Genomic DNA, 72,089 nt, shown 5'->3' with positions numbered 1-72,089 from the left:
CTGAAGAGTGGTCAGAAGGTACCTGGTTAGGTTAAATATTTACCCTATGAGCTAGCAAGTCTGTTTTGGGGTATATATACTTAAAAAAACTTCAAGTCCATAAGGGGACATGGATAAGGGTATTTTTTGCACTATTACATTCATAGTATCAGAATTATAAACCAGCAATCCTTGGCACTATTAAAACAAATCAATATTACAGGCAAGCTCTTTGCCATTCTTGATAAACATCCTTAGACAGAAACAACTTTATGCTGACAAGATATAGAATAAGTCTCCATGTAATGCACATTTTATGGTAGGTAAGTTGCAGGTAAATGTTCACTAAGCTTTTTCTCATCTCTAACAAGATGATCGTCTAGTTGAATACTTTGTCTTCTCAAAGCTCCTATTCGACAGTCTTCCCAGTCTTCCAATTCTTTTCTAGGGCTCCTCATTCAGCTGCTAATTAGGTTTCATAGCTTTTGGCTTCAGTTATATTTTATTTCTTTTTATTTTTTTGAGACACAGTTTCACTCTGTCATCCAGGCTGGAGTGCAGCAGCACAATCTTGGTTCACTGCAACCTCTGCCTCTTGGGTTCAAGCAATTCTCATGCCTCAGCCTCCTGAGTAGCTGAGATTACAGGTGTGCACCACTATGCCAGGCTATATATATATATATTATTATTAGTAGAGACGGGTTTCACCACGTCAGCCAGGCTGGTCTCAAACTTTCTGACCTCAAGTGATCCACGCTTTGGCCTCTGAAAGTACTGGGATTACAGGCATAAGCCACTTTCACTGCACCCAGCCAAGTTATATTTTCTAGTCAAGGATGAATTGTAAAAGATGAGGCACTCCTGAAGGGGAAATGTTATTAGTAGACTGTGTTTTCTCTGGTGGGCCCACGATTCAGCCATTCACCACCACTGTGACCTGTGATCCTGGAATTTTACATCTCAGCCTGATGGGGACTGGGGAAATAGCTTACCACACTTAGTTTAAATGCTTTAAGATCAAGGATTCTCATCCTTTTCGGGGGCCTCCCCATGTGAAATGCAGATGTATAATAAATGCATACGTGTTGAAATGGATTCTCCTGCTCTCATCAAATCCAGAAGCAAAACCAAAGAGAATGTAATAGCAAGTAAATAACGTTACAGATTACGACCCAGGTTTACACCTTGGGCTTTACATTTTTCTTGTTAATACTGTTGTTGCCTGAAGTGTTTCTGCCACAGAGTGAGGCTTCGTTTTGGGCATCATGGTCGAAGCTCAGAACCCATGATTTTATTTTTAACCCTGTAACCAACCTTACATGAATCCTATCTTTATCTATTCCAAGTTGGTGTGCAAAAGGTTACTCACCAGAAGAAAATATTAAGTGCTAATATGCTAGTAACATCAACCTAAGGTTAGGGAGCAAATTCTGTTTTTAAAATTTATTATTATTATTATTATTATTATTATTTTTGAGACAGAGTCTCTTTCTCTTGGCTCACTGCAACCTCTGCCTCCTGGGTTCAAACAATTGTCGTGGCTCACCTCCCAGGTAGCTGGCACTGGAAGTGTGTACCACCACGCCCGGCTAATTTTTGTATTTTTAGTAGAGATGGATTTTCATCATGTTGACCTGGTCTTGAACTCCTGGCCTTAACTGATCCACCCACCTTGGCCTCTTGAGATGGATCATATTCTCTTTACTCCTCAACACTGAAGTGTTGGGTCTACAGGCATATGAGCCGTTGTGCCCAGCAACATTTTATTATTATTATTTTTACAGAGATGGGGTCTTCCTATGTTGCCCAGGCTGGCCTCAAACTCCTGCACTTAAGTGATCCTCCTATCTTGGCCTCCCAAAGTGCTAGGATTATAGGTGTGAGCCGCCACACTCTGCCCAACTTCTAAAATACCCACCACAGTTTGATTTTAATAAGAGATATCATTTTATGAAGTTTTACCAGAGCTGCAAGAAAAAATCCTTCGGCAAAGGGTCCTTCTACGTAGTTATCCTATTAAAGTTTGGATTTCTTTTCTTGTGGGGGTTGCTACAATGGGGTGGGATAAGTCTTTTAATGGAGCCGTGTTGATATCTAGGCACAACCTCCTGCTTTCAGCATGGAACCTCAGAGAAAAGGTTACGGAACATTAACCCGCGATGACGAAAGCACTCACTCACCTGATGTTTTATACCAAGAATGATTTATGTTTCCCTTGAACCCTGCCCACTTTGCTACCTGAGCCTCTTGTGAGTGTAAGACGGTGAAGAAGTTGTGGAAAGAACATGTGAACTCAGTGTGACACTGCTTCCCATCTTCAGGTGTGCGAATGATGTCTACAGACACTTAGAATGTGTGTTTGCAGGAGGGTGACGTTTTCTCTCCTTGGGGGAGGCTTTGTATGTGCAAAGGTGTGTGTGTGTGTGTGTGTGTGTGTGTTTGGGAAGCCCTAGACATGGGTAAAACAGCTGGCTGCTAATTATATCATATTATTTAAAGATTGTCACTAAACATTTTCCCTCATCTGAACCATCTAAATATTCCCCCTGCTGGCTCTGTCAGTATTCATGGCGTCTACCATTCTGCCAGTTATTCATGTTTTCAATTATGTTATGGGCTGACAGACACCTTGGTCAGCATGCAAACATTTGAAGGCAGTTAATATATTAAATAATTAGCTGTAGCAACATGACTTTCTCAGCTTATGTGACTTGCCAGAAACAATTAATCAGATCAGCCAAGAGTGGAAAACTGTAGCGGTAAGTTTTGCTGAGGTGGTGGTGGGCGGTGGTTGAGGAGGAATCGGGAAAGTTGAGCCTGGGAGGCTCCAGGTGTGGCAGTATGCTTCTCTGGGTATTTCAAAGGCTAACCCGGACAGCTAAGCCTCCTCAAAAGGTTTTGGTCATGCCATAGTCACCAAAACAGCATGGTACTGGTATAAAAATAGGCACATAGCGATGAAACAGAACAGAGAACTCAGATATAAACCAAAATACTTACAGGCAACTGATCTTTCACAAAGTAAACAAAAACATAAAATGGGGAAAGGACACCCTTTTCAAGAAATGGTGCTGGGATAATTGACTAGCCACATGTAGGAGAATAAAACAATCCTCATCTCTCACCTTATAGAAAAATCAACTCAAGATGGATTGAGGACTTAAACCTAACACCTGAAACTATAAAAATTCTAGACAATAACATTGGAAAAACCCTTCTAGACATTGGCTTAGGCAAGGATTTCATGACCAAAAACCCAAAAGCAATTGTAATAAAAACAAAGATAAATAGCTGGGACCTAATTAAACTAAGGAGTTTTGCACAGCAAAAGGAACAGTCAGCAGAGTAAACAGACAACACACAGAGTGGGAGAAAATCTTCACAACCTATACATTTGACAAAGAACTAATATCCAGAATCTACAACGAACTCAAACAAATCAGCAAGGAAAGAACAAACAATCCCATCAAAAAGTGGTCTAAGGACGTGAACAGAAATTCTCAAGAGAAGATATACAAATGGACAACAAACATATGAAAAATGCTCAATATCAGTAGTGATCAGGGAAATGCAAATCAAAATCACAACGTGATACCACCTTACTCCTGCAAGAATGGCCACAATCAAAGAAAAAACAGCAGATGCCGGCTTGGACGCGGTGATCAGGGAACACTTCTACACTGCTGGTTGGTGGGAATGGAAACTAGCAGAGCCGCTATAGAAAACAGTGTGGAGATTCCTTGAAGAACTAAAAGTAGAACTACCATTTGATCCAGCAATCCCACTACTCGTTGTCTGCCCAGAGGAAAATAAGTCATTATTTGAAAAAGACACTTGCATATGCATGTTTATAGCAGCACAATTCGTAATGGCAAAATTGTGGAACCAACCCAAATGCTCATCAATCAACAAGTGGATAAAGAAATTGTGGTATATAAACACGATGGAATACCAGTCAGCCATAGAAAGGAATGAATTAACAGCATTTGTAAAGACCTGGATGAGATTGGAGACTATTATTCTAAGTGAAGTAACTCAGGAATGGAAAACCAAACATTGTATGTTCTCACTGATACATGGGAGCTAAACTATGAGGATGAAAAGGCGTAAGAATGACATAGTGGCCTATGGGGACTTGGAGGGAAGAGTGGGAGAGGGCGAGGGATAAAAGACAACAAATGAGGTGCAGTGTATACTGCTTAGGTGATGGGTGTACCAGGATCTCACACATCATCACTAAAGAATTGTAACCAAATACCACCTGTACCCCGATAACTTACGGAAAAATAAAATAATAAATAAAATGAATGAATGCATGAATGAATGAATGAATGAATAAATAAATAAATAAAGGTTTTGGCCATGGAAAGTAGGAGAAAAAGGAAAGTGCACCTCCAAAAGGTGAATAGAATGCTGAAAATCAACTTTGTTTATGTTATGAATTTTCCAAACTCTGGCTCCATCTCTTTTTTATTTAATTGCATTTAGGGGTATGCATGTATATTTTGGGTGCAAAAGAGTCTGGACATGTCTGTATTTAACCAAATTTTTTTATGTCTACATCCCCCCCACCGCCCCGGGCTAAGGTAGGTGGCTCTTGCCTGTGATCCCAGCACTTTGGACTGAGGTGGGTGGATCACTTGAGGTCAGGAGTTCGAGACCAGCCTGGCCAACATGGCAAAACCCTGTCTCTCCTAAAAATACAGAAATTAGCCAGGCTAATTGCTGTATGATAGGGCAAGAAAAGGGAATTTGCTAAGCATCTATTATATCGTGCCTTTGTATACAGGCTGTCCTGAAAAACGAGACCTTGGGTTCACCATTAAAAAAATGTGATGCCGAAAACAATGTTTCAACATTAATTAATCTTGAGTACTAATAGGTACTTAGGGCAAGACAGTGAAACTGTAAATAAAGGATTAAGTTAGCCAGAAAACCAGGTGAGTTAGCTAAGTAGAGGGGTAACTACTTTCATAATATACTGAGCTACTAGGATAATAGAGCAATTTACCTAAACAGAGCAGCACCAATTTGTCAAGGCATCGATTTTTTTTTAATTTCCTCCCTCTAAGGACAGCAACTCCACTTCCATACGACAGGTGGCAGCATTGCCAGCCGCAATCCCTGCTCCGCCATGGCCGGCTGCGTTTTGTGATGAATCCGCCAGGGCAGAAATGCTTGTTTGCATTACAGGAGACTGCAACCTTTTAGAATTTCATTAAGAGGAGAAAGGCCACTCTTATTACTATTAGAATCATTTTACACTTCTGATATGTCTCTAGAGCAGGCAAATACAGTAGCAGTGTTAAGGTGCCTGAGTAGGTATTTCAAAAACAGGTGTAAGAATTTGTTCAATTCTTGCCAGCAGTGAAAATAAATCTACGGCTTTTAATTATATTTGCAAAAGGAGATTGGGGCAAATCTTGCCGAGATTACAGTCTGGAAATATGCATTGTGTTGGCTATAACCACACTCTCAGTTTTCAGCTAGATTTTATTTATTTATTTATCTATTTATTTCTTTTTGAGATGGAGTCTCACTCTGTCACCCAGGTTGTGCAGTGGAGCGACCTTGGCTCACTGCAACCTCTGCCTCCCAGGTTCAAGCGATTCTCCTGCCTCAGCCTCCCGAGTAGCTGGGATTAAGGCATGCACAACCACACCCAGCTAATTATTGTATTTTTAGTAGAGATGGGGTTTCACCATATTTGGCCAGACTGGTCTCGAACCCCTGACCTCAGGTGATCGCCCACCTTGGCTTCCCAAAGTGCTGGGATTACAGGCGTAAGCCACCGCCCCCATCCTGGATATTATTTTATATATTTTATTTTCTTGATCCTATCTGTTGAATAATGCCTTGTTAAACAATAATAATTGACAAGGTTCTACTATGAGTTTTGTGCAGAACATATAAATTCCTAGACTATGGGTTCCTTGAGAGTAGCCATTGTGTTTTCATTATAGCGTGGTCCATTTACTGGTAGAATACATGTAAGAACAATAATATTGAATATTCATTCAGCGCTTACTTTATGCCTGCCACTGTTCCAAATTCGCGACGTGTACTAATGTATTTAATATTCCTCACAGGCTGGGGGCTGTGGCCCACGTCTATAATCCTAGCACTTGAGGTCAGGAGTTCGAGACCAGCCTGGCTGACATGGTGAAATCCTGTCTCTACTAAAAATACAAAAATAATTAGCTGGTTGTGGTGGCAGGCACCTGTAATCTCAGCTATGCGGGAGGATGAGGCAGGAGAATCGCTTGAACCAGGGAGGGGAGGTTGCAGTGAACCAAGATCGCGCCATTGCACTCCAGCCTGGGTAACAAGAGCGAAACTCCATCTCAAAAAAAAAAAAAAAGATCTAATCACAATGCTTTGAGGAATGTACTATTGCTATCCCTATTTCATAGATAAAGAAATTGAGGCATAGAGAGATTAAGCAACCCCTAGAAAAATGTCAGGATATGATAATCCTTGCTTTTATATAATTTACTTTTTGGTTCCTGATTTTTTTTTTTGGGAGGGGTTGTAGCCCAGAATGCCAAATGTGTGAGTTTCTGAAAAGTTGATTCAAAGTAACATTTCACATATTTTTAAAACTCATATTTTATCATTGTGCAAATAGTGCATAATCCCTTTTATGTGAGGTATCTAGAATAGTCACATTCATAGAAACAGGAAGTGGATTGGTGGTTGCTAGGCAATACAGATAGGGGGAAATGGAGAGTGGTTTAATGGCTAAAGCATTTCAGTTTTGCTGGTTCTGGAGATCTGTTGCACATCAATGTACATATACTTAACACTACTGAACTGTACACGTCAAAAATGGTTGGTTGGGCGAGGTGGCTCATGCTTGTAATCCCAGCACTTTGGGAGGCCAAGGCAGGTGGATTACCTGAAGCCAGGAGTTCAAGACCAGCCTGATGAACATGGTGAAACTTGGTCTCTGCTAAAACTATAAAACTTAGCTGGGCATGGAGGTGGGCACCTATAATCCCAGCTACTCGGGAGGCTGAGGCAGGAGAATTGCTTGAACCTGGGAGGTGGAGGTTACAGTGAGCCGATATTGTGCCATTGCACTCCAGCCTGGGCAACAAGAGTGAAACTCTGTCTCAAAAACCAACCAACAAACAAACAAACAAACACAAACTGGTTACAATGGTAAATTTTATGTTACGGATTTTAAAATCACTATTAAAAATTGAAAAAGGAACTTTGTCAAAGATAAACAAACCAGGAAATCCTATTCTGTCATTAAGGAATGAATTCAGTTTGTAGTTAATTAAAATTGTATTTGAGCCTCTTAGCACATTACATTAATATCTGTTGAAACAAGAAGCAAAGTTCCATGTTTGCTTGCTTTTTCATGGTTCCTAAGAATGAACTCTGCAAAAAATAGATGTCCATTTGAAATTCCAAAAGCTTCTGATAAGGAGAGTTACTGATAAGCAAGCAGTTTTTAAATGGAGGAGAAAAATATCAATATGGGCAAAATATGCTAAATTGTTAAAAATTTGTAAAATTTTATTATAACAGCAGGAAGAGTCCTAGACTCTGAAATATAAGACTTAGGTTTAAATAATTACCTTGCTGTGTGACCTCATGCAAGTCACTTCATATGTCTGAGTCATAGTTTCCTAGTTTTAAATGAAGATAATTTTTGTGTGTCTTTTAGAATTAAATGAATTGAATGAGTTAATGGCAAGAGAACATTTGGGAATGTTAACAACTACAATTATAAATGTGGTCAGTATTATTCATGCTTTATATTTGTATGGCAAATTTTATAGAAAGTCTATGCTTTATGTCAGAGTTAGACTATCTGAGCTTGAGAAATCCTAGACGACAAGTAGCAGCTCTGGTTAGCTTTTGTATGTGTCATGTAGAGTCACAAACAAGAAATTAATGGGCAGACTTTTTGGTGGTGCTGACAGTGATGGCTGAGATATCATTCCTGAACAGCAAAGGGTAGTTTTTACTTAGGAAATAGGGATATTCTGTTGTTTGATTCTCTCAAATAAGTTGATCCAAACTGATTTCAGGAGTAACCTCTTATCATAGGCCTGAACTTTTGGAAAAGTGGAGTTTCTTTCTTTGTTCTTTTCTTACTGTTTTCTTATCTCACCATTCAGAGATCTAAGATCTAGAGCTACTGCTGTTAGCAATATGAGATGCCCTTCCTGTTCTTTTTATACGTTTCATAGCGGAGCTCATATTGTACATGTTATCAATATTTATATATACTTATATGCATATTTAGAGATGGGATCTTGCTGTGTCATCCAGGCTGAAGTGCGGTGGCTACTCACAGGTATTATCACTGCAGCCTTGAGCTCCTGGCCTCAAGCAATCCTCCTGCTCCAGCCTCAAAAGTATCTGGGACTACATGCATGCATCTATCTTGCCTGGCTTGTACATGTAATTTAGCATCCTACTTTTTGTTTTTTTGTTTTGTTTTGTTTTTGAGATGGAGTCTCACTCTGTCACCCAGGCTGGAGTGCAGTGGACCCATCTTGGCCCTCTGTCTCCCAGGCTCAAGCGATCATCTCACCTCAGCCTCCTGAGTAGCTGGGATTACAGGCACACGCCACCATGCCCAGGTAATTTTTTGTATTTTTGGTAGAGATGGGGTTTTGTTATGTTGGCCAGGCTCATCTTGAACTCCTGACCTCAGGTGATCCACCCGCCTTGGCCTCCCAAAGTGCTGGGATTATAGACGTGAGCCACCACACCCAGCCAACATCGTACTTTCTACACTAAAAACATATCATAGGTATTGCCTATGTCTTGAACTGTCTATAAAATCATATTGATGGCTACAGAATGTCATATTATTTTTATTTATAAAAATTGATTTCACTGATGACCTATTGTTGAACTTTTAATATTATTCATTTTATTTGTATATATGTTTTCTGAGGCAGATTCTAGCTCTTTTGCCCGAGCTGGAGTGCAGTGGTGTGATCTTGGCTCACTGCAACCTCCGCCTCCCAGGTTTAAACAATTCTCCTGCTTCAGTCTCCTGAGTAGTTGGGACTACAGGCACACACCACCAAACCCGGCTAATTTTTGTATTTTTAGTAGAGTCAGAGTTTCACCATGTTGACCAGGCTTGTCTCAAACTCCTGACTTCAAGTAATCCACCTGCCTCAGCCTCCCAAAGTGCTGGGATTACAGGCATGAGCAAAAGTGCCCAGCCGACTTTTAATTTTATTCAATTTTTGACATTAGTACTAAGATTTTATTGCCCACTGTGGAACTACTAATCTAGACCCAATTTTATTTCTTTGTTAGGAGAAAGAGCCAGACTTTTTGGGTCTAAGAACTGTGTTTCCTATGAGAATTTTTAGTTAATGCATGGAAGATGTAGAGGTCTCTCTGAAACTCACCAGGGTCTTCATGGGCTCTCTGAAAGATCTGCAACCATGTCAGTCCCCTAAGTTTCTTTTGTGAAGATGGGAACAGCATGTGGTATTACGATTTCCTCTGTTTAAAGCCACCACTGGGCTGTCATTTCAGCAACATCTTAACAAATGAAAATCCTCCTCTGAGTCAATAGTAATTATAGGAATTTATCACAATTGCCAATCAAGGTGTTCTGAAGAGACTCATCTTTCTTGTTAAATTAGCTTTCACTGCACGCAAACAGTGAGTTATCTTTAGGAAATCAATTGAAGGGAAATTACAGCTTTCATGGAGTGATATAACCTTGCCAACCGTCTTGTTATACATAATTCCTCTACCAAGAAATTCAGCTGGGCTCACATGACTTATTTTTTGGGATTGTATTTCAATGCAGTGGAAAAATCAGCCTCCAAAGGCGCAGGAAGGAGACAGAGGCAAGGACCTTGGAAATGTCTCAAGACACTTGCAACCAATTAAACCATCACCCCAGAAGAGGTTGCTAGGCTGGGGTTTGTCATTTCCAAAGACTTTTATCCAAGGGATTTGGAGATAGATGTCACTGGTGGTAGACGTCACTGCTTATCTTTACATACCTACGCTAGAAGAAACTTTAGTAGAGGATACTTTAGGTAATTATTGAGCTCTTTAAAGAAGCAGTAACATAGGAGTTTTTCTGAGAAGCCTTGTTGATATGATATAAGCAGGTATCATTTTCTGCAGCATTAAAACCTTTTAGCATTTAATCTCTGCTGTAGGTTCCCACATCAAATATATGGCTCATTGATGCTATAACAAGATGGTAATTAATATGCAGTTAACCCAGAATTACCAGGGAATTACCATGTGGTTTTTAAATGAACTTGATTTAGCAATTTTTATGTTTATTGGCCATGCCCAATGCATGCTTTCCTCCTGAAGCATTTGTGAATACATTAGATGATGCCAGCTATTGTGAAAACCAGACAGAATCCTGACTCTCACTTTAGCATGACTCACCTGAGCATGGCATGTGTGTAAAGCGGATATGTTTCAGGAGGTCATTAGTGGAATTGGCAGAAGTATCACTTTTAAGTGTCAGGTACCGTGTTAAACACCTCGTTTGTAAGTTACCTCATTTGATCCTCATCTTAACCTTATAGGGTTGAGTTATTGGTCCCATTTTACAAATCATGAGACTGAAGCACTTGCCCAAGGTGATGAATCTGGGCAATGGCAGAGAAGGAATTTCACCCCAAGTGGTGGACTCTTGAGCCCACATTCAATGTCTCTTTTGAGGGCTAAGCACTCACAGCACTGCATGAAAGCACTGTGAAATTTTCTTATCACCGTCTCTTGGGTGTTGCCTTTCTTGAGAACATCAGGGACAACTTCTCTGTACACAGCTTGGTTAATATTTTGTAGGTGGATAAATGCAGAATCTGGGGAGGGGCAGATTGTAAGCATTGCACTGTATTCCTGTTTTTGCAACAAATATTTTGTGCAATTTTGGATTAAGTCACTGTTTAGTCTGTTTGGAATGCTCTAATGAAATAAATAACACAGACTGGGTGGCTTATAAATGACAGAAACTTATTTCTCATAGTTCTTGAGGCTGGGAAGCCCTAGATCATGATGATAACATGGTCAGGTTTTTTTTTTTTTTTTTTTTTTAATTGAGTCTTGCTCTACTAGGTGGAGTATTGTGGCGTGATCCTCTGCCTCCCAGGGTCAAGAAATTCTCCTGTCTGAGCCGCCCAAGTAGCTGGGCCTATAGGCGCCCACCACCATGCCCAGCTAAGTTTTGTCTCTTTAGTAGAGATTAGGTTTCACTATGTTGGCCAGACTGGTCTTGAACTTCTGACCTTAGGTAATCTGCCGGCCTTGGCCTCCCAAAGTGTTGGGATTACAGATGTGAGCCACCGCGCCTGGTCCCAACATGGTCAGGTTCTGGTGAGGGCCTCTCCCAGGCTGAACACTGCCTGCTGACTTCTCATTGTATCCTCGTATGGTGAAAAGGGAGAACTCTGGTCTCTTTAGCCCCTTGTGAGAGCAATAATTCTATTCATGAGGTCTTCACCCTCATGACCTGATTACTTCCCAAAGGCTCCACTTCCTAATACCGTCTATTTGAGGAACAGGTTTCAACATATGAATTTTGGTGGAGGGCATGGACTTTCCAGACCATAGCAGCAATCACTTAACGTTTCTAGTCTCAGTTGCTTGATATTCCTTTTAAGAGGTAAAATTGCGTAAGATGAAGGCTATGATCTTTTCTAGAAACCAGACTTATAATTCTGTGGAGTTAATCATTTTAGACACATCCTACAATTCTCTATTATATAGTTTCAGGACTCTAAAGCATAGTTTCAAAATTGTAAATTCAGACTGACAGCCTGGGTAGGACCCACGATGACATTATTATCAAAGGGTCACTAAAGCTGCAGAGGAAGGTGGTAGGCAAGGGTCGCTGAGAGAGGGTGGCCGATGAAGTAGCATCTGAACGGGATGACCAGGGAGACAGAAGTGGGCAGGAGGGAGGGGGGAACGTTTGTCAAGAGTCAAACACAGGAGAAATTGTAAAGAAAAGCCATTCAATATTTTGCAAAATGAAAGGACCATTTCTTATGAGAACTAAAAGGAAAAGTTGGTCTGAAAGTTAGATGGGGCCTAGGCAGTTTTTCAGCCCTGAAGAACTTAAATTTTTTTTTTAAAAATAACTAACCATTATTTTCTTAGAGACAGGGTCTTGCTCTGTGACCCAGGTTGGAGTGCAATGGTGGGATCATAGCTCACTGCAGCCTCAACTCCTGGGCTCAAGTAATCCACCTGCCTCATACTTCTGAGTAGCTGGGACTAAAGGCATGCATCACCATGCTTGGCTAATTAAAAAAATTTTTTTGAGACATGGTCTTGTTGTGTTGCCCAGGTTGGTCTTGAACTCCTGGTCTCAAGCCATCTGCCCACTTCATCCTCCTAAAGTGCTGGGATTACAGGTGTGAGACACCTCGCCCAGCCATTAAGAACCTTTTATAAGAAAATAGCATAAAATGCTTGGCTTCCCTACCTGGGTATTGGAGGTACAGTTTACAGGTAGGTTTCTGTGCTATTCAGATGCAGGATACACAGGCACCTATGGGATGGCTTTCTCAGTTTGATCATATCAGGCCACTGCTAGTGGATACTGTGTTTCGTGTGAATTAGAAAAGGGTATCCCACAGGGCAGGCAGTGCACCCCTTGGCAGTGCAGCTTGGGGAGCAGATCATACCATTGTGAGAAAGGCACTCCTTCCTCTAGACAGCTGTCCCTGGGCCAGGGACATGACAGGGCGCATATGCCTTGTGCTAGAGTTCAGCCCCCACTGCTCCTAGCTAGGAACCCTCATGCACAGACAGGCAGTGCAACCACACACACAGGAGGGTGCAGATTGTAAGCTGCTGGGCAGCCCTACTCCAGGGGAAGATCACTTTCCCACTCATTACGCCTTCTAGCTCCCCATCCATCTTGCTGAGAGCCACGTCCATCACTCAACAAAACCTTGCATTTGTCCTTTGAGCTGATTCATCTGGTACACTGGGAAAGAGCTCGGGATACAGAAAGCTGTCACATTGGCCCTCTGCCCTTGCAATAAGGCAGAGGGTCCACTGAGCTGATCAACACAACCAGTCTGCAGCTGGCAAAGCTGAAAGAGCACACTATAACACATGCGCACTTGGGCTTCAGGAGTTGCAGACACCCACCCCTAGGTGTTGCCATGGAGCCCCAAAGCACCCCCACCCCATAGTCCCTGCACCTGCCCATCTGCATGTTCCCACTAGAGGCTTGAGCAGCAGGGCAACTGAAGGAGCAGGCCGCATCCCCATTGCAGGTCCTGAGAGGGGATAAGGGAACTTTCCCGTTTCCCCTCCACTTTGGGAGTGGGGGCCTTAATGCTGGTGGAACCAAAGCTTCGGCTGAAAACAGCAGCCTATGTAGCTACAGGGTTAAGTTTTCTCTTTCTGTGAGAGTGGCCTTCCATCTGCAGAGTGAAATTGAGATGTGTCTCTGATTCTCTTTCCTGTTTATAGACTGCAGCTTCTGATGTATGAGAGGGGTGCTAATACATATGGGTTCTACAAGTTGATAGACTGGAGAGACAGCGCGAGGGCATAAAATCAACCTGCCATTCCTAGTTTCTCTCCTTGATCTAGTTATGAGTTTAGCAGCCGAAATAGTTTATGGCCCACTCCCATCTAGAGAGGCAGTGGGGGGAAGCCTTGCTCTGAGAAATAATAATGCCTTGCACTAATTCACTGCATCTGAGGAAATCAAAATGAAGGTTTGCAAGCTTTTGGAGTCAGCACCTTGTCTTTCAGAATGGGAAGGACAAGGGCCTTGGAAGCTGCAGCCTTTGAATCAGAGCCCAAGGCCAAACACAATGTGATGGCTTTTCCTGTGCCCTCAGTGTCCCCAGGAGCCCAGAGTCATAAATCTATAGAAGATGGCAGCTCTTTACCCCAAAGGGGCCTTGAAGCATCTTCCAGTTGTTCTGTGCAAACTTCCGTCATTGCTAGAAGCAAATGCTACCCTCTAGGCCCCCAGGGTTTAAAGGTACCGGGCCTCGGATCACCTTGGAAGTCGGTAGGGGCAGTTATTGTGGGCAAGGATGCAGCAAGAAACCAGCTGATAAACATTTAAAAAGGGAATAGAATACTTATTCTCTTGTCCTCTTTTCTTATCACAAAATAATAAAACAACATCAAATGAAATTAAAAAGGAAGAAAAATGTGACCCCTTTGTTTCGCTTTTGCATATTGACTTTCAGTTCTTGTTTTTGTATCTGTGTATTTACACAGTTATAAATCAGAGTTGTGATTTATAATCTATTAGGGGAAGGAAGCAGAATGCTCAGTGCCTTCCCGTATTTCTTCTCCACGTCTTCTGTTTCTTACTTTTAGTGGCTACACCACACTCATATGCTAGAATAAGAACATACTTTCAAAATCTTGCTGTATAACTCCTGTTCCTTATCTGCCCTTTCTTTCTTAACTTCATTCAGGCTGGGACAGGAGGAAACTTACTCCGTTTAGAGAGTTTAGAGAGTATCCTGGGCTGAACAGTATGGATTCAATGTCTAAAGGTCTGTCCTGCCATCATTTTACTTTATATCACTTGTCAGTGAATTTATGTCAGTAAATCCTCCTATAGTTTATAAATCCTTCTCAAACACGTCATCACAACTGTATGGTATATCTTTTCCCACCTTTATAGATGAGAAGAAAAAACAGCCATGTATCAGTAAGTGGCAGCTCCAGATCTTGACGTCAGATTACTGACTCATCATCTAGCGAACTTCTATTCACCCTTCAGAGCCCAGTTCATGAGTCGTGACTTCTAAGTAACTATTGCTATCAGTTCCCTCCTGATATGGTTTGGATCTGCGTCCCCACCAAATCTCAGGTGGAATTGTAATCCCCAGTGTTGAAGTGAGGCCTGGTGGAAAGTGATTGGATCATGGGGCTGGATTTGTTCTGAATGGCTTAGCGCCGTCCCTCTTGGTACTGTCCTTGTGATAATGAATGAGTGCTCTTGAGTTCTGGTTATTTAAAAGTGTCTGGCACCTCCCCACTCTCTCTCTTCCTCCTCCTTTGGCTGTGTGGGGGCTCCCCTTTTGCCTTCTGCCATGATTATAAGTTTCCAGAGCCCTTCTCAGAAGCCAAGCAGATGCCAGCATCATGCATCCTGTACAGCCTAGAGAACTGTAAGCCAATTAAATCTCCTTTCCCAGACTGAGGTATTTCTTTTCTTTTTTTTTTTTGAGAAAGAATTTTGCTCTTGTTGCCCAGGCTGGAGTGCCATGGTGCAAACTCTGCTTACCACAACCTCTGCCTCCCGGGTTCAAAAGATTCTCCTGCCTCAGCCTCCCAAGTAGCTGGGATTACAGGCATGCACCAACATGCCCAGCTAATTTTGTATTTTTAGTAGAGATGGGGTTTCTCCATGTTAATCAGGCTGGTCTCAAACTCCCGACTTCAGGTGATCCACCCGCCTTGGCCTCCCAAAGTGCTAGGATTACAGGCATGAGCCACTATGCCTGGCTGAGGTATCTATTTCTATCGGTGTGAGGATGGACTAATGCACCTCCTAAATCTCATCCTCATTGAATATAAATAGTTCTTTGTTGTTATTTTTAAAGTTGTGGTAAAATACACATAACAAAGTTTATGTGTATTAGGTTCATTCATTTTTCTGTGCAACCATAACCACCATTCATTTCTGGAGCTTCTTCATCACCCCAAACAGAAACTCTCCCACACACAATAACTTTCCATTCCTCTCTCCCTACAGTCCCTGGATACCTCCATTCTACTTTCTGCCTCTACAAATTTGCCTCATCTAGGTACCTGATATAAGTGGAATCATACAAGATTTGTTCTTTTGTATCTGGCTGATTTCAAGTTTTATTCATTTTGTAGCACGCATCAGAATGCCTTTCCTTTTTAAGGCTGAATAATTTTCTAGTGTGTGTATATGTATATTTTGTTTATCCATTCACTTGTTGATGAACACTTGGGTTGTTGCCATGTTTTGACTAGTGCGAATAAAGCTGCTATGAGTATTGCTGACATGGGAAAAGTTCCCTTGTCCCCCTCGCAGGGTGAGCGACAGGAATGTGGCTCGCTTCTTCCATGCCCCACTGCTCAGACCTCTAGGGGAGCATACAAATAGGCAGGCTGTGGGGCTCCAATCCCACGTCAGCGTCTGGGGTGAATGCTTACAGCTGCAGCCCCAGTGGGCGTGTTTAACCGGGTGCTATTTTAGTTTAGCCCTCTGTAGGCAACTTGTGTTAGTCAGCTCTATTAGACTCCTGCCTTATCGCAAGGACAGAGGGCTTTCTGTATGCCAGGGTTCTTGCCTTGGTGTACCAGAAAAATCAGATCACACGTGGGCTTGGAGAATGAGTGCAAGGTTTTATTGAGTAGAAGCAGCTCTCAGCAGATGGGGGAGCCAGAAGGGAGATGGTTTTCCCCTAGAGTTGGGCCACTTGGAGGCCCAGGCTCTCCTCTCACTGCCCTGGCCAAGCTCCACCTCGTTTTGCTGTTCAGTGGCCTGCCAGCATGCTCCTCTTGACGTCCTCTCGACGCCTGGCCCCTTGTGTCTTCTGCTGATGTGTTCCTTTTGATGTCCAACTCCTTGTGTGTCTACCTGCTAGAGTCTTGGGGGTTTTTATAGGTACAGAATGGGGGTGTGGCAGCCCAGGGTGGTCTTGTGAAATGCAACATTTGGGCAGGAAGGCAGGAGTGCCTGTCCTCACCTAGGTCTGTGGGCACAGGGCCGGTGGTGAGCCCTAGCCAGGGATCACACCCTTCCCTTCCCAGCACTTTACTGCCCTGCTCCTGTATCATTGGTATACAAGTGATAGTGACAGGAGTCAGAGAAATTCTAGGCAGGCAGGGGTGGGTCCCTGACAAAACCCCACCTTCAAGCTGAAAATCCTGAAACCCATGGCCCAAGGTGAGAACTTTCATCCCTGTATGCCTGCTGTCTCCTGATTGGGTCTTTCTGAATAATGTCTTTTTGCCAATCGAATACTGCCTTTCTCAAAACTATCTATGGCCCACCCCACCCCCATCCTGTGCCTAGAAAGACCCCAGACTCAGTTGGCAAACAGAAGAGGCAGCTTGGCATCAGGAAGAATCAGTTGGATGTTGGGAAGAGGTGTCTTTGAGACAGTGGCTGGATGAGGCAATTTGACTTTGGGAGACAGAGGCAGAGAGGTGGCTTGACTTCTCTTGTCCCCTTTCCAGCTCCCCTCTCCATTGAGAGCCACTTCCATCACTCAATAAAATTCTCCACTTTCACCATCCTTCAATTCATCCACGTGATCTCATTCCTCTTGGGCATTGGACAAGAATTCAGTATGTAACACGTGCAGGTATACAAAAAGGCTGTCACACTGAGCCTTTGCTCTTACTAGTGGAGGGCAGCTGCCCCATGCAATGAGGCAAAGGGCCCACTGAGCTGATAATACACTGCTGTCTGTGGACAGTGGAGCTAAGAGAGCGTTATAACACGTCTCTGGGGCTTGGGGTCACAGATACCTCACCTAGATGCTGCCGCAGGGCCCATACAGAGTTCACAAAGCTGCCGATTCCTGCTAGTGTTCACTTGCATACTCCCTCCTGTGAGGGGTTGAACAGGGTAGGCTGAGTAAATGAGGCACCCCTGTCGTGAGTCCCATGAAGGGGTCAAGAAAATATTGTGCACCACTAGTATTTGAGAGCACCTCTTAAGCAGACAATGGGTTGGTGCTAAGTATCCAAAATTGAACAAGGCACAGTGCCTGCACTTGAGACATTCCTGGCTTATTGGGGAAATATCTACAAACAGAGCAATGAAACAATGTGGAAAGGACATTATATTGTTGAGGGAGGGATCTGGTGGGAGATGACTGAATCATGGGGTGGGTCTTTCTCATGTTGTTCTCATGATAGTGAATGGGTCTCATGAGAGCTGATGGCTTAAAAATGGGAGTTTCCCTGCACAAGCTCTCTTCCCTTGTCTGCCTCCATGTGAGATGTGCCTTTCACCTTCTGCCATGATGGTGAGGCCTCCCCAGCCACATGGAACTGTTAAGTCCAATAAACCTCTTTCTTTTGTAAATTTCCCAGTTTTGGGTAATTTTTATTTTTTTATCAGCAGCATGAAAATGGGTTAAAACACAAGGGGAGAGAGATAATCCCAGAAAAGAGGACCGGTCTGTGTAAAGTCAGGGAGGGAGATGAGAAGAAACATTTTGGAGTCATGAGACATTGGGTAAGACTGTGGGTCAAAGAGAACCATTAAAAAATTTTAAATGAGGAAATGAGGGTGGATTGCAGGGAACTGAGGTAGAAGGCAAGGAGACCCATCAGGAAGGTCTTGTCATACATACACTTGGAGAGGGAAGATGCGGGCCTGAGCCACGTCATTGGCGGTAGGGATAGAGAGTCAGAGAAAGGCGCTGCAGATATATATAGGGTTGGAATGGCAAGCCATAAGCAGTGACCAATTACATATAGGAAGTGAGAGACAGGAAAGAGTCACGTATAGGCATACCTTGGAGATACTGCAGGTTTAACTCTGTGCAGTGGGCAAGAAGAACCCTTTGGGCTGTAATAATGTATCTTAGCATGTGATGCTCTTTGATAGCGTTTTACTCATAGTACAACTTATTTCAAAATTATAGTCCATCCTCTCAAACCCTGCTACAGCTCCATCAACTAAGTTTATGTCACGTTATAAATCCTTTGTTGTCATTTCAGCAATGTTCACGCCACATTGATGGCACCACCAACAGTAGAGTCCATCTCAAGAAACCATTTTTTTTCATTCATCCATGGAAGAAGTTCCTCATCTGTTAAAGTTTTATCATGAGATTGCAACAATTCAGTCACATATTCAGCTCCACATTTTAGTTCTCTCATTGTTTCTACTACATCTGCAGTGACTTCCTTCACTGAACTCTTGAACCCCTCAAAGTCATTCATGAGAGGTGGAATCAACTTCTCCCAAACTCTCATTAATGTTGATATTTTCACCTTTTCCCATGAATACAAATGTTCTTGATGGTATCTAGAATGGTGAATCCTTTCCAGAAGGTTTTCCATGTACTTTTCTCAGGTCCATCAGAAGAATCACTCTCTATGGCAGCTATAGCCCAAAACGTGTATTTCTTAAATAAGAAGACTTGAAAGTCAAAATTGCTCCTTGATCCATAGGCTGCAGAATATATATTGTTTTATCAGGCGTGGAAACAACATCAATCTCCTTGTACATCTCCATCTGAGCTGTTGGGTGACCAGGTACATTGACAGTGTGCAGTAAGATTTTGAAAGGAATCTTTTTTCTAAACAGTAGATCTGAACAGTGGGCTTAAAATATTCAGTAAACCATGCTGTAAACAGATATGCTGTCATCCAGGCTTTGCTATTCTATTTCTTGAGCACAGGAGGAGTAGATTTAGCATAAATATTTTTCTTTTTTGAGACAGGATCTTACTCTGTTGCACAGGCTGGAGTGCATTGGCTCAATCATGGTTCACTGCAGCCTTGACCTCCCAGGCTTAAGGGATCCTCCCACTTCAGCTTCCTGACTAGCTCAAATGACAGACACACACCACCATGCCTCAACATTTTTTTGTCATTGAATTTTTTGTAGAGATGGGGTTTCACCATGTTGCATAGGCTGGTCTTCAACTCCTGGGCTAAAGAATTCCTCTTGCCTTGGCTTCCCAAAGTGCTATGATTATAAGCATGAGCCACCACACCCTGCTGATTTAGCAGAATTCTTAAGGACCCTAGGATTTTTGGAATGGTAAATGAGCATTGGCTTTAGCTTAAAGTCACCAGCTTCCTGAGCCCCTAACAAGGGAATTAGCCTGTCCTGTACTTAAAACTTTGAAGGCCAGCATCGACTTCTCTATAGATATGAAAGTCCTGGATGACATCTTATTCCAATAGAAGGCTGTTTTATCTACATTGGTAGTTTGTTGTTAGTGTATCACCTTCATCAATGATCTTAGCTAGATTTTCTGGATAACTTGCTGCAGTTTCTACATCAGCCCTTGATGCTTCATCTTGTACTTTTATGGAATTCTTTTTATGGAATTTAAAGAATTCTTTTTCTAAATCTCATGAACCAGTATCTGCTAGCTTCCAACTTTTCTTCTGCAGCTTCCTCACCTTTCTCAGGCTTCATAGAATTGAAAGGAATTAGGGCCTTGCTCTGGAGTTGGCTTTGGCTTAAGATAATGTTGTATCTGGTTTGATCTTCTCTCCACACCACTCAAACTTTCTCCATATCAGCAGTAGGGCTGTTTTTCTTTCTTATCATTTGTAGGTTCGCTGGATTAGCAGTTTTCATTTCCTTTCAGAACTTTTCATTTGCATTCACAACTTGGCTAGCTTTTGACATGCCTTCCTTACTAAGCCTAGTCATTTATTTCTAGTTTCTGATTTAAAGTGAGAGATGTGAAACTCTTCCTTTCATTTGAACATTTTGAAACCATTGTAGGGTTATCAATTAACCTAATTTCAATATGGTTATGTCTCAGGGAATAAGGAGGCCAGAGGAGATGGAGAGGACGAGAGAATGGCTGGTCAGGGAAGCAGTCTATGCACACAAAGTATTTATTGATTAAGTTAGGTGTCTTCAAAACAATTACAATAGTAACATCAAAGACCAATAATCACAGATCATCCTAATAGATATAATAATACTAAGAAAGTATGAAATAGTGTGAGAATGATCACAACGTGACACAGACACACGAAATGAGCGCATGCCACTGGAAAAATGGCGCTGATTAACTTGCTCAATGTAGGACTAGCACAAACCTTCAATATTTAAAACATCTCATCATCCGTGAAGTGTAATAAAGTGAAGCAGAATAAAATGAGATGTGCCTGTAGAGGACTCCAGATTTCTACATGGAGTGACGCCTTTCTATTCTTTAGTGCTTTAAGAATATTTAAAACTGAACATTGTATGATGAGTCTTTTACCAGACTTTGGATGTGTCTCAAAAAAATACCAAAAGTACACATAGCATTGATTCAGTTGTTTTTAGCTCGTTAGAGGCTAATGGTTGCATCTTTTTGACCCATCGGTTATATCTTTATGTATCAATATCAAATACTATGAACCTATTATGTGTTAGGTACTTTGTACATATCCATCCTTCCTAAATCCACACATCCTGGTTATTATTATTCCCGTGTAGTGGATATGTCACAGACAGGGGTGCTAAAGATTTTTTTTTTAAATCAAATCAATCTGATTCCATATACCCTTGTTCCACTAAGACAATCTGTCGTCATTATGATTCTCTTTCCAACACCTTCCTTAGGACAGTACACATGTTGGAAGGGTCTTATTCAAACAGAGGCTTTGGAGAAAGCCATTTGGTTTTCTGGCCATTCTGGTCACAGCTCATTTCCTCGTTGTATAAGTCCACATATGCATTTTTTTTCTTTTTTTTTGAGACAGAGTCTTGTTCTGTTGCCCAGGCTGGAGTGCAGTGGTGCCATCTAAGCTCACTGCAACCTCTGCCTCCTGGGTTCAAGTGATTCTCCTGCCTCAGCCTCCTCCTGAGTAGCTGGGATTACAGGCACACACCACTATGTCTGGCCAATTTTTGTATTTTTAGTAGAGATGGGGTTTTGATATGTTGGCCAGGCTGGTCTCAAACTCCTGACTTCAAGTGATCCCCCTGCCTTGGCCTCCCAAAGTGCTGAGATTACAGGCCTGAGCCCCATGCCCGGCCCCACACGTTTTTCTTTTTTCTTTCTTCCTTCCTTCCTTCCTTCCTTCCTTCCTTCCTTTCTTTCTTTCTTTTTTTTTTTTTTAAAGGCATCCTTGTCAAGACTGAAAAAAAAGTACTTAGGGTCACTTCTCTCTGTGATATCATCTGGCCATCACCTTTTTTATACTGCAGCATCCTAAGGAAACTGCCAGGTTAGTTTTGATGAAAACAAAACCAAGAAGAAAACCTGTCTTTAGGCATCAGAAATGAGGTGAGGGAGACCTTGCCACCTTCTTAGAATGGGAAGAATGAAACGCAATGATAAAACAAAGCAAAAAAGTAAAAGCCACATCCCATTTAGTTATTCTACCCTTTTAGAGTCATCAGATAATTTGCCAAAATCATTGTGGTGGGCAGGATAATGATTTCCTGAAGATGTCCATGTCCTAACCCCAGAAGCTGTGATTGTTACTTTACATGACATGAAGGAATTTGTGGATGTGCTTAATGGAAGATTATCTTGGATTATTTGAGTGGATTTGATCTCATCTCATGAGTTCTTAAAAGTAGAAGGTGGGTCAGATAGGAGTGAGGGCTAGACTCTATCCATGTGGCTGGCTTTGGAGTTGGAGGAAGGGAGCCATGAGTCAAGGAATGTGGCAGCCTCCAGAAGCTGTGAAAAGCCCTTAGCTACAGTCAAAAAGAAAACTGGGACCTACAAGCACAAAGAACTGAACTCTGCCAATGATCTGAATGAGGAAGGAAATGGATCTTCCCGTTGAACTTCCAGAAATGAAAACAGCCTTGCCAACACCTTGATTTTAGCTCAGTGAGTCTGTAGGTATGACCTGAAGAACTGTAAGATTATACATTTGTGTTGTTTAAATTGTGGAGTTTGTGATAATTTGTTATGGCAGCAATAGCTAATACAGTCACAAAGTTAATAAAAGCAAAGCTTGCACTCCAGATTTGTCATAGTCTAAAGTCCACGCTCTTTGTATGATATTATATTTCATCTATTTAAAGTATTTCCATGTCCAGCACAATCCTACACAAAGTTAAATTAGAAAATGGAAGATGTGGATTTTTTTTCTTCTGAAAATGACCTATTGTTGTAAAAGCAATAGATTTTATTCAAAGAGAGTCAGATAATACATACAAATATAAAAAGAAAATAAAAGCCCCCAGAAATCCCAAATCTAAAAATCAGCACTAACACTATTTTCACAAATATCCTTCCAGAAAATTTGCTTTGCATGTATGTACGATAAATATTTATACATTTATATATGTTTCTGTAATTGCTTTTTTGATGAGACAATTTTTCATAGCTATCATTGTGTCAGTAAATATAGATCAACACCATTATTTTAGGTGACTGAGTAATATTCTATTGTACGCATGTTTCATAATTGATTTAAGCAATTCTTATAAATGGACACTAATGTTGTTTCCAATATTAGCTCTTATAAACAAAACTGTGATTAATGTCTTTTTATCTTACCTTTCTTGTTTGAACATCACATTAAGGTAATTCCAAAACGCAGATATTCACAGCATGCATAAATTACACTTTTATATACTTTGAAAAAATTGACTTCCAGCCAGATTTTATAACTTACATTCTCAGCAATACTGTGTAAGTGGGTCAGTGTTCTTACAAACTCATCAACATTAGGTTCTGTTAATGTTTGTGATGTTTGCCTACCTGATAAGCAAATAAATAATAAATTGTTATTATTTGACTTCTTTGTTATTTAACAATTGACTTAAAATGTTTATTGGCCATTTGCGTGTCTTCCTTTGTGGGCTTCTTATGAGAAATTGATACAGCATAGTGCAAAAGTGTAGACCTTTTTGAATGACTGTTCTATCATTTGCTAGTTGTGCAATTTTGAACAAACTATTTAAATGATCTGAGCCTTAGTTTTTCTACCTATGATATAGGCATAATATTATTTACCTCCTAAAGTCACTGAAAAAATGAAAAGAGATAATTTAGGTAAAATTCTTAGCCTGGCATGCAGTGAAGTGTTTCATAACTATTTGTTATTAATGAGATATTTTATTTTTTTACATTTTAATTTGCAAGAATTTAAGAGCTCTTTAATTATTAAGGCTATTTATCCTTTGATATTAATGTCATAAAATGTTTTGTGTGAGTGTATTTTAAACCACTAGAAATAGAGAAGAAAAAACATGTGTAGTCATAGATATACAGGTGCTTAAATAAATTCTTTCAGAAAAATGAGTCAGTGGCTGGGCATGGTGGCTCACACCTGTAATCCCAGCACTTTGGGAGGCAGAGGTGGGTGGATCACCTGAGGTCAGGAGCTTGAGACCAGCCTGGCCAACATGGTGAAACCCATCTCTAATAAAAATATGAAATTAGCCATGTGTGGTGACTGGCACCTGGCACCTGTAATCCCAGCTACTCAGGAGGCTGAGGCAGGAGAATTGCCTGATCCTGGGAGGTGGAGGCTGCAGTGAGCCAAGATCATGCCATTGCATTATAGCCTGGGCAACAGCGCAAGACTCCGTCTCAAAAAAAAAAAAAAAAAAAAAAATCTAGTCCTACAGAAGGCATGTCATCTAAAAAAACAAACAAACAAACAAAAAAACTGTAGAGAATCTCCAAAAGGTCCAGTTGTACTTGGCTGTTCCAATTTCTATGTTGTCATTTGCGAATGGGCTGAAGTTGTTGAATCTCAGGCACTGACTATAGCTGCAGGATTTTTAGCTTATAACGAAGACAGGAGTGGGGAACTCACAGTTAATTTCAGCTCCCATTTGGCCAGTGCTTCCTTGCTAGCAAGGCCCTGACCAACTTTTCCACTCCTGGTGTTGGGGGCTGCACGCCGTCATCAGTTAATTTTGTTTGCTTTTGAGACAGGGTCTGCTTTGTTGTCCAAGCCGGAGTGCAGTGGTGTGATCATAGCTCATTGTGGCTTCAGCCTCCTGGGTTCAAGTGGTTTTCCTGCCTCAGCCTCTCAAGTAGCTGGGACTACAGGCACATACCCCTACACCTGGCTGATTTTCAATTTTTTTGTAGAGATAGGGCCTTGCCATTTGCCCTGGCTGGTCTTAAACTCCTGGACTCAAGCCATCCCCCCAGTTTGGCTTTCCAAAATGCTGGCATTATACTCGTGAGCCGCTGTTCCCGGTCACTGAAGTCACTTCATCGCTACTTAAAAATCAACTCTAACTTTTACTCTTCCCTGGCCTGGTGGGACCCTTTCATGAGCATTGATATTGCAGCCATAAATGCTAGGTTTTTAGTGGGGAGGAGCCCTGCCTTTGATGGCCCCTCCTTCAGCCATACAGAAGGGCATGTGGTTCTGCTTAACATTTATTTCTCTTTGCTGTGAGCTGGCTCCCTCTCCTTCCTCAGAGGGTCAGTGCCCTGCCCCCTTCCCTTGCTCAGACTTTCCCTGGAATCATCAGCTTTCTTCCTCTTCACTGATTGATTTGGGGCTCAGCCTACCAGCCGCTGACAGAGAAGTGATTCGTTGATTCATGTTAACAACTATTAATAGGGCTCATTATTTCCCTGGAAACCGACAGGATGATGCTCCTCCTTGTCTTCTGTTTTTGCGGCACAATTGATTCCTCCTCACCGCATTAAGTGGCAGCCGTTTAAATCATATTGATATCTACCGTTCAAAGTGATGCCTCTGATGCCTTGCGTGGTAACAGATTAAATATGGGAGCTGGAATCCTGAACATGCCATTTACCTATTTTCAGGCACAGGGCGGAGCTTATTGCAAAGAGTGAGGCACTGGGGTTTTTTTATTTTGAGGCATAGATGTGAGCATATAGTCTGTTTGTGTGGAGTTTCACAGATAAATGTCTTTGTGTCTGACTTCTGTCTGGGTATGCATTTTTCTTTCCCCTTGTCAGTTACTAAAGTCCGAATTTCTCTTTTTACCACTAACTTTAAAATATATCCCCAGTGCCTCAAAGGAGTTAATCAGAGGACCTTATGAATTCTGGGGATGTCTGGACTCTTCTGGAAGAACGCTGAACTGTTTTAAGTGTATGCATTGGGTGGCTAGGACCGACAGGTGGGTGAGTGAGAATAGGAAATTAATATGGACTTAGGAGGAGAAAACATAAGATTCAAGACTAATTACCTCTGCCTGAGCATAGTGGCTCATGCCTGTAATCTCAGCACTTTGGGAGAGTGAGGAGGGAGAATTTCTTGAGGATAGGAGTTCAAGGCCAGCCTGGGCAACCTAGCAAGACTCTGTCAGTACTAAAAATTTAAAAATTACTTGAGCTTGGTGGCATATGCCTGTAGTACCACCTACTAGGGCAGCCGGGATGGGAGGATCACTTGAACTCAGGAGTTCGAGGTTGCAGTGAGCTATGATTGCACCACTGCACTCCAGCCTGTGTGATCTGTCTCTTTAAAAAAAAAAAAAAGATCGATTACCTCCAAAAAGAGATGGGACTAACATGAAGCAAGTCACCTCGTGGGTGGCAGTGCAGCATGAACTAGTGGGACACTGGACTAGTGTGGTTTGCTGTTCCTTTTCTTATTAAAAAAAAAAACAGAAACAAAACCACTGTTCTTTTCCTCCACCCTGACCAGCATGCTTGCAAGAGGAGACGGTGGTGGTGGATCTTCTCTTCCGACACTGTGACTCCTCAGGTCCCCCGCTGGGGTACTGAGCCCCGTGACTGGTGAGAAAGGCTGCGTGGAAGCCGGTGTTCTGCCCGGGGATGTGCATGTCTTTCTGGAGGATGCTCGCTTGTCTGTGTGTGCATGTGTATTTCTGTGTAGGTGCATTTCAGAATGTTTGCGGCTTGTCTGGGAGTTACTGATTTGCCAAGTGCGGTGCAAAGCCACAGAGGGAGAAAAAACTTTCCTAAGGACGGATTTGTAATGGCTTCACAAAGTGGACTGGAGTCAAGTAAGACAGCTGGGAGAAACAGCTTATGCAGTGATTGCTTCCCGTGCACCCCTTAAGTGAGTTGGCAGCCCGAGCTTCAGCGAGTGGTGCACCTGATTGATTGATGTAACATTACAGCCTCCAAAAATTGTGGAGGAGCTGTAATTGTTGCTGGAGGTGGCTGTCAGCTTCACGCTGAGTGAGTGACTGGTGTCTGAGAGATCCCTGGGGCCCTCTCGCTGGCCTTGTATGAGGGGCTTCCTCTATGCTTCACTGGAACTGTTGTTGCTTGGCGGACCCCTCAGTGACCACTTGGTTTAAGGGCTTTGGAGGCCGATGTGCAGGCAACACACACACACATGTGGGTGCACACAATCACACATAGGCACAGGAACATCATACCTGTTTGGGTTTTTGTTAAAAGGACCTGGAAGATGGTCTCATGAGACATTTACCTTTACTTACTCTTACCTTTATTTCCCTGGTCATAGGGAAATAGGGTCATAGAGTCCTGGAGAAGTTAGGTCAAATCCCATACTTGAGCACAGAAAGATGATGACTTTTTTTGTTTGTTTTGAGATAAGGTCTCACTCTGTTGCCCAGGCTGGAGTGCAGTGGCATGATCACAGCTCATTGTATCCTGACCTCTCCAAGCTCAGGCGATCCTCCCATCTCAACCTCCCGAGTAGCTGAGACCACAGATGCACACCTGTGTGCTCAACAAATTTTTAATTTTTTTGCAGAGACGGGGACTTAACATGTTGCCCAAGCTGATCTCAGACTCCTGGGCTCAAGCAATCCTCCTGCCTCGGCCTTCCAAAGTGCTGGGATCATAGATGTGAACCATTGGCCTCGACTGGATCTTGGCCATCTGTATAGTCTGGCATATTTGGAGTTGACTCACAGTGTAGGGTCAAGGATAATGACACCGTTTGTTTAGCTATCTGTTTATTCATTTGAGCCGAGTTACAGAAAGAGTCCCTGACTCAGGGACTAGCAGGGAGGGAGCGAAGGGTATTCCGCACAAAGGAATGAGGTGCAGTCAAGCAGGAAGTGTGCGCACCTCCAGAGGACCTTACTGGGACAGGTAAAGGTGGGACAGTCAAGGAAACCACTTAGAATTGTTCCTGGAGTCCTACTGTTTTCTCAGGAGGTAGTTGCTGAGTAACGTGAATCCAAGATCACTGGCCCTTAAACTCCCTTAAGTTGGCGAATGATATTCCATTATTTTGCCTCTTGCGTTAGGGTTTTGGGTACTTTAAAACTCAAATATCCCTGGGGGAGGAAGTATTTTCATTTTTTTCCCACTTGTTTATGCCTATCTGGAAGCTGGTTTATTAGATCTTCTCCCAAGAACATGTTTTGAGTGGGTGAGTGCAAGTGGGTGGTGAATGTAAGAGGAACCTGCAGGAGTGAATTAGCTTGTTCTCTAAGGGGATCGACGAGGTAATTCACCATCTAACTGACTGTGTCTTCTGGTAACTATGGCTGTTCTCTGGAGTGGTAGGAAAAGCGGTTGAGTGGACATGGGGTAGACGACCACTCAGATAAAGAGTAACCAGCCAGATGTGGTGGCTCATGCCTCTAATCTCAACACTTTGGGAGGCTAAGGTGAGAGAATTACTTGAGTCCAGGAGTTCAAGATCAGCTTGGGCAACAAAGCGATAACCCCATCTCTCTCTCTCTCTTTTTTTTTTTTTTAAAGATGGGGGTCCCACCATGTTGCCCAGGCTGGTTTTGAACTCCTGACCTCAGGTGATCCACCCGCCTTGGCCTCCCAAAGTGCTGGGACTACAAGCATGAGCCACCATGCTTGGCCTCAGACCCCCATCTCTACGAAAAATTTAAAAATTAGCTGGGTGTACTGGTGTGTGCCTGTAGTCCCAGCTATTTGGGAGGCTGAGATGGGAGGATCCCTTGAGCTGTGATCCCAGGAGTTTTGGAGGCTTTAGTGAGTTGTGATTGCACTTCTTCACTCCAACCTGGGTGACAGAGTGAGACCATGTCTCAAAAAAAAAAAAAAAGTAACAAAATACATGTATGCTTCCTTTAGTCTAATTTCTTTGGATTTGTTCCATTGTAGGGGGAAACTGAGGGCTTAGGAAATGCTTCAGAATGATTCTTGACAAACATGGCCTGAACAATTTCAAACAATGATATTGGTAAATGACACATTCCTCAGGGCAGGCTCTTCCTGACAGGGTCCCGGGAAGCGTGTGAGATGTGCAGACTATGCTTTCGGCACGCCATCTCCTCCCACTCCTCCTCCTCCTGCCACTTTCCTCCAAACTCCTGATCTTCTCCAAACCTCCTCCAGTGGTAGCCTTCCCTACTTCCCTAGCTAAGGTGATAGCAATTTCCTCCTTTAAGTCGCTCAGGACCAACACCTGGACATTCACGGCTTCAGGAGGTCCTGGGATATATGTCTCCAGAGGACCCTGGTGTTCTACCCTCAGCCTCCAGATACACGGTGTCTGAAGACCATGCCTCTACCATGGTCACTGTGGTTCAGCTACTGTCAGCTCTTGCCTGGATTACTACAAGGGCTTCTGAGAAGCTCTCCTGCTTCTTTCACCCTCGTTCCCATAGACTAGCATCTGTTCTCAGCACCACAGCCAGAGTGATCCGTCTAAATCATAATCCAGGTCGTGCCACTCCTCTGGCTTCTAGCCTGGCAACAGCTCCCTATTTCAAGGGTGAAACCAGGTCCTTAGAGTGGTCCGCGAGGCCCTACGTGATTGAGCCCTTAAACCCTTGCTCCTCCTTCCTGCTATCTGATTCTTCTTCATGCTCAGCTCCCTGTTCTTCCTGGAGCAGCTCGGGATGTGTTTGTATGCTCCCACCCTGGATCCTTTGCTCTAGCTGTACCCTTTACCTAGAAATTTCTCTATTGACGTCTGCTGGGCTCTTTCCCTCACTCCTTCCACTCCACTCAGATGCCATCTTCTTGGTTAGCATTTCCCTGACCATCCTATTTAAGGCAGAATCTCCCACTCCTATCCCTACCCCTACCGTGCCTCACCTTTTCTTTCTCTTCCCTCCCTCCCTTCCTTCCTTCCTTCCTTCTGCCTGTTGCTCTGTTGCCAAGACTGGAGTGCAGTGGTGCAATCTTGGTTCACTGCAACTTCTGCCTCCTGGGTTCAAGCGATTCTCTTGCCTCTGCCTTCCAAGTAGCTGAGATTATAGGTGCAAGTCACAATGCCTAGCTATTTTTGGTTTGTTTGCATTTTTAGTAGAAACGGAGTTTCACCATGTTGGCCAGGCTAGTCTCGAACTCCTGACCTCAAGTGGTCTGCCTACCTCGGCCTCCCAAAGTGCTGGAATTACAGGCGTGAGCCACTGAGCTATGGAATGTGTTACCTTATAATAATAACTTACCTAATTAGTATGTTAATATTTCATTATCTGTCTTCCTCCACCAGAATGGAAGTTCCATGAACTCCTCCTTTGATCAGTAATGTATTCTGAATACCTTGAAGAGCAGTTAGAGTACCATAGGTGTTCGGTGTATATTTGTTGCTTGTTTTTTGATAGATTCTCTCTCTTAGTTAGCTGCCCATCTTAAAAAAAATTTCATCTGGCTGGGCATGATAGCTCACGCCTGTAATCTCAGCGCCTTAGGGGGCTGAGGCAGGCAGATCTCTTGAGCCTAAGGGTTCGAGACCAGCCTGAGCAACACAGCTAGACCTTGTCTCTACAAAAAACTGAAAAACAAATCAGCTGGGTGTGGTGACACATACCTCTAGTCCCAGCTACTCAGCAGGCTGAGGTGGGAGGATCACTTGAACCCAGGAGTTGGAGGCTGCGGTGAGCCGTGATTGCACCATTCCAGCCTGGGCAACAAGTGAGACTCCCATCTCAAAAAAAAAAAAAAAAAAAAAAGAAAGAAAAAAGAAAAAGAAAAGAAAAATTCTCATCTGATGAGTCATTCTGGCCTTCTAAATGAAACCTACCTTCCCAGGCAGTGCTTTATTCTTCTAGGTATTTTCAGAGTTTCTGGCAATCCTTTCAGAAAAACGGACACTGCTGTGTTTTGTTCTCTTAGGATTCTGCTTCTAAGTAGATTGTGTAACTCAATCTATGCTGAAATGTTATTATTTATTTTTTCCCTTGGACATATTTATAGTACAATGCAGTTTGGCCCTAAAAACAATTGTTCTGCTCCCAGGAGTCATTTGCTGTTCAACTCTCAGGTTTCTAGCAGGCCGTGGGGCAGGCAGTTTTCGAGGGTGAAAGAAAGAGCTTATATCTCAAATAGGTAGCATGGGTGGTGTAGTCTGGGTTAGCTCTGTCTGCTTCAGAATAGCAGTCAAGAATCCTGGTGCCCAGTCTCTGCCCTAGATTCTATATGTTATTTTTCTGTTATTAATTTAACAAACTTGGGCTGTGTGTCTCTCTATATTACTTCATTTTAACCAATGCCACAGTTCTGTCTGGAAGATATTATCATCCTCATTTTATAGATAGGATCCCCAAGGGCCAGAGAAGTCAAGTAACTCACCCCAGTGTGACTGCCAGCACGTGACCAAGGCTGTGATAGGGATTACAGTTCATATCTTCTCAGTCCAAGTTTAATGCTCTTAAAAAAAGCCTTTTTTTTTCTTTTAGTGACAGGGTCTTGCTCTCTGTCACTCAGGCTGGAATGCAGTGGTGTGAATAGATCACTATAACTTCAACTCCTGCTTTGGTCTCTTGGGAAGCTAGGACTACAGGTGTGCACTACTACGCCTGGTTGATTTGAAACATTTTTGTAGGGATGGGGTCTTGCCACGTTGCCCAGGCTGGTCTTCAACTCCTGACCTCAAGTGATCCTCCCGCCGCAGCCTCTCAAAGTACTTGGATTACAGGTGTGAGCCACCATGCCTGACCAAGACTTCATTTTTTAGGGCAGTTGTAGTTTCATAGCAAAATTGAGTGGAAAGTACTAATAGTTTCCACAGTCATCGCACACCCACAACCTCCCTTACAATGGCTCTCCTCCACCATAGTGGTGCCTGTTACAATGGCTGAACCTAACCCTCATTATTGCCCAGAGTCCATAGTTCACATAAGGCCTTGCTCTTGGTGTCATTCATTCTATGGGTTTTGACAAATGTGCAATGATATCTATCCATCACTAGTATCATACAGGGTAGTCTCTCTTCCCTACAAATCCTCTGTGCTCTGCCTATTCATCCTCCCTCTCCTCTAACCCTAGGAAACCACTGAGCTTTTTACTGTCTCCATAGTTTTTCCTTTTTCAGAACGTCTTATAGTTGGAATCATACAGTACATGGACTTTTCAGATTCACTTTCTTCACTTAGTCATATGCATTTAATGCACATTTTAATAATGCAGTTCCTCTTGGGTTCAAAAAAATTACCCTCTATGACTCAGAGTCAGAATGCAATTAGACATTCCTAATTTTGTTATTGTAATGTATTTGTCTAATAGACATTTATAAGATGCCTAATTATAGCTGATTCTACGCAATAATATGATTCCATTCATTCTGACTTCCCTCCCCCTGCCCTCAACCTTTTGTGAAGATGGACCCTCTCCTAGCCCATAGCAACAGGACTCTGAGCTGGTGACTCCCTTATAACTAATGAGGGGTAAATGTAAGATAAACAAGATGGGGAAAAAGAAGGCAGAGAGAGGGAGGGGAATGCAGATACAGGGACATGGTGACCTCTGATTATCCAAAGCTGTTTCTTTAACACATTTTTGTGCTACGACCGCCTGCTGTCTATAGTCTGCACACTGCCTTCACTCCTCCTAATTAAAGCCAGCAGGCTAGGATGGAGAAAAATAATCTCAAGCCAAGAGGGTGGGGTAGGGAGAAAGCAATAGCTTTCTTTTCTCTTTTGGGGGAGATTCTGAGCTTGTTCTAGGCTAGGTGAAGCTGCCCCAAAAGACATACCCAGGAAATTAAAACCAGGGTGGTCAAAGGTATCATTTGAATTTATTGCATTCCATTTTTCTGAGGCCTCTGGACTGTGGCTCAGAATGCTGGAAGAAAGGGAATGACAAATGAGGGAAACAGATTTTGTCAGGCTGACACGAGACATGAGAGTCTGCATGACTCTTTCCTGGCCCTAACTATTAGTGGAGCTTCAGTGGGAGGAAATAGCTATTCAGAAATAACAGCATTTACCATTACTCCCCCCTTTTTTTGTCTACTAGACTACTAGGTGTTTCTAAAATTTTGGTGGCCATTGAATCACCTGTGTATTAGTACATTCTCTGACTGCTATAAAGAACTACCTGAAACTGGGTAATTTATAAAGAGAAAAGGTTTAATTGACTCACAGTTCTGCAGGCTGTACAGAAGGCCTGACTGGGGAGGCCTCAGGAAACTTACAATTATGGTGCAAAGGTGAAGGGGATGCAAGCACATCTTCACATGGCAGCAAGAGAGAGAATGAAGGGGTAAGTGCTACACATTTTTAAACAACTAGATCTGTGACAACTCACTCACTATCATGAGAACAGCAAGGGGGAGATCTGCCCCTGTGATTCAATCACCTCCCACCAGGTCCCTCCTACAACACTGGGGATTACAATTCAACATGAGATTTGGGTGTGGACACAGATCCAAACCGTATCAGCCTGGAAGACTGATTAAAACACAGACAGTCAGGACCCACCCCAGAGTTTCGTTTCTTTTCTTTCTCTTTCTTTCTTTCTTTTCTTTTCTTTTTTTTTTTTTTAAAGACAGAGTCTTGCTCAATTGCCTAGGCTGGAGTGCAATGGTGTGATCTTGGCTCACTGTAACCTCTGCCTCCCAGGTTCAAGTGATACTCCCACCTCAGCCTCCCGAGTAGCTGAGATTACAGGCACCTGCCATCATGCCTGGCTAATTTTTGTATTTTTTGTAGAGATGGGGTTTCACCATGTTGGCCAGGCTGGTCTTGAACTCCCAACCTCAGGTTATCTGCCCTCCTTGGTCTCCCAAAGTGCTGGGATTACCAGCATGAGCCACCACACGTGGCCTAACCTCAGAGTTTCTGATTCAGTAGAACAGGGTGGGTTCCAAGAATGTGCATTTCTGACAACTTCCCAGGTGATGCTGGTGGTCTGGGATGACACTTTGAGAGCCAGTGCTCTAAGCCAGCTGTTCCCAAACTTTCATATGTATAGGCCTTCAGAATCATCCATTATTTGATTTGCTCTATTGTCATTAGCTCACAATACTTGGAGCTGAAGGGTACTTGCAAGAGAGAGAAGGTTTTTAGTGCAGGGCATTCTGAGCTAACATGATCCCACTATCAGCAGGCAGTGATACTTCCATCCACAATGCCCTAGGGGAGGGAGTTAAGCTCCTTTTAAACAGTGTTGGATTGGGCCAGGCATGGTGGCCCATGCCTATAGTTCCAGCTACTTGGGAGGCTGAGGCAGGAGGATGGCTTGAGCCCAGGAGTTTTGGGCTGTAGTACACTATGCCAATTGGGTGCCCATACTAAGTTTGACATCAATATGGTGACCTCCTGGGAGTGGGCAGGGGGGAGGCAACCAGGTTGCCCAAGGAAGGGTGAACTGGCTCAAGCTGAAAATGGAGCAGGTCAAAACTCCCATGTCAATCACTAGTGGGATCACACCTGTAAATAGCCACTGCACTCCATCCTGGGCAAGCCACAAAAGACAAAAAAAAAAAAAAAAAAACCACACAAAATGTTGGATTAGGCAATGAGGAGGTTGGGGTTGAACCTGTTTCCACTATGGTATAGCAGAAAGAGCATGTGTGGTTTGAGAATTAGTCAGGCAAGTTCCGTTCAATTCCCAGCTCTGCCCCTTATGGTGGATTAGCTTTGACTGTGTTATTTAACTCATTTGTGCTTCCATCTCCTATCTGTAAATTTTATTTAATCCACAAATAATTATTAAGCACATGCCATCTTTCCAGCTTCTGGGAATACAGTGTGTAAGAGGACACAGTCTCTGCATCATAGAGCTTATACTGTTGTCCCAGCTACTCCGGAGGCTGAGGCAAGAGGATTGCTTGACCCCAGGAGTTTGAGGCTGCAGTGAGTCATGATTGCACCACTGCGCTCCAGCTTGGGCCATAGAGTGAGACCCTGTCTCAAAAATAAACAAACAAACCAACCCTCCCTGCATTTGTATCTCCTAAATTAAAAAAAAAAAAAAAAGAACTAAAAATACCTAAAAAAGAGTATCTTACCATAATTTATGAGACTTTAAGCGAATGGTTTGTTTTTTCTCCCTGAGCTGTTCATGGTCTCATCTCTAAGGTATAAATGACACATCATTTGACTCTTTCCTTTGACCAGGTTTGATGGAGAGAACAAGGCAAAAGCATAAGGGCCAGGTAAGGGGCGGGTGGAAAAAGAAAACAGTTGCATACTTTGCATCTTCGTAGGGAAAGGGCATGGATTTTGCTGCAGACAGGCTCAAGGTTGAATTCTAGTAACTCCACTTAAACTTTGTGCAAATTGCTTAAGCCCCTTCATCATGAAATGAAAACACTACCACTACTACTAATACCTATTTTGCAGGCCAGGAGTGGTGGTTCATACTGTAACACCAGCACTCTGGGAAGCTGGGGTGGGAGGATCACTTAGGGGTCAGGAGTTCAAGACCAGCTGGACCAACATGGTGAAATCCCGTCTCTACAAAAAATACAAAAATTAGCTGGACGTGGCGGTGGGTGCCTGTAATCCCAGCTATTCGGGAGGCTGAGGCAAGAGACTCGCTTGACCTCAACAGGTGGAGGTTGCAGTCAGCTGAGATTGTGCCACTGCATTCCAGCCTGGTGACAGTGTGAGATCCTTGTCTCCAAAAAACACCCCCCCCCCAAAAACAAAAACAAAAACAACGCAAAAACCTACTTTACAAAGCCGAATAGAAGAATGAATAAGCTCTGGTCTGAAGTATCTACTCAATACATACTTATTATTTGGCGTGTCGTTTTGTGCCTTTTTCTTACCACTTCCTCTCTGTTGATCAATTCCCTCTCTGCTCAGGTGAGAAGTATCTGCTATTTGGGCTTCACCTTTTCGGGAAGAGAGAGACAAGATATTATGCTAATTTGCAAGAAGGTTTGGGGCATAGTAAGTCACACAGTACCTTTCCCATGAGTGTTGCATTTTAAAAGGGAGTATCCCGTGGAGAAGGCAATGTTTAACACTCAAGCTGGAACTTCAGGCTTCTATGGCAAAACTAATTTGAAATGATGGTGGGCAGGGGAGCTTTACTGGTATGGGTCCCAACACCTCTCAAGATCACTGATTTTGTTCTTACTCCTGGATGCCAGGAGGTGGGTATTTGCACTGTCTTTAATTGCCATGCTTATGGGGTTGGGGGAGGCCTGCCTCTCTATCTGAGGAGTCAGGAGGGCAAAACTCTTCCTGGGCCTTAAACAGGGTTTGTTAGTTTCTGCGCACAGTCATTTGGTGGTGGTGCTGGAGGTAATATGTGTATGCGTGTGGATTTGTAGTTGTTTATGACTCTAGTGGTAGAAATGGGGGCTATGGGCCATGGTGAAGTGGTTGGTCAGGGAAGTTTCCAGAAAGGAAATATTTGGGCTGTCCTTGAAGGAAGAACTAGAGTCCAGCAGGCTGGAAGGACATTTCGGGCAGAAGGAGGGGCATGAACAAAGGCACTTACCAAGAAAGCATCCCCTGGGGTGGAGGGGAGGGCTGGAGTGTCTGTAAAGCTGCTGACCTCTGGCCCTGGAGGGGGTTCCCATCTCCACCCCGTCCATTTCATGGCCTTCCAAACCACTGGGCAGTTAGCAATTCATTGACTTGAAGGACAAACGCAATGCCCTTTCTTTACTTTAATGCTGCATTCTTTAGGTGTCGGGTCCCACACAGCCAAGGCTTGGGGACGCTGTCTGTCCACGCATGCCTTTCTGAGGGACCTTTTTGGTCCCTGGGTGACTAACCTCTGTGATTGTTTTGCTCATTTGCTATAAATGACTATCTCTAACACTTGGTTAATTATGTGATTACAGCAGCCGGTGACAAGGAGAAAATTAAAAATCCATGCTGCATTTTCTATAACACTTTATTGCTCTATGCAAAAGAGGGCAAATGCAATTTAGCTGAGCTGTGATGAACAAGAGCTTCTTCCTTCCCCTCGTTTCAGCCCCTCCCTTGTCCTCCCCTGGGGAGAAGCTGTGTTAGCAGATGACTAAAGCTGGGAAGAGAGCAGGTGTGGAAGGAAACATAAATTACCATTATCCCTGACAATTCTGGACAGTGCCACCCACAGAGCAGCAGCTCAGCCAGTCATTTTCCCCTGATTTCAGGAAAGGCCAGTAAGTTGTGGGCTTCTGCAAAGTGCATTAGTGTAGAACAAGGTTTCCACTTGGGCTCCACATTTGATCTTTATTTCTTTATGGTACCCTGCTATAGTTGTGCCTCTTCTGAAAAATCCAAGATACAGAAAGGGGGAGGCCCTGCTAACAAGGAACGAGTACAGTTCTTGGAGCCAAGACACCTGAGTTCTTGGAGTCAGGACACCCTGCCACTTACCTGGTGTCTGAGGCGGGGCTGTTGCTTATTCTGTCTAAGCTTCAGTTTTTGCACTTAAAAAGTAGGGATTTTTTTTTTTATGTGCAAACTCCAGTGTATTTTAACATAGTGAAGACGTGTCTCTAAATAAACTTTAACATGTTTTAGGAGGTCTTACTCCACACTTACTTCTGTCATTTTAACCTAGCACCTAATAATATATATATTTTTTATTGCATTTTAGGTTTTGGGATACATGTGAAAAACATGCAGGATTGTTGCATAGGTGCATACGTGGCAGTGTGATTTGCTGCCTTCCTCCCCTTCACCTATATGTGGCATTTCTCCCCATGCTATCTCCCCCCAACTCCCCACCCCCTGCTGCCCCCCCACTCCCCCACAACAGACCCCAGTGTATAGTGCTCCCCTCCCTGTGTCCATGTGTTCCCATTGTTCAACACCCGTCTATGAGTGAGAACATGCGATGTTTGATTTTGTGTTCTTGTGTCAGTTTGCTGAGAATGATGGTTTCCAGGTTCATCCATGTCCCTACAAAGGACGCTAACTCATCGTTTTTGATGGCTGCATAATATTCCATGGTGTATATGTGCCACATTTTCCCTGTCCAGTCTATCATCGATGGGCATTTGGGTTGGTTCCAGGTCTTTGCTGAGAAAAATGAACAATGAAGCACTTTTGAAAAGAGTAGGTTGTGCCTGAGATGTGACAAATTATCTAGTTTGACTCTAGAGTATTTGGAGGCAAGACGTGTTTGAAGCGGTTGGAGTGTTTTAGGGCAGAGAAAAAGCTATGATGGGAACGAGGTAACTGACATCACTGTCTGTCTGTTTGCTCAAGACATGCACCTTGAAGCCATCTCTGAAGTCTTTCGTTCTTTTTCCTTTGCCTCCCACCTGTGATCCTAGAGTAGATTCTGTAGAATCCTATCCCTTTTGCATATCATGCCTCTCCATCTCTGTTGCTGTCACTCTGGTCCAGGCCACCTCCACATCTCACTTGAAATCTGCAGGGGCTTCCAGCTGAGTTCCCTGCCTCGTCCCTTGCCCCAGCTCAAACTCTTCTTAGGGTAGCCAGACTTACCCATCTAGTCTGAATATCACATTAGTTTGCATCCTTTCTTAAAACCTGCCAATGGTTTCTCATCAGACATGGGGTTAAAACTCCATGGGCCCATCAGGCCCACGTGGTCCAGGCTCCCCAACCTCATCTCCTAACCATTCTCTCCCTTGTTCCTGACACTCTACTCACCCTGGTCTTCACAGTTCCATCGGGTCTTTGCCTTGGCTGGCTCCTTAGCTTGACGTAGTAATCTCCTAGAGGGTCATGTGGCTTGTTCCTAGATACTCAGGTCTCTGTTTAAGTGTCACTTGCTCAGATGCTCTTCCTATTCACCCACTGGGGGGTGACCCCTGACCCTGTCATTCTCTAGCGCTGCTTTATTTTCTTCATAGCACTTGTCACCCTTTGAAATCTTTTGTTTGCTTAATTTGTCTCCCTTCTACTATTGTACTAAGAAATTAGGAATCTTCACTAATTTTTGATCTCTTGATTTCCCCAGTATCTCTTATGCTTGACATTTAATTGATATTTAACTGAATAAAAAGGCAAAGCTGGAGTGGCAGGCTGAGGCTAAATTTTGGAATGCTTGGGTGCATTGCTAAGAAGCCTGGACTTCACTTGATAGTTAAGAGGAGAGGCATTAGAACTCTTTGAGCAGAGGATTCATACAGTTAGAACTAAGCTTTATGAGTATTGACCCAGTGGCAGGATGCAAGCTGAATTGGACAGGGAAGAGACTAGGAGTAAGATATCCATTAGAAAACCAAATTTCATATACGAGATGACTCTTTCTAAAATACTCGATGATTTTCTGGCTTCTTTCTTGCCCTTGGTGCATAAGAAACAGTGTTTGGATATTCCTGTAATATCCTGGACATAAAACCAGGAGAGCATTATTACTGTTTTTTTTTTTTGAGATGGGGTCCCTCTCTGTCACCCAGGCTGGAGAACAGTGGCATGATCGTGGCTCACTGCAGCCTCAAACTTCTGGGTTCAAGCAATCCTCCTGTCTCAGCCTCCTGAGTTGCTGAGACTACAGGCGTGCACTAATTTTTTTTTTAAGAGATGGAGTCTCACTCTGTTTCCCAGGCTGGTTTCGAACTCCTGAGCTCAAGGAATCCTCCTGCCTCAGCTTCCCAAAGTGCTGGGATTACAGGTGTGAGCCACAGTGCCACCTGGCACATTTACCACTTTCAAATGTCCTAATTTGCTGATGGATTTGTTCTTTCCTCCCTCCTCCTCATCTCCAGACTGTCTTGTTCATTGAGGATGAGACAACGTCTTGTTCTCTTGATTTCAGAGTCTGGCATTGTGTAAGGCTCTCAGCAAGTGCTTAACACGTGTTTGTGGGATACACAGATGTGGGAAGTAAATACTTCTAAGTGTTTTCAGAAGACTATTATCTTGAGTCATTTCAAATTGACCCATAGGCAAGTCTTTGTTTTGTTCAAACCAAGGAATGGTACCTTTAATGAAATGGGAGGCTGAGGTAGAGATAAGGGCATGATGAGGGAAAACATGATAATTCTTTATTTTGGTTTCTTCTCCAGACTTTGATTTATTGTTACAGAGTTTTTCAGGTCATAAATGCGGAAGAAACATTGAGATCATTTTTAGGAGAACTGAGAAGGTATCTGTGGTCATAATTCAGTGTGTTTTATTTTGGGGAATGAGAATTTGTGTTTTCATTTCATTTGTTGTTGCTAAGCTCTGAAGATTGCCAATTAGCCCTTGCCCTTGCTGGATGCCTTGGTAAATTTTTAAAATTTGTGGTCCTTGAAAAAACAAAGCAAACAGCCCTATTATTTTTCTGTACTAGCACTCATTATAATCTGCTTTATATTATGGTTATTTGTTGGTGTGACTTTCTTCTCAGCTAGATTGGGAAGCCTTTAAGGCAGGAACTATGTTCATTCATCTCTTAGCATGGTGCCAGGTACATAGAAGGAGCTTAATTGATGTAGGCTGTGTGAAATTTTTTGTAATTGTACATTAAGACACAGAGAAGGGGCTGTTTTGCTTTTTCTTGGTCCTCTTGGGAACTAGATGTTGGTGCCGTATTTTCTGTATTTCTGTTTGATCTGAAATCATTTATACATTGTCTTCAGGTGTTTCATAAGGATTGTATTTGCCTATATCAACTTCTATATCTGTCAGAGGCATTTGAACCAAAGTGACTCCATCTTGAATAGCGGCTGGATAAAATGAGGCTGAAACCTATTGGACTGCACTCCCAGAAGGTTAGGTTAGACATTCCTGGTCACAGGAGGAGATAAGAGTCTGGCACAAGATACAGGTCACAAAGACCTTGCCAATAAAGCAGGCTGCGATACAGAAGCCACCCAAAACCAAGATGGCAATGAGAGTGACCTCTGGTCATCCTCACTGCTCATTATATACTAGTTATAATATATTAGCATGCTAAAAGACACTTCCAAATGTCCCAATTTGGAACCATGATCACTGGCAAACTTATCCCTAAAGGTCTGATCACCTACCCTTAGTCAAGGTTTGGTCAGGTGGCCCCCTTTCTGTTCTCCTTAACTCAAGAAGAAAGTAGAAAACTGGGACTGGAAAAGCCCCCGTCCACGTGGCAGCTTAGCAGGGCTGTGAAAGTGTAGGAAGATGCCAGTGGCAGAAGGTTCACTTGGCTGCCTGACTGTGGTCATGCTAAAAATTAGGATTCCGATGATTCCTCCGGATGGACATCCAGGTTACTTTATTCTACAAGACCCAGTTCCTTTTGGGATTTGATTTCAAATGAATGTTTCACAGAGCTAATTAAAAAATCATAGTGTTGATGTTATAGATGAAACCCAGGGGGAGAGAAAGCTGGAGCCTCACAAAAGGCATCAGAGTGATGCCAGGGGTTAGACATTGTATTCAAAGGATGCACAAAGGTGGCCGCAGCAGTTAACAGTGACTGCTGTGAGTCAGCCCCAAGTCAGGGATCTTCTAATGACAGCTCGGAAAGGAAGTTGCAAACAGCAGTCCACTGGGTGGCTGATAGTTATTGATACCACTGGATATAATTGGCTGAAGAACAGGGGGCACATTATACAAAATGGTACCTTTAAGAATTAACAAGTTTCCGTTCCTCTTGAGATATATCAGTATAAAAGATTTTTAAGTAAATGGTTATGTCAATGATGGAGAAAAATGATTTCTGTCAAATGAATTAAATTGACTCAGGAGATGCAAGAGAGATGTCTTCACTCTGGGATGAGTGGGCACAACATTTACAAGCCGTGCCATTGTACGGTTTCTTGGTTTCTGGGTTGTTTTCTAATATAGATCACTGAGGAAATGATATCAGCCCTGAAAGTGCTCTACTACAGAGATGAAGACCACCAATTTATTCTTGTTGCCAAAGGGAGCCTCCTCTGAGCATGTTATGAATAGCTCTTCCTTGTCTGCCTGGGCTAGTGCGGCTACAGTTCTGTGTGGAGGCAGCTGAATGACTATGTCACCCTGTGGCTGCATCTCCCTGGAAGAGACTGAAGTGCCCCCAGGACAGACTAAAAGTCAGCCCTGGGTCACTGCCTAGGGAGGTTGGTTACAGTATCATGGTTGTAGGTTTAGGAGGTGGACAGCCTAGTGTTAGTCCCAGTGCTCACGGGTGTCCCCTACCTGTGGGACTGTATTTAGCATCTTTGCACCCTGGGTGCCTCACCAGTGGGGATAATAAAAATACCTACTTCATAGGCTTTTCTTGGGGTAAAATAAACAGCATTAAGTATTATTACAGAGCAGATGTCCATAAACTACTGTCTGTGGGCCAAATCCAGTCTGCTACCATTTTTTGTCAATAAAGTTTTATTGGAACATGGCCATGCCCGTTCATTTTGTATGATCTATGGCTAATTTCATGCTAAAATATTGATTCTCTTGTCCTTTATGAAAGAAAGTTTCCTGACTGCTCTTAGAGGCTTTCAGAGGCAAGTATACAAGTCACGAGGAACAAGGTCACCAAAGAAATGACAGGGAATTTGTAGTGTCTCATGGGCTGGCAGGTGAGAAGATTGGGGGATGCCTGTGAGGTGGTGGGGTTTAATTCACAACTCAAGATTTTCCTAAACTCTCATTGCATTAAGAACACAGCCCAGGTGTATTTTTTCCACCGAGCATGCATTTGGTCCACAGAGTGATGTTCTTGCCTTCCAGACAGCTGTCTGCCAGCACACAGGCTGTATCCCCTGCCAGGCAAATCTGCCAACTGCTCCAAGTCCTTCCCTTTTATCTTTGAACTTTCTACCCATCCCTCCCTGATTGTGGAACATAGTTGTGTGTCAGGGTCTTCTCAATCAGGATGGTAGGGGAGGAGATGCCAGGGCAGGGGAAATAGGACTGCATTTTTGTTTAAAGTGCCTGAGTTAACATGTTTCCATGAACCTCTCGGGCCGAAGGTAGTCTGCAGTCTCATAAAAAATCTGTGCTTTCTGACTGATCTTGGATTTCAGCTCATTCAGGGGCGTGATCAGAAAATGCTTTAAATCTGAAATCTGAGGGGGGCAGGACATGTTTCCGTGGTATAATTGGAAGAATTCCTATAAACCTGCGTGAACCAAAACTTCCTCATTCCCTGTAAGGAGCTGAAGCCTAAGGGTTGATGCCTAACAGGTCTCAGGTATCACCCTGAAGAGTCCTCCAGAAGGAGACCTGTGTTTTGATGGCATTTATGGTACTCTGCTACCTGGGAGTGCTGTCTCCTCACCCACAGATACATGTGAAGGAGCTGGGTTTCAGAATCAGAGAATGATAGGACACAGTTGGGAGGTAGAGATCATCCAAACATGTCTTCACAATGTAGACATAGAGGTCCAGAAAATAGATGACATGTATCCAAAATTATACCATCAGTCACACACCAATGTTGTGATGTTAAAAACAATGAGATGGAAAGTCCAGTTCAGTGGAACCCCCAGACCTTTAGGAGACTTGAAGATTTTATTAGGAGATTTGTGAGTGCTTTTCTGTATTTCAAGAAGCCAAATAGAAGCCATGTCTATATTTATTCATGTTAGAGTCAAATATGTTAACTAAAATGTCAGGTTTTATTATTCTGGTTAGAAACATATTAACCTAGTATGTTAACACGGGTTATTTTATAAAACTACAGAGCTCTGATTGTCAGATTATATATTATACATCTGCATAAATATATATGAATTACTATTTATTAATTACATACCATTAATATATTAATATCTAGTTATCTATTAATATATGATATGACATATATGTAATAGAAATCCATATAATACATATTATTATACAGATTATTATATAGAATATATAATTATTATATTCTATATAATATATAATTCTTTTTTGTTTTTTCTTCTTTTTATATAATATATAATTCTATAATATATTTATATAATTCTATAATAATATAAAGTATATAATATAATTTATAGAAATATATAATTCTATATAACTATAGAATTATAAAAAAAATAGACTTGTCTATATGATAGAGAACAAATATAATGTATAATTATAGAAGATAACAAATATAATTATATTAATATATACTTCTATATTAATTATATAATCATATAGCATAAAGTATATTAAAATTAATTATAATAAATTGTACATAAATATAATTATAATTATATATAGTATATAGATTACTATATAATATTATTATATACTATATAATGTATATATAGTATATGCCAAATAATGTATATATTGTATATAATATAATATATAATCTATACAGAGCTTATTATTGTAAAAACATACTATATATTATGTAGTATATTTATAATTAAACTGGAGAACTAATTTAATTTGTAGTTGATGTAGGTGTGATAGATACAAGTTTTCGAAGTATGGCATTTATAGGGGATGCCTAATAAAATAAATTCCTGGTAGAGGCATAATTGGGGACCACTAGTTCAGGGGTGAAAAAACTACAGCTGACAGGCCAAGTGTGGCTTGGTGCCTGTTTTTGTAAGAAAATTTTTATGAGAACACAGACACGCTCATTGCATTGTCTGTGACTGCTGTCCTGCTGTGATGGTAGAGTTGAGAAGTTACGATGAGACCACAGAGCTCTCCAAGTCGAACATGTTACCTCTCTGGCCCATCGCAGACATGGGCCGTTTTTGATCTAGTCTAGCCCTCTGATTCCACCCATGAGGAAATTATCCTGTGAGGTAGGATGACCTTGCCCTGGATCACACGGCTGGACCCGGAAGAGTCAGAATTGAAGTCACCTCCTCAGTTTCCCTGTGTACTTTCACGCCCTGCACCAACTGTACTGCCCACCCAGCTTCTCCAATCGTCACCCATTTATGTCAAGAGGAAACAGATTCAATGAAGAGTAAGTTTTAAGAAAGGGATGAGAGGGAAAGAAAGGTCTGGCGCTTGGGAGACTTTCGGGGGCCAAGGGGGCGTCACACTGGGGGAATTCGGGTAGGGTCCACAGCAAGAGGGGTTCATCAGTAGGAGTGCCAGCGTTTCCCACTTGGCGTGTTTCTTTTTGTTGCAGTGGGCTCAGGCACCTGTTGCAGAGCATGTACATAGGCTCTGGCTGTATCTTTCCAAGTGTCCGTCATCCATCCTTATGACAAACACATGGGGTACAGAGTGTTTTTATTCCCACTTTAAAGATGGTTAGACGAAGGCCAGAGATGTTAAATAACATGCCCTTGAGTCCAAAGCTGGAACACAGTAGAACTGGGATTTGAAGTCACATAGATAGGCTCTAGAGCCAGCCTCACTGAAATCACACTTCATGTACCATCACTTCTTTTCTGATGCTGGGCCTGTCATTCTGGGAGAAGCACTTTCTTCTTCTTCTTGAAAGAAAGATGAATTTACATTTATGTTGAGCATATTTTTATTATCCGTGTCTCACTACAGAGAATCTTTCTGTGCCTTCTTAGAGGATGAGGCTGCGTATCCTTCAGACACTACAGAAGGAAGAAGCACAACTAACTACATTAATAACGCTTACCTCCTGGCTTCAAGGCCCTTCTTCATGTAATTTATCCTGAGAGACCAGGGTGCTCAAAGACACAGAAGGAATAAGATTACATCGATTGGATACTATGCTTATTACCTGGGTGACAAAATTATCTATGCACCACATCCCCACAACATGTAGTTTACCTATATAGTGAACCTGAACATGTACCCCTGAAACTAAAATAAAAGTAAAAAAATTAGCGTATTCTAGGGAAGAAAATTCTGTAGCTGAATCCAAATTATACCTTGGTGATGATAAATAAATGTGATTAGAAATAAGAGTATTTTTAACATAAGAATTTAGAATTTTTGAAAATCTGTTTTTTTTGGCTAATTATTATAGATTCACAGAAAATTGAAAAAATAAAAAAATAAAAAAAGAAAGAAGAAAGAAAAATGAAAAAAAAAAAAGTATAAGGAATACCCATTTTCCCTAATGGTACCATCTTGCACAGCTACAGTACAATATTAAAACCAGAAAGTTGACATTGTTAAAATCCACAGAGCTTATTCAAATGTCATTACTTTTATATGCACTAATTTGTGTGTATATATGTGTGTATAGTTCTGTGCAATTTTAGCACATAGAATTGCATAACCACCACCCATCACAATCAAGATATGGATTGTTCCATTATCACAAGACACCCTTATGCTACTTCTTTATCACCACACTTATGCCTGCTTCCATTCCTCACTCCAGCAACCAGTCATCTGCTTTCTCTGTCTACAATATTGCCATTTTAAGATGTTATATACTCATGCCTGTAATCCCAGCACAAAAGTCTCACTATGTTGCCCAGGCTGGTCTCAAACTTCTGGGCTCAAGGAGGATCACTTTTTAATTTTTTTTTTAACAGGTAATTATTATTAACAAAGGGTGTTCTGTGTTTTCTCATAGAACCAAGATAAACTAGGTAGGCAGCTGGCACCTGCTTACCACTGATACTAGAAAGTATTTTCCATGAGGAAGCCACAGGGGCAGGGTCACATATCCTCAAGGAGGATCACTTGAGCCCAGGACTTTGAGAACAGCCTGGGCAACATAGTGAGAACTTTTCTCTACAAAAAATAAAAAAATTAGCCAGGTATGGTGGTGCATGCCTGTAGTCCCAGCTATTCAGGAGGCTGAGGTGGGAGGATGGCTTGAGCCCAGAAGTTGAGGCTGCAGTGAGTCAAGATCATACCACTGCACTTCAGCCTGGGCTACAGAGTGAGATCCTGTCTCAACAACAGCAACAACCACCACAACAAAGAATGCTATGCAAATGTAATGGTAGAGTATTTAACCTCTGGAGATTGACATTTTTTTTCACTCAGCTTAATGCCCTTGAGATACATCCAAGTTGTTGCATGCATCAGTAGTTCATTCCTTTTTGGTGCTGTGAATGACGGGGGTTTCTCACCGTTTAACCATTCACCTGCTGAAGGACATTTTGGTTGTTTCCAGTTCCTGGCTATTACAAATAAAACTGCTATAAACATTTATGTACAGATTGTATGTGTGTGTGTGTGTGTGGCCAAAAGTTTTCATTTCTCTGGGGTAAACGTCTAGGAGTGCGATGTTGTGTCACACAGTAAGTACATGTTTAGTTGTACAAGAAACTGTCAAACTATTTTCCAGAGGGGCCGTACCATTTTACATTCCCACTAGGCATACCTGAGTGATCCAATTTCTCTGCATGTTTGTCAGCATTGAGGATTTTCCCTACTTCTCATTTTAGCTATTTGGATAGGTATGTAGTGATTGATCATTGTGGTTTTAATTTGCATTTCCCTCATGGCTAATGTTGTTGAATGTGTTTTCATGTGCTCATCTACCATCTGTATATCCTCTTCAGTGAAATGTGTATTCACGTACTTTACCATTTTATAATTGGATTTTTTTAATTGTTGAGGTTTGAGAGTTCTTTATATATTTAGGTGCAAGCTCATCATTGACTATGTCATTTGCAAATATTTTCTCCCACCCTGCAGTTTGTTCTCTTCATATTTTTTTTTTCAGAGTAAAATTTTTTATTTTAATGAGGCTCAATTTGTCCATTTTTCCTTTTATGGATTGTGCTTTTGTCATAAAAATGAAGTGACCTTTTGAAACAGGGTGGACAGTGGCTGGGATTAGTGTTACCGAAAGAGCTTGTGGGTCCACTGCAAACACTAAAAGGCCAAGTGACCCTTTCATTCTCTCTGTGTGAGGGGTGGTCTGATGCCTTGTTTTAGCATCAGGCTGCTGATGGAGTGCAAGTTAAGCCCTTGATATGCCATTAGTATCCAGAAAAGAGACAGAGGCGGGATGTCAGTTATGTGGGCACAGAATAAAATCCTTAAGAGTCAAGAGCTATATCTGAGAATTAATGGACTGCTTTCCTCTAGCCTATTCAAATAATTCAGCTCATTTCATGTGAGATAAATTACAGGACCTTGTCACCCTGGCTCCCAGAAGAGGATGCTTCTGTGATTCATGATGCTCACCCCCTGGGAGCCTGAGGTGGGGGCACGGGGGCCTGTCTAGCTGACTGATGACTTGTGGCCTGCTGGTCAACCTCCCTGCAAGGAGCAGGGCGAGGGAGGGATTCAGATGAAGCCACTGCTCACAGGACAGGCCTGGACCATGCCATGGAGAGGGAGCAATCTTAACAACCGCTGTCCAGTCAACCTTGAAGCACCGTTTGGCATTCTCAGGAGCCCTGTAGGACACAAGCAAAGAGCCAACATCCAGCTGTGTTGTGTGTAGCCTTTGTTATTGTTGGTGGTTGTGCTGGTTCGTGCTGTTGTGTATATGTTGAGGCTCTGGGGGTTTGTATTGCAAGGGAGAAGTGACTTCAGGGTGTAGGAGAAATAGTGCAGTGTGCCAGAAATGGAGCCTAGGGCATGATCTTATGTTGATGGGAAGTTCTGCAAGGAAGCATGGACATCCAGTCTTTTGAACTATGGAGGTCAATGGGAATTAACCATAAAGCAACTTTAAAAAAACCTACTGCCTCTTTATTTTTTTTTTATTTATTTTTATTTGTGGTACAGTTACATTGGTATAAAGTTCAAGAACAGACAGAACTTGTCCATGGTAGAAATCAGAAAAGAGACAAGTAGAAATTGACAAGGGAACTTCTTGGGGTACTGGAAACATGCTGTGTTTTTATGTGGTTGGAATTACACCAAGTGAGTTAGATGGATAGATAATTGATGATGATGATGAAGATAAGTAGATAGATAGATTGATAATAGATAGATAGATGCTAGGTGGATAGAGATTGATAGATAAGAGACAGATGATGAATAACAGGTAATAGATGATAGATAGATGATCATGATGATAGAGAGATAGATAGATGTAGAGATACATATCACTGAGTTGTGCACTTAAGATCTGTACATTTTACTTTATGTAAATGTTACAGCTCATTTAAAAAAATAAGATTTTAGAAAAAGGAAACAAACTTCACTGGAGTTTGGGGAAAGGGGACCCCACTTGCTGAGTTCCCCACATGGCCTCTGCCCCATCCCCTATTCCTTCATCAGAAGTTCTTCCTTCCTAGGCTCTAGGGCTTCTCCTGGCTACGTCTTCATGGCTAAATACACACTGGGTTCAGAGGCTTCCTGGAAGCCTCTGTCCAGCTGGAAGGGCCCTCACTTAGGGCTTGGGTGTTCAGCTCGGCATACATCACCATGTGGGCTTCTTCAGTTCTGGAGACCTGGGATCCTTCCTCCAAGGCAGGCGAGCAACTCTTCCCAGCTATAGGCACGTCGGTCACTGTCTCTTCTGGTTTCTTGGAAGAATGGGAGCTTTTGGTCACCTTGTCGGGAGCTGCCCCACACCAGGTGTATCTGTAGATGAGAAAGATGGAGAGGAGGAAGATTAAGATGAGGTAACAGTGATGATGCTCCTAGGGGTTCCTTGTACCCCTTTTCTTGTCTGAGGAGGCTTCTTTCCTTCAGTTTTATCGGTTTGTGGAAGCAAAATGTACTGAGTTTTAGTTCCACCTACTCTGCCATCCTCTCCTTAGCCATGCAGATGCTTTGTAATTGCCACTATACAGAGGATCCAGGATAGAGCAGGAGTGTTGTTTTATTTTTTTCTCCCCTCCCTCCCCCCCTCCCTCCCTTCCCTACTTCCTTCTTTCTTTTCTTCTTCTTCTTCCCCTTCCCCTTCTCCTTTTCTTCCCTTCGCTTCCCTCTTTTTCAGCATCTTGCTCTGTTGCCCAGGCTGGAATGCAGTGGCATAATCACAGCCCACTGCAGCTTCAACCTCCTAGACTCAAGTAATCCTCCTGCCTCAGCCTTCCTTGTAGTTGGGATAACAGGGTCATGCCACCATGCCCAGCTAATTCCTTAACTTTCTGTAGAGATGAGGTCTCACCATGCTGCCCAGGCCAGCCTCGGATTCCTGGGCTCAAGTGATCCCCTTGCCTCATTCTCCCAAAGTACTGGGATTACAGGCATAAGCTACTGTGCCCATCTGCGTGTTGTTTTCCTTAATAGATGAGCAAATTGAAGCTCAAATAGGATACGTGACTTGCTCAAGGTCACACAGCTGGCGAGTAGAAGAGCTGGGAGTTGGGGTCACCATCAGGCTTCTTTAAGCGCTGCTGGTGGGATTCACCACCTCACTCTCATTACCTTCAAAATCCACAACCCCAGCTGCCCCTTTAAAGTTTCACGGCACCTAGTTTTCCTGCCGCTGGATGAAATCTCAAGCATTCTTCTGAATTTTCTGGTGGTTCTTATATAGTACGAAACCAACAATTACTTTAAATGATAAACACAGCCTAGATTCAGAAAATAGAAGGTCGACTGCCTTACAGTAACCAGTATGCCAATTCTAACTCACAGTGGAGACTTCTCCCACCTCCTCCAGCCCTAGCCACATGCTGGGAGGCCTGCAGCAAAGGAGGAGGGTGTGGTTGGCTCCTCCTGTATTTCCTGCTCTGACTAGCTGTTATTTCTGACCCTTCCAGGTGGAGATGAGAGGCCAGATGGAGGGATGAGGGGAACAGAATATTACTTAACAGACACTGTTGGAAGCTGGCTTCAAGCTCTCTAAGCTTGGCAGATGTTAAAAAGGGAGTCTTCCTCTCTCATGATATTCCAGTTGGTTCTTTGGAGACGCCCACCTCCCCGTTGCTAGAGATCTTGCCCTAGCTGTTCCCCTCCTGCAGCTAGTAGCATCTGTATTGCAGCTAGTCACTTTTTGCCAAGCCCTCAGGAATTTGGCAATACCTTTCGGTGCAGTAGTTCTCAATGATGTTGTCTCCCACAACTGGGAAGTACGATTGGCATCTAGTAGGTAGAAGCTAGGGATGCTACTAAATATCTTACAATGCACAGGACAGCCCCGCACGACAAAGAATGAGCTAACTCAAAATGTCAGTGGCGCTAAGGTTGAGCAAACCAGCTCTAGTACACAGAAGACTCTCATGCGTCTTTTGTCTGAGCAAATTCTTGGCTTGCAGGTGGGTGTCACTGTAGTCTATCTCCTCTCTCTCTCTTTTCTTTTTTTTTGAGACGGAGTCTTGCTCTGTCACTAGGCTGAAGTGCAGGGTGCAATCTCGGTTCACTGCAACCTCCGCCTCCTGGGTTCAAGCGATTCTCCTGCCTTAGCCTCCTGAGTAGCTGGGACTACAGGCGGGCACCACCATGCCCAGCTAATTTTTGTATTTTTAGTAGAGACAGTTTTCATCATGTTCACCAGGATGGTCTCAATCTCTTGACCTTGTGATCTGCCTGCCTCAGCCTCCCAAAGTGCTGGGATTATAGGCGTGAGCCACCACACCTGGCCTGACTATTTCCTTTAGTTTACCTGTCGATAGCTAGCCAGCACATCTCTTGTCCATATCTCCTAAACTGCACTTCTCTGGGTGATCCTCTGAAGTCCTCCTTCCTTGGCTTGGGGTTAAGGCACATAGTACAACTCTCTTCAGAAAGAGACACCTATGCCCATAAACATCTTTTCTTCCTCTACTTTTATTCCCATGGTATGGGTGACTTGCTTAGTTTTCTAACTAATTATTGTAAAATTTGTCTGCCGTTTATTGCTGCAATAATTCTATGTAACACAAAAGTGTAAAACCTCTATGGCATACAACAAGATGTGTATTGATCGCTTGTGTGTTTGGCTAAGGTGATTGACTAAGGTTCTGCTGATCTGAGCTGGCTCATGTGTCTGGGGGCCAACCGGCTGTTTCCTGATCTGCTAGGTAGGTGCAAAAGAAATTTCGGTTTTTGTCATTAAAAGTAATGGCAAAAACTGCAAATACTTTTACACCTACCTACCTAATAGAATGGGCTTGGCTGGGGTGAATGCTCTATGTGTCTTTCATCCTCCAGAAGGCTTGCTTGGGTATGTTCTCATGGCAATGACAAAAGAACAAAGACATAATGTTAGCAAAGATCAAGAATATGACAGAGGTTGGGCATGGGGCCTCATGTAGGTATTCCCAGCGCTTTGGGAGGCTGAGGCTGAAAGAATGCTTGAGACCAGGAGTTCAAGACCAGCCTGGGCAACATAGTGAGACACTATCTCTAAAAAAAAAAAAAAAAAAAATCGAAAAAGAGTATGACAGAGGATCAAGTGATAACAGGAAGGTTATCATGTTAACTATCTTTTACATTATGGTACATATAGTTGGCATGCAACACATGTGTTGTCTTTATTACAAAATACAAAGAAAATAAATGAATGAATGAGTGAATAAATGGGATGGGGAACAGCTTGAAAGACAACTTCTAGAAAGGCAAAAACCTACTGAGTCAGGAGGTAAGTGACTCTAGCCTGACTTGTTTTCATTCACAGCCCCAAAGGACACAGGTTATAAATCCACACCCAATTTCACACCTTAAAAGCTTAAGCCTTTGTGGAAATCAAAGGTAGAATTTCTTCTAGAAAAGACAAGAAACTCTTGAGGTACAGTACAAGAAGTGTTAGGAGTCTTGTTCTTCTTGAATTCATATAGGCACCAAAGCTGAAAAATTTAGCAAGACATGCTGGACTTTTTCTCTTCTATCTTTCTTTTCTTGTTTTCTTTATTGTATAATAACCCTTATTAGAGCCTACTCTGTGTAAGGCAGTGACATAAGTGTCTTACAAGCTTTATTTTCTCCCAACAACTCAGAAAGGCATTATAATTATTATTTTACTATTAAGGAAACTGAGGCTTAGAGAGAGGTTAAATGACTTGTCTAATATCATGGAACTGGTAACTAGCAAAATAAAAATAAAGTTGAATGAGGCCTGTCTGGCTTTTTTTTTTTTTTTTTTTTTGAGACAGAGTCTCACTCTGTTGCTCAGGCTGGAGTACAGTGGCCTGATCTTGGCTCACTTCCACCTCCACCTTCCAGGTTCAAATGATTCTTGTGCTTTGGCCTCTCAAGTAGCTGGGATTACAGGTGTGCACCACCACACCCAGTTAATTTCTGTATTTTTACTAGAGATGAGATTTCTCCCTGTTGGCCAGGTTGGTCTTGAACTCCTGGCCTCAAGTGATCCACCCGCCTTGGCCTCCTGGGCTGTCTGACTTTTAATTGCCCCAGTATTCTACCTCCGACCTCAAGTTTTGCTTTGCTTTTTTGGAAGAAAAATTTCAAAGCAGTTTGTTCTTATCTCCTTCCTTGTATTTTTGTAGAAGAAATTAGTTGATTCATTTAAAGCACTGAGAAAGTTTCACCACTGAAAACATCAGCCCTTCACCCCCTACCTGTAACACCCAGAGATGTGTTTTCTTTGCTCCCTTTGGGCCACTTAATTACGTTCTCTCTTCTTAGGAGGAAAGCTGACATGTAATTATTTTCATGATTAACACTCCTGTGCAGCTAATTGTAATTGTGCCTTATAATCACGGTTATGATTGTCAATTACTCATTCCTGCCTCATTTGAATGTTTTTCTTTATTCCAGCTTCAAAAAGTTGATGGAACTGCTTGTACACTCTCTTTTCTCTCTCTCTCTTCTAAGTCATGTGTGGTCATTATTTTGGTCTTCTCTGTTTGTTTTCACCCTTGTTCTTTTCCCACATTCCATTACGGCATCTCATCGGCCACTGTCCATTTGGTGTTGCTTCTCATTTCCAGCTTGGCTTGCTTTAGTCTCCTATTCATCCTGTTGCTGAGGGTGGAGGGGAATTCCTGTCCCCAGGAGGATGGCTCAGCACATGACACCTGGGACTGGGCAATGGAATGACAGCAATTTGCCAGCGACATATAATCATAGCCTTGGGGAAGGGCCACTGTGCCAGGCAGTGACCCAGTGCTTGCACTCAGGAGCAGAGTGAACAAATGAGGGCTGAGAGAGGAGGGCTTTGTAGTATCAAGAGGGAGGGGTGCACGCTGGTTGAAGTGATTGGCTTGTTTAAAGAATTTGGTGGGCTGGCAGAGAAATCTAGGTTGAGGGTGGGTGCAGTGGCTCACACCTGTAATCCCAGCACTTTGGGAGGCTGAGGTGGGTGGATCATGAGGTCAGGAGTTCAAGACCAGTCTGGCCAACATGGTGAAACCCCATCTCTACTAAAGACACAATAAATTAGCTGGATGTGGTGGCACGCACCTGTAATCCCAGCTACTTGGGTGGCTGAGGCGGGAAAATCGCTTGAACCGAGGAGGCAGAGGTTGCAGTGAACTGAGATCGTGCCTGGGCCACAGGGTGAGACTCCATCTCAAAAAAAAAAAAAAAAAAGAAGTCTACCTCGTAAAAAGATACATACATGATATTCAATGAGGTCTGTTCTGGCATTGCTATAAAAGGCTGGGTAATTTATAGAGGAAAGAGGTTTAATTGGCTCACAGTTCTGCAGGCTGTTTAGGAATCATGGCTCTGCATCTGCTTGGCTTCTGGGGAGGCCCCAGGGAGTTTCTACTCATGGTGAAGCCAAAGTGGGAGCAGGCATGTCACCTGGTGAGAGAAGGAGCAAGAGAGAAAAGGGGATGGTACCACACACTTTTAAACAACCAGATCTCATGTAAACTCAGAGTGAGAAATCACTCATCACCAAGGGATTCATGAGGGATCTGAACCCATGATCCAAACACCTCCCCCAGGCCCCACTTCTAACATTAAAAACCACATTTCACCATGAGATTTGGAGGAGACAAACTTCCACACCATATCAAGGTCTCGAGGAGATAAAGTGACGGGTTGCCTGGGCTTCTGAGGACATTGTGTTTCCGGGTCCTCTTTGCTTGTCAGGCTGGATCACACTTCCTGTCCCTGGGTTCTGTAAAATAGCCTGATATCCTCTTATGTTACACATCATTTTCTTCAATTTATTTATTTGTTTTGAGACAGAGTTTTGCTCTATCGTTCATGCTGGAGTCCAGTGGTGTGATCTTGGCTCACTGCAACCTCCACCTTCTGGGTCCCAGTGATTCTCCTGCCTCAACCTCCCAAGTAGCTGGGATTACAAGCATATGCCACCATGCCCGGCTACTTTTTGTAGTTTTAGTAGACACGGGTTTTCACCATGTTGGCCAGGCTGGTCTTGAACTCCTGATCTCCAGTGATCCACCTACCTCAGCCTCCCAAAGTGTTGAGATTACAGGCATGAGCCACTGTGCCCAGTCTATTTTCCTCAATTTAAAGAGGACTTCTGTTACTTTCAAAGAAAGGAGTACCAATTAAGTCCACAGATGAAGACATTGAAGTTCAAGGAGGTCAAGGAACTTGTACAAAATCACACAGCAAATTAGTGACAAAACATTTTTTTTCTGATAGAAAAGTTTTTTTCTGTTATGCACTGTTACACATTAAAAATTCCCAAAATAAAATCCAAGTTTTGAAATTACTATATTCATTTAAATCTCTCTTTTTTAAAAGATTTTAAAATACATTCACATTTATAATTTCATCATATTTGATTAATATAACAAACCCACGGGTTTAGGCAGAGTAGATATAATTAATCCCCATTTTTCAGATAAGGAAACTAAAGCCTAAGTCAGTGTATTAGTTCATTTCACATTGCTCTAAAGAACTGAGACTGGGTCATTTATAAAGAAAAAAGGTTTAATGGACTCACAGTTCTACAGGCTGTACAGGAAGCATGGCTGGGGAGATCTCAGGAAACTTACAATCATGGTGGAAGATAAAGGGGAAGCAGGCACATCTTACCATGTGACAGGAGAGAGAGGGATGGGGGAAGTGCTACACACTTTTAAATAATCAGATCTTATGAGAACTCACTCATATCACAAGAATGGCAAGGGGGATATCTACCCACATGATTCAGTTACCTCTCACCAGGACCCTCCTCCAACACGTGGGGATTAGAGTTTGACATGATATTTGGGTGGGGAGGCACAGAGTCAAATCATATCCGTCAGGGCCAAAGTCCAAGAGAGAGGGAGTGGTTGAATGTTGGAGGTGAGTCCAGTTGAGAATTGAAGTTTCTATTTTTCTTTTTTATGATGCCAACACACCCAGTTTTGGCCTGAGAAAGTGCAATTGGCTTAAAAGGAGCACACAGCAAGATACTCTGCTAGGAATTGAGATATGTGGAGTCAGAGTTGGGTGGAACTTTGTAGCTGAAGAATTATGAGAGGCTGAGAAGAAGAAAGAAAACTCAGGATTAAAACCCTATGGAAATTAGGGATACCAAACTCTGGCAGAGGGAGTCTCTAATATCTTGCAGATCCAGGAATTTAAAAAAGAGATTGGTGCAAAAATGAGACTTCTAGTCTGTCTTGCTCTGCTGTGAAGGTCTGCAGTGTGCTCTAAAGTTAGCTTAAAAAACCAGAAACAGGCAGATAGTTTACTCTCAAACATCGTGTGGAACAGTGTTAGCTGGTTCTGTGTACACTTTTCTACTCAGCAACAAATTCGTTTTCAAAATGAGGACAGGTATAAATAAATGATAAACAAATAAAGGAAGAAGGAGTGCCTCAGGGTAACGTGAAGTTTAATATACTCACTTTGACTCTGAGCTATTTTATCTTTGGAGTCTTGAAAAGAGATCTAATATGAACAATGAATACTTTGAACCCTTTATGTGCAGAATTTCAGTTTTCTTTCTAAAAAATGTCCATGAGTTTAGCTCATTCACTACCTATTCCAGATATAGGAGTGCTAGGGTTCAGTTGATCATATTAGAATGTGCATGTGGATGCCCTCTTTGTCATTGACTAACAAATCCTTTTATGCATCTCCCTGGCAGAGATTCTGGTGAACAGAGATTTCATGATTAACTGGCTAGGTCGGGGCTATTTTACCCTAATATTCCCATGTCCACTCTTTATTCTCACGTTGACCTAATAACAACAGTGGATGAGGGAGCAGAGGTTGTCCTGAAAGCCAAATGGATTTTTCTGAAATATACAATGGAATCTGGTGCATAATTTTTTTCTGAGACAGGGTCTTACTTTGTTGCCCAGGCTGCAGTGCAGTGGTGAGATCATAGCTCATTGCAGCCTCAACCTCCTGAGCTCAAGGGATCCTGCTGCCTCAGTCTCCCAAGTAGTTGGGACTACAGATGCATGCCACCATACCTCGATAAATAAAAAGAAATTCTTTTTGTAGAGATTGGGGTATTGTTATAGTGTGCAGGCTGGTTTCCAACTTCAGGGCTCAAGCAATCCTTCCACCTCTGCTTCCCAAAGCACTGGATTACAGGTATGAGCTACCAACCCCCACCTTGATGCATACATTTTTGGGAAAGTAAATATGCATCTTCAAGAGAGACAAGATTGAGACAGTAGCATGCGTGCATGTGAGTGTATGTGCACACATGTCTGCATGATTTTATGGATAAAGATGAGGAATACGTGGGTATGGTGGGTATAGGTGGTCAAATGCCCACTTTAGGAAATCTTTTCATTCTTTTCACACTAAGAGCAATTAATAAACATTACTTCTGTGATCTTAATTTCTCCAAAACTTGGATTCTGCCCATGTGTCTCCTCATTTCGCCTCTAATAGAGAGCACTGGGCCAGAGCTGTAGCTGCAAAATGATTCCATTACATATTCTGGATAAGTCAGAGTCCTCAGATGAATAAAGAGCAGACCTCCAACCCTGAAGTGACTGCATTATTAATAAAGCCTACAGAAATATATTTGTTTTGGGTGCTAATGTGAATCAAAAGCCTTATCTGGGCTCCTCATTTCTTGAGATATTTCATGTTCTGTGTGGGCTTCTCTGCAGTGGCGCTTAGGACTGTTGCATGCCCTTGGCGTCCTGCTGTTCCTCTTCTGCCATGGCGGCACTGACTCTGTCTCTCTCAGGATCCACTCTTCCAGCATCTTCACTAAATCAGGCTGCTTCTGTACAATAAATATCTCCCTATGCTTTGCTGGCTTGATTAGTTAGATCAGAATTTATAAGTTAGAGTTAGAAGGCGTATTAAGGGCTTATTTTGACAAATGCAAAAACTCAGTCTCATAAGGGTGAAGCCATTTAGCCAAAAGAGCACATAACTGGCCAATCCTGGCCTCTTTCCACCCTGGTGATTCTGTGGTATTTAATGATTTTATTTTATTTTATTTTTAGACAGAGTCTTGCTCTGTTGCCCAGGCTGGAGTGCAGTGGCATGAACTCAGCTCACTGCAATCTCTGCTTCCTGGGTTCAAGTGATTCTCTTGCCTCAACCTCCTGAGTAGCTGGGATTACAGGTGCCCACTGCAACACTTGGCTAATTTTTGTATTTTTAGTAGAGATAGGGTTTAATCATGTTGACCAGGCTGGTCTTGAACTTCTAGCCTCAAATGATTTGTCTGTCTTGGCCTCCTAAAGTGCTATGGTTACAGACATAAGCCACTGTACCCAGACAGTATTTAATGATTAATTGCTCAAACACTTATACTTACCAAACAACTCTAAGGCACTCAGAATTTTTGAACTTATACGTAATATTCTTCCCTATCCGGTTCCAGGATACCATGAACAGAGACTGCTCTCTTGATTTCACATGGGAATATTAAACATTTAACACATTTAAAAATAGCAGTGCTTAAGCGGTGGTTTTCAAACACTTTGAGGGGAATGCCCTTGTTTTGGGTTCTATTCTGGAATTCCAACCCTGCTATGCATTGGGATAGATTTGGGGAGAAGAAGCACAAACCAAGCTTGCTCTTACAATGAACTTGTTCTCACAGTTCCTCATAACTGGGTAGGCCTCACAATCATGACAGAAGATGAAGGAAGAGCAAAGGACGTCTTACATGGCACAAAACAAAAGAAACAAGTACAAAGAAACTCCCCTTTATAAAACCATCAGATCTCCTGAGACTTACTCAATATCATGAGAACAGCATGGGAAAAACCTGCCCCCATGATTCAGTTACCTCCCACTGGGTCCCTCCCATGACACATAGGAATTATGGGAGCTACAAGTTAAGAGATTTGGGTAAGGATGCAGCCAAACCATATCATTGTACCCCTGGCCCCTTTCAAATCTCATGTCCTCACATTACAAAACCAATCATGCCTTCTCAACAGTCCCCTAAAGTCTTAACTCATTTCAGCATTAACTCAAAAGTCCACAATCCAAAGTCTCATCTGAGACAAAGCAAGTCCCTTTTGACTATCAGCCTGTAAAACCAAAAGCAAATTACTTCCTAGATGCAATGGAGGTACAGGCACTGGGTAAATGCATCTATTTTAAATGGGAGAAAATGGCCAGAACAAAAGAGCTACAAGACCTCATGCAAATCCAAAATCCAATAGGGCACTCATTAAATCTTAAAGCTCCAAAATGATTTCCTTTGACTCCATGTCTCACAGACAGGTTTCACTGATACAAGAGGTGAGCTTTCACAGCCCTGGGCAGCACCACCCCTGTGGCTTTGCAGGATACAGCCCTACCTCCTGGCTGCTTTCACAGGCTGGCATTGAGTGTCTGAGGATTTTCCAGGGGCACAGTGCAAGATGTCAGTGGACCTACCATTCTGGGGTCTGAAGAATGATGACCTTCTTCTCATAGCTCCACTAGGCAGTGCCCCAGTGGGCACTCTGTGTGGGGGCTCTGGCCCCACATTTCCCTTCTGTACTGCCCCTAGCAGAGGTTCTCCATGAGGGCTCCGCCTTTTCAGCAAACTTCTTCCTAGACATCCATGCCTTTCCATACATCCTCTGAAATCTAGGCAGAGGTTCCCAAACCTCATCTCTTGACTTCTGTGCACCCATAGGCTCAACACCGTGTGAAAGCTGCCAAGGCTTGGGGCTTGTACCCTCTGAAGCAACTTCCTGAGCTCTATGTTGGCCCCTTTTAGCCATGGCTGGAGCTGAAGCAGCTGGGACACAGGGCACCCTATCCCAAGGCAGCACAGGGCAGGGGGGCCCTGGGCCCTCCTAGGTCTTCAGGCCTGTGATGGAAGGGGCTGTGTGAAAGTCTCTGACATGCCATGAAGACATTTTCCCCTTTGTCTTGGTGATTAACATCTGGCTTCTTGTTACTTATGCAAATTTCTGCAGCCCCCTTGAATTTCTCCCTAGCAAATGGGGTTTACTTTTCTGCCTTATGGTCAGGCTGCAAATGTTCCAAACTTTTATGCTATGTTTTCTCTTGAATGCTTTGCACTTAGAAATTTTCCCACCACATATCCTAAATCTTCCCTTTCAAGTTCAAAGTTTCACAGATCTCTAGGAAAGGGGCAAAATGATACCAATCTCTTTGCATAGCAAGAGTGACCTTTACTCCAGTTCCCAAAAAGTTCCTCGTCTCCATCTGAAACTACGTCAGCCTGGACGTTATTGTGCATATCACTATCAGCATTTTGGTGAAAGCCGTTCAACAAGTCTCTAAAATGTTTCAAACTTTCTCACATCTTTCTGTCTTCTGAGCCCTCCAAATCTCTAGGAAGTTCCAAACATTCCACATTTTCTTATCTTCTTCTGAACCTTCCAAACTGTTCCAACCTCTGCCTGTTACCCAGTTCCAAGGTCATTTCCACATTTTTGGTTATCTTTACAGCAGCATCCCACTCTACTGGTGCCAATTTACTGTATTAGGCTGTTCTTATGCTGCTATTAAAGGTATACACAAGACTGGATAATTTATAAAGAAAAAAGGTTTAATTGACTAACAGTTCCACATGGCTGGGGAGGCCTCACAATCATGACAGAAGATGAAGGAAGAGCAAAGGAACATCTTATATGGGAAGTGAGCTTACTGAATATTCAGTTACTGACTGATGCTGCCTTCCTTGTTTGTTGTTTTGATACATGGAAGATAAAGCTTTTGCAAAAACAGTGAATATTGCTGGCCAGGCTTGGTCCCTCACACTTGGAATCCCAGCGCTCTAGGAAGTGATATGGTTTGGCTGTGTGTTCCCGCTCAAATCTCATCTTGAATTGTAATCCCTACATGTTGAGGGAGGGACCTGTAATCCTCACTGTTGAGGAAGGGAAGTGATTGGATTATTGGGATGGTTTCCCCATGCTGTTCTCATGAGTGAATTCTCATGAGATCTGATGTTTTATAAATTATTTTTTCCTGCATTCACACTCTCTTCTGCCACCATGTGAAAAGGTCCAAGCTTGCTTTCCCTTAGCCTTCTGCCATGATTGTAAGTTTCCTGAGGCCTCCCCAGCCATGCATAACTGTGAGCCAATTAAAATCTTTTCTTTATAAGTTACCCAGTTTCAGGCATTTCTTTATAGCAGTGTGAGAACAGACTAATTTAGAAGTCCAGGTGGGAGGATTGCTTGAGCCCAGAAGTTTGAGACCAGCTAGGGCAACATAGTGAGACCCTATGTCTCCAAAAAAATAAAAAAATAAAGTAAAAAAATTAGCCAGGTGTGGTGACACCCACCTATATAGTTCCAGCTACTTGAGTGGCTGAGGTGGGAGGATTGTTTGAAACTAGGAGTTCAAGGTTACAGTGACTTACGATTGCACCATTTCCCTCCAGCCTGGGTACAGAGCAAGACTCTTCCTCTCTCTCTCTCAATCTCAAAAAAAAAAAAAAGGAATTGATAGTGTAAAAGAGAAAGTTCTATTCTGAGAATTACAGTGTTCCATGTGTGTGAAGGAAGCCAGCAGAAACAGTTTCCTTGAAATTGAAGACCTAGATTTTCATTTTAATTGTAATCATTGACCATCATAATTTAGAAATGTGGGCATAATTTGTCAAACAATTTATGGAGGTTTTAGAAAGAAGATAGCCATTTTTGTTGTTTGCTTAAGAACTGAACTTTCTTAGCTGGGCGCGGTGGCCCATGCGTATAATCTCAGCACCTTGGAAGGCACAGGCGGGCAAATTGCTTGAGTCCAAAAATTTGAGGTGAATCTGGGCAACATGGCGAAACCCTGCCTCTAAAAATAAAATTAAAACAAAGCAAACTTCCTGTAAGTGGAAGATTAAACAAATAACTATTACATTAGATTCCAGTAACAAAATCATTTTCTTGTCATGATACTGATTGACATGAGCGATTCATAGATGCTGACATTTAAGATATTTTCAATGTCCTCTTTCCTCAATAAGTTTTACTTCTTGCATCTCTAAGAGTATCCTTTTTCTTATTTCTGGTTGTCCATCTGTTAGGTCAATTTCCAATTTATAATACAACCAGCTACTGAATTTCATGAGGCTGTGAATACAAAATGGCAGTTTTAAAACATGAAGTGGTGCAGCAGTAGGGCCCTCTTCTGGCCTCCTCTAGATCTCCTGGGTGACTGAGTACCCTGCATCAATCAGGCAATAGGTGACATGCTAAGAAGAAGGCCCACTGCCTCAAATTCATTGCAATAAAAAGATTTTTTTTTTTTTAAACAGACTCTCTCACTCTGTCACTCAGGCTGGAGTGCAGTGGTGCAATTTCTGCTCACTGCAACCTCCACCTCTGCCTCTGGTGTTCAAGCAATTCTCCTGCCTCAGCCTCCTAAGTAGCTGGGATTACAGGCCCCTGCCACCGTGCTCAGCTAATTTTTGTATTTTTAATAGAGACAGGGTTTCACTATGTTGGCCAGTCTGTTCTCAAACTCCTGACCTCAAGCAATCTACCTGCCTACGCTTCTCAGAGTGCTGGGATTACAGATGTGAGCCGCTGTCCAAAAGAATGATTCTTCTACAATAAGGATGCCACTACTCAAATCTTCCCTTCTACTAGGTTAACACTATTCAGAAAATAAGTTAACTTAAGCCTTACTGAAAGAATGAAATTGATTGAGCATATCTATATTTCTTACTTTTGGTGCTTTTGTTTTGCAAACTTATAGGAGCATAGAGAAGAACAAAAATTCCTGCACCCTCAATTCCACCACTCAGAAGTTTTCAGCAGTAGTATTAGGTGTTCATTATCTTATTTATATACACTGTATATGTGGACAGAGGGCAAGCAGTAATTTCATAAAATAGAATCAGACCAATATGTTCCTTTTAGTATTAGTTTCAGTTTTATATGAAATTAAGAAGAAAAAGAACAATTGAATTTATAGGAATTGTTGAACTTATATAAATGTTTCTTCACCTCAAGAGTTATTGGTTTTTAAAAGATCTCTTTAAGGTTATGAGAAAAGACTAGGAAGATATTAAGAAACTGAAATCTTTGTGTGTGTTTTATAACTCCATGTTTCCATTTTTGACAGTATTGAATGATTCCTTGTTATAAAGATGAAGAAATTAGCACTCTGAACACCTCTCCCCACCTCCTTTCCCCTCCCCACCTCTTGACTACTATTTTTACTGTGTCAATGTTTATAACATTCATTCTATTCAGCAACTGCAGTTTTCACAGTTATTTGATTCAAGTCCTATTTTTAAAAACCTTAAAATTCTAAAGATTGTGACATTTCTTAGTGACGTTCTTTCCCCACCCCACTTGGGATTTTGCACATCTGGAGCTGGTCTCTCCCAGCTGCCATCTACACTTCCTGTTCCTTTTATTATTTCTTCTAGGTTGTTTTCAGTGTGGCCTGGACCAAATGGCATCTTCTTTCCTGGTCTGTCCTCTTTGTTTTTTTTTTTTCAATATTTATTCAACTAACTTTCTGTGAATGTCTTACTCTATGAGAATAGATTCATAAACATATAAATATGTCTATATTTGTGGTTTACCATTTTGTAAAATCTGTTTCTTTTTAAAAAAATACTTAATTAACTTCCTAACAATATCTTATTCTATAAGAATATTTTTAAAACGTATATGTTGGTTCTTCCTCCACCTGTGGAGTCTGCACACCAGTTTCATGCCTTCCCTTGAGTTCTAGCCAGGAGGCTTCGCATCCAGTTTCAATTATTACAGACTTTAGCTGGAGATGTCCTTCTCCCTGTGGCATTTTTCTCTGCTCCTCTGGCCACCCTTTCAAAGGATCCCTGTGGTGCCAGGTAGGAATGGCCTGCTTGGGGATCTAGCGAGCTCCCAAGGTCTTTTCCGGCTCTCTAGACTGACACTCAGCTCCAGGTAAGGTCAGAAACTTCTACAAACAGACCTTCAGTTTCCCCAGTCAGAATGTGTGTTCGGGAGAGGAGGATCTTCTTTTCCCACTTACGCAGTTGGGGCACTCACAGTATTTGGGGTGTCCCTTGGGTCGTGCAGAAGCAGTCCACTTCTTTCACAGGGTCTGTGGGTCCTCTCAGGATTCCTGGTTTGTTCTTGCAGTCAATCTGGAGGTAAAGCTCACGAAGTGAGCCTCCGCATGCTGCTCTCTCTGTCCAAGTCGAAGATGTGATCTAGTCCTGCCTCCTCTGTCATGATTGTATTTTATAGTTTTTAAAAACAGAAATATGATTATACTGTAATATTGTTGGTAACCTGATTTTTTAAACTCAATATATTGGAAAATATTTTCATTTATTGTTTTAAAAATGTATAGTCTTTTATACTAATTCAGAAAATGTCAGAATTAGGATGCTCTGAAAAAATACTCCCATTAAGTAATTTAACACTTTTATTTTAAGAGGATCTAAGAACTTTACCTACACTATTTATGTTATCAAACACACACACACACACACACACACACACACACATGCTCAAAAGCGTGAAATAGTGAGGAGCATTGGTAACTTGTTTTATTCTTTTCTTCAGAATAAGATTTGAGTCAGATAATTACTTGCATAGAAATAGTGATTGTGGGATTTTCTGACTTCAAGTGTCTCTTTCATTAAAATACAACTCTTTCCCCCACCACATCAATGGTTATTTGCCTATATCATGGGAAAACACTTTCTGATATTTCCTAAGAGCTTCTAGATATCTCAAATGCACAGTGATAGAGCTGGGAAAAGCTTTCTATATTTTATCTGCTCCAGTTTCACCATCACTTAGTGAAAGCCTAAATATGTTATAAGGATGCATTTTAGTGAAAATTAAATTTCACTGACCATTCAACCCCCACAGTAGTGATTATGCATTACTTTAATTCATCTATAGACTGTGCTTGGAGTTGAAGACCCCTAGAGTAACTCTGAGGTCCACAGGTAGATAGACTTCTGCTGAGCTAAATGGAGGTTGCATAGGGGTTTAGTACTTTTTTTTTTACTTTGGACTAAACTACACAGATCAAAGGAAGAGAAAGAAATGAATGAGTGCCTGTATTCGTTTTCCAGGGCTGCCATAACAAAGTACCATCAATTGGTCAGCTAACAACAAAAGATGTGCATTCTTTCACAGTCCTGGATACTGCAAGTCCAAAATCAGGTGTCAGCAAGGCCATGCTCCCTGTGAGAGTCTAAATAGAATCCTTCCTTGCCTCTCCCTGGTTTTGATGGTGGCGATTGGTCTTCAGTTCCTCGACTTGCAGCTGCATAACTCCAATCTCTGCCTCCATCTTCACGTGGCATCCTTCCCTTGTATCTTCACAGTGTCTTCTTATAAGGACACCAGTACTGCTGGATTAAGGGCACACCCTACTTGAGTATGACCTCGTTTCAACTAATTACATCTGCAATGGTCCTATTTCCAAATAAGTTGCATTCTGAGGTACTGGGGGTTAGGACTTCAATATATCTTTTTGGGGGACAAGAGTCAACCCATAACAAGTAGCATAATGACAGTGTGGCGATTCCTCAAGGACCTAGATATAGAAATTCCATTTGATCCAGCAATCCCATTACTGGGTATATGCCCAAAGGATTATAAATCATTCTGTTACAAAGACACATGCAAACTTATGTTCACTGTGGCACTGTTTACAATAGCAAAGACCTGGAACCAACCCGAATGCCCATCGATGATAGGCTGGACAAGGAAAATGTGGCACATATATACCATGGAATACTATGCAGTCATAAAAAACGATGAGTTTGTATCCTTTGTAGGGACATGGATAAATCTGGAAACCATCATTCTCAGCAAACTGACACAAGAACAGAAAATCAAACACCGCATATTCTCACTCATAGGTGGGTGTTGAACAATGAGAACACATGGACTCAGGGAGGGGAGCATCACAAACTGGGGTCTGTTGGGGGGGCTAGTGGAGGGAGAGTGGGGGATGGGGAGGTTGGGGAGGGATAACATGTGGAGAAATGCCAGATATAGGTGATGGGGGGATGGAGGCAGCAAACTACCCTGCCATGTATATACCTATGCAACAATCCTGCATGATCTGCACATGTACCCCAGAACCTAAAGTACAGTAAAAAAAAAAAATAGTGTAACAAATGTCCCTTAAATACTAGCTTTGGTGACACTGGAGGAAGAAATTGAAAAAGAAAAAGAAATACTAGCTTTGTATGTAAAGATTCATGAAGTAATGGTGAATGTCACAGCAGCCAATACTATGCTTTTCTTGCTTTTTTTCAAATCTACACTTTCTTGATGACAGTGAGGAAAAGGAAAAAGGAAATGATACGATATTTGGTTTTCTGAGAAATAATGACCTTTATAAGGTCTGGTTGTCAGAGGTCATTTTTAAAAATAACTACAAAGTCTGTCATTAGTATAGCCTTTTACAGTTTACAAAATGCTGTCACAGACATTATCACTTTGATCCTGATAACATTCCTGTGAATTGGATAATGCTGGTTCCATTTTACAAAAGTGGAATCAGATTAAAGCAGGTTCCACAGCTGATAAATTGTGGCCTTGTGACATCAGATTACTTTTTCATACCACCCACCATACTTCAGGAAATGCAAAATATCACTCTGTCTTCTGTGGCGTCCTACATTATATTTTGCAGGTATACTCAGATATTTCCTTAGGACACATTGACCTGGGAAAGTCGTGGGAAAGCAATAGAATAATAAACCCACCAATTCTTGGGAATGGCTGAGAAACGTTCTCCTCAGCTTTTTCAAGTGCTTAGGTGGTTCCAGATGGCTTTAGGGTTTTCTGTTCAATCAGCAAATTTTACAGGGATCCTATGCTTTTCTCCAAGGCTTTCTCTCCATGTCTAAGAAATTGTATGCACACATTAATCTATACAGGCTGCCTTAGTCTATTCTGGCTGCTGTAACAAAAGATCTTAGACTGGGTAATTTACAAACAACAGATATTCATTACTCACAGTTCCGGTGGCTGGAAAGATCAAGGCACCAGCAGATTCAGGGTCTAGAGGTGGCTTTCTGTTTCATAAAGAGCAGCTTCTTGCTGTGTCCTCATATGGTGGTAGGGAAGGAATGAGCAAGTCTCCTCAGGGCTCTTTTATAAAGGCACTAATCCCATTCATAAGAGTAAAAGCCTTTGTGACCTAATCACCTCTTATAGGCCTTACCTTCTAATACCATCTTCTTGGAGGTTAGGATTTTATATTAGTCTATTTGTGCTGTGATACAGTTTGTATGTGTGTCCTCTCCATATTTCGTGTTGAAATTTGATAACCAGTGTTGGAGATGGGGCCTGGTGGGAGGTGTTGGGGTCATGGGGGTCTATCCTTTGTAAATGACTTGGCACCTTCCCTGCAGTAATGAGTGTGTTCTCACTCTATTAGTTTACCTGAGAGCTGGTTGTTTGAAAGAGTGTGACTCTTCTCCTTCTTTCTCTCTTGCTCTCTTTCTTGCCATGCGACATGCCTGCTCCTCCATTGCCTTCCACCATGATTGGAAGCTTCCTGAAGTCCTTACCAGAAGCAGATGCCAGTGCCATGCTTCTTATAAACTTAGAGAATTGTGAGCCAAATAATTTTTTTTTTCTTATAAGCTACCTAGCCTCAGATATTCCTTTATAGCAACACAAAATGGACTAAAACATGCTGGTATAACAAAATACCATACACTGGGTAATTTGTTAATGGATAAATGTATTTCTCACAGTTACGAAGGCTGGGAAGTCCAAGATCAGGCTAGTCATAGTCAGATGGTGTCTTGTACCCTGTGCCCTCACATGATGGAAAAAAATAGAAGCATGAAAGGGAGGGAGGCATCTCTCTTGCACTTGTTTTAATAAGGTCACTAATCCCATTCATGAGGGCTCTGCCCTCAGGACTTAATCACCTCTTAATGCTATCGCATGGGTGATTAAGATTTAATGTATGAATCTTGGGGAACACATTCAGAAAATAGCATTCTACCCTGGACCCCTCAAATTCATGTCCTCTCACATGTAAAATATATTCATTCTATCCCAATAGTCCCAATTAACTCATTCGAGCCTCAACTCAAACATTTTTATCTAAATAAAATTTGATATAGAAGACTTAAGATAGAATTCATCCTGAGACAAATTATCTTTCCAGCTGTGAGCCTATAAAATTAAACAAGTTACGTTTCCAAAATGCAATTGTGGTACAGGCATAGGATAGCAAAAGGAATATACTGGAAAGAAGAAAGGAGTAACTGACCCCAAGTAAGTGCAACATACAGCAGGGCAAACAACATGAAATCTTGGAGACTGAGAATCATCTTCTTTGATTCCATGCCCTGCTTTCTGGACACACTGGGGCAGGGGTTGGGTGCCTGAGGCCCCAGGCAGCCCTGCCACCATGCCTTTGCTGGGTTCAGCTTACTTAGCAGCTCTCAGAGCTTGGAGTTGGGTGCCTGCAGCTCTCTCACACTGGCACTGCATGCTGATAGTTCTATAGGTCTGGAGTCTTGGAGAGCATTCCGTCCTCATGGCTCTACTAAGTACAGCTCTACTGGGGGCTCTCTGGGGTAGTTTCAACCCCATAGCTTTGCTAGGCAGTGTCCTGGTTCAAACTCTGTGGTGGCCCTGCATCTGTGGCAGTTCTCTGCCTGGGCCTCAAGGCTCTTGGAGGCATTCTTTGAAATCTAGATGGAGGTAGTTAACGTCTCCATAGCTTCTGTACTCTGCACGCTTGCAGAGTTAGCACCACGTGGATACTGCCAAGGCTTACCTTTTGTGTCCTCTGGAGTGACAACTGAAGCTACATTTGGGCTTTGCTTGAGCCACAGCTGGGGCAGCCCAGGGGCACTGCACCAGAATGTGGGGAGCAGAGACTTGAGATGGCTCTGGGCAGTGAAACTCCCACAGGAACCTGGGCTCCTCCTTTGAAACCATTCTGTTCTCAAGGCCCTGGAACTCTGGGCCTGTGATGGAAGTGGCAGCACTTATAATCTCTGAAATACTTTCAGGATCATTCTTCCATTGTGCTGATGAATAGTATTTGTCTTTTTTCTGATTCCTTATCAAACAGTAGTTTGGCCACACCTTTGGTATTCTCTTCCAAACATACTTTGTTATTCCTAACAATCTGGTCAGGTGAAAATTTTCCTCATCTTTTAAGTTCTGCTTTTTTTTTTTTTTAATTAAATTAAATTAAAATTAAATTCTGCCTTTAATTCACTTTCTTATTGCATTTTACTCTAAGTATCAAGAGAAGCTACATAACTCCTCCAACACTTTGCTTAGAATTTTTTTCCACCAAAAATTCCAGTTCGATACAATTCAACCCAGGTTTTTTTTTCTACTTTATGATAGGAGTAGTCTTTCCTCTGGGAAAGCTATTTCTGTTACACATTTTTGTGTGAGACTTTATCAGAATTGCCTTTACTTTCCTTCCTTCCTTCCTTCCTTCCTTCCTTCCTTCCTTCCTTCCTTCTTTCCCTCCCTCCCTCCCTCCCTCCCTTCCTCCCTCCCTCCCTCCCTCCCTCCTTCCTTCCTTCCTTCCTTTCTTTTTCTTTCTTTCTTTCTAGTGAGTCTCACTCTATCATCCAGGCTGGAGTGCAGTGGCATGATCTCAGCTCACTGCAACCTTTGTTTCCTGGGTTCAAGCTATTCTCCTGCCTCGGCCTTTCGGGTAGCTGGGATTACAGGCATGCACCACCATGCCCAGCTAATTTTCGTACCTTTAGTAGAAACGGGGTTTCACCATGTTGGCCATGCTGGTCTTGAACTCCTGACCTCAAGTGATCTGCCCACTTCGGCCTCCCATAGTGCTGAGATCACAGGCATGAGCCACTATGCCTGGCTTACTGTCTATATTTCTACCAACATTCTTATCATGACCACTTAAGTAATCTCTAAGAAGATTCAGGCACTCCCTGCAGTCCTCTTCTTCTGAGCCCTCACCAGAATAGCTGTTTGTGGTTCAGCTTCTACTCATTATCCAGTGCCAAAGATGCTGCCACATTTTTAGACATTCATCATAGTAACACACCACCCACAGTACCTATTTTTGTCTTAGTCTATTTATGCTGCCATAACAAAATACCACACACTGGGTGATTTATAAACAAATACATTTATTGCTCACAGTTATGTAGACTCAGAAGTCCAAGATCAAGGTGCTGGTAGGTGCAGCGTCTAGTAAGGGCCTGGTCTTTGCTTCCAAGATCGTGCCTTGAATGCTGTGTCCTCACATAGTGGAAAGGATGTAAGGGCAAAAGGCAGGGAGGCAGTTCCCTTACACCTCTTTCAAAAAAGGCCATTTATCTCATTCGTGAGATTTCAACGTGTGAATTTTGGGGAAACACAAATATGAGCTCATAGTGTCCCCTGTAACTTACCACAAAATGTAGCAAGCTACAGTCTTTTGGACTTTGCTTTTTTCACTTAACAATGTATCTTGGAAGTCTTTACATAACAGTGTGTTAAGATATTCTTCATTCTATGTTATACTACCTAGTATTCTCTGGCGTGCATGTACTATTAATTACTTTATTCCCTCTTGAAGGTCATCTGGGTTGTTCTAAGTTGTTATTATACACAATGCTGGGGGAAAATCATGTACACACATCGTTTGGTTAAGTACACACGCAAGTATATCTAGGACAAATTCCCAGAAATGAGATTGCTGGGTCAAAGGATAAATGCATTTGTTTTTTGGATAATTCTTGCCAATTGTTCTCCATAGTAGTTGGCAAATTTGCATTTCTTGTTGCATGGTGTGTGTTTCCCCAAAACTTTTGCCAATTACAGTATGTCATCAAAATTTTAGGCTATTTTCTCAACTTGCTTATGATGAATGAAGTAAACATCTTTCCATATGTTTAAGGGCCATTTATATTTTCTGTGAACTGTTAATGTCCTTTGCCATTTTCAACTGGATTGTCGGTTGCTTTTACACTTAGATGCACATTATTTAATTATCTTAAGTATACAATTAGCAGATGTTCAATTAAAAAAATTAGAAAACAAGAAATGCAAATAACCTTTGAAATATAAAGTTACTCTGACAACTCTCCGAATGTGATATATGACTTTAAGGCCTATTTCTGTGTACATACACCTTCATTTTTATAATATGGCATTATATTATACACATTGTTAAGTAATCCCTTTTTTCATTTAATAAATCATGAACAACTTTTTTTGTTTTTTTTTTTTTTTCTTTAGGTGGAATATCACTCTGTCACTCAGGCTGGAGTGCAGTGACCTGATCTTGGCTCACTGCAACTTCTGCCTCCTGAGTTCAAGTGATTCTCCTGCCTCAGCCTCCCAAGTAGCTGGGACTACAAGTGTGCACCACCATCCCTGGCTAATTTTTGTATTTTCATAGAGACAGGATTTCACCATGTTGGCCAGGCTGGTCTCGAACTCCTGACCTCAGGTGATGCACCGGCCTCAGTCTCCCAAAGTGCTGGGATTACAGGTGTGAGCCACGACGGCCAGTGGATCAACTTTCTTTAGCAACCTAAAATCTTCCCAGAGGCAGGGGAGGCTTGGTGCTGTAAGGATGAGGCAAGTTTATCCCCACAGGAAACAGAATGCTTTATACACCAAGGAGACCAAGAACAAACACCAAGTTCGAAGAGTCATGTGAAAGGAAATTAAATCTTGAGAACCCAAGCTCATTTAGCCAAAGGGAAAAGTCAAGCTGGGAACTGGGTCACGCAAAGTCGCCTCCCCATTTTGTTTCCTAAATAAGATGGCTACAAGATGAAAAGCTACACACCTCCCCCATATTTTGCCCACAAGGAAATTCCTAGTGATCTGTCAAAATTTTACTGTGGCAATGTAAATTGGTAGCTTATCTTCACAGATGCAGTCACCCCAGCACACCAGACACAAATGCATATCTAATCATTCACCTGCCCTATTTGGTCCATTTCTATATTATGTAAAATGCAGGTTCTCTGCATTTTTTCCTCTGCCACATTTGTTTATGTCATCTTATGTAAAAACTGCAGATCCACTAAGCCAGAAAAAGGCATGAATAACTGTTTTTTACTACTCCTCTCTTACGTGAAAGTTGTGTACTTCTCTATTTCCTGCCCTTTCCCCTTTACATTTGGAGCCCTCAAAATTGTCTTCAGAGGAAGGCATAGACTTGTCTCTCAGATATGTCCTTAACTTTGGCAACTCTATCTCCTAAAATGATTGAGACTTGTCTCGTCATTTTTCTTGATTGACAGTCGGAAGCAGGAGCAATGATAGGATCTAAAAGGTAAGGCAAGGATTCAAAGATGAGACTGGTAGGTACAAGTTAGACCAAGTAAGGGAGGGGAGAGATTCTGGGTTGGACAATTGTCTCAGAATATGGGTTACTCAGTACTGAGCTCAGTGTGGATTCTCATCTGTGTCAGGATAGACTAAGGGCTGGCGCAGGGGTCATCTTAGCTTGGTCCCAGTTAAGTATTCCAATTCTGCTGTAAACGTTATAGGAAAGGAGTCCTGATCCAGAACCCAAGAGAGGGTTCTTGGATCTCATGCAATAAACAATTCAGGGCCAGTCTACAGTACAAAGCAAAAGCAAATTGTTAAGAAAGTAAAGTGGTGAAAGGACAGGTACTCCATAGACAGAGTAGGCTGTTCCCGAAAGAGGAGAAACGCATCCA

The sequence above is a fragment of the Aotus nancymaae genome, unplaced genomic scaffold (genome assembly GCF_030222135.1).
Source record: "Aotus nancymaae isolate 86718 unplaced genomic scaffold, 86718_ANA_hifiasm-v0.15.2.pri h1tg000079l, whole genome shotgun sequence".
Classification (NCBI taxonomy): Eukaryota; Metazoa; Chordata; class Mammalia; order Primates; family Aotidae; genus Aotus; species Aotus nancymaae.
Note: the sequence above shows the minus strand (reverse complement) of the source record.